Below are 72,089 nucleotides of genomic sequence, written 5' to 3'. Positions count from 1 at the left end.
AAGTAAGGACTCTAAAACCACAAAGCTAAGGAGATAAAGTGTAAAGAATAGGCTAGATATGAAGGCCTATTTATAAGAACCATAGGCCCATCTTAGCCATAATATCCGATTCTTGATCAATGGTCAAAGAGGGGGCTTGGAACTTTCCTTGGGATCCACGAAGCACAGTGATAGGCTCACCTTAACTCTCAACATGTCATAATAGTCTCCACCTCCAAAATGTGGTTTTGTATTCCACCAAAGTAAAGAAACACACAAACACCGCCTACACTTTGAAGACACCATATTGAAAAGTCTACCAGAGAGCCTAAAGACCCTCCCATAGATTGGGGAGCAAGTGTGGATATTGGAATTTTAGTCGCACAAGACCCCAACTCGTGAACCTCAGGGTAAAGGCCTAGAAGGCAAGTAACCAAGGTTGACCCTGTACCCTGCACCAAGGGCCACGTAAGGCATGCATCCCTCTTATAGAGCCTCACTTCATGCACAGGCATAGGCAGGATAACCCCTCAAAATTAACGGCACGTCTCGCACTAAGGGTCCCAAGAAGGCGGATATGCCTTTCTAACAATAGGTCACCTCGCCCTTGGAGTCTCACAAGACACGGCCTCGTCATAACGCCTCGTGCAGGCCGCCTTGCGCACACCACCTCGCACAGCGCCTGGTGTGGGCCGCCTCGTGCGCACCACCACACCCAACGCCTGGTGTGGCCCGCCTCGCGTGTACTCCTTTCCCAACGCCTCTCATGGGTCACCTTGCACGCACCACCTTGCCCAGTGCCTCGCGTGGACTGCCTCGCGCACACTGCCCCGCCCATTGCCTCGCGTGGGCTGCCTCGCGTGAGCGTCTCTCCATGCACCTAATGACCATCTCGCGTGCCTTGCCATGCTCCTCAGGACGCGAAGCCCAGCACTGTCTCGCGCGCCTCACCATAATACAAGCATATGCCCTGCTTATGAGGCTCTTCTCTATCTTCTAAGGAAGGTGTCACCAACGAGGTGCAACTCCCATGTACGTATCTCACTCAAGGATACAAGACGTCTTATACTTAGCAAAATATAAAGGGGCTTGGAGCAAGGGTGTACCTTAGATATACGAGAGCAACCCTCAGATTCAAGGTACACATACGAGAACAGGTTGTACTACCCAGAGAAGTAGAAAGGCATGACTCTGACATCCGTATTAGATAGGTAGTGATAGAGTGCAGATTAGTACCAATGGTGGAGGCACTACGTGGAAGTCTCTGACCATATATCAGAGTCGTCACCACAACCACCTGTGGCACTACGTCTGATACCACTCCCCTGACAATGTACTTGTGAACAATCTGATCCCCTAGGACCACAATGTATTAGGGGCCATTAGAGCCCACTATAAAGGGAACCTCACTTCATCATTGAAGGGGGTTGGTAAAACATTGTAGCTTTGAACTAAGAGAAATACAAGTTCTTTTCCCCATCTCTTTCTGCAACTATTTTCTAAGTTTCTTGTTAGGTTCTTGAAGTTCTTAATTTATAAGCTCGACACTTTGATTTTTCTGACTTAACATCGTTGACGAGTTCTCACCGTCAACACTGATTAACATGCATAAATGAAAATGCAGAACAAATTAAGACATTACTACCATGCTTCCTAAATAAAAATACACCTTAATATATTCAAGACCAAAACATTGCAATATAATCAACATTAAAATCAAATATATTTTATTATAACATCAATGGAAATTCTAACATGTTCCTTATAACAACAGCTTTTGATTCTCCTAATCTAAACAAAACAAAGGAACCTAACGCCTAATATATGTCATAGCAAGGTTTATCATTCAAACTCATCATGCTTCTTTATTGAAATCATTAAGAGAATTGTTCGGTAAACATTTAAATTGTGCATGGAAATTGCATGGTGGAATTGTTCATAAACAACAAAAAAAATTTCACCTCTCAAATAAAAAATTTATATGTTCAAGAATACATACAGGAACTATTAATATGCAATATCATTAATCATGAATCATATATATATATACACGCCCGTACATGTATATATATACATAGATATACACGCATACATATATATATACACACACACTTATATATTATATGCAGGCATATACAAATATTTAAGGACAGAAATTTTTACCTCTTGATGCCTATCAAGTGTCCTTGAGTCTTCTCAAGCGTTTTGAGTACTCAAACCACGATCTTCCAGAGTGTTCTCTATACCTCAAGATGTGGGTGGGCACATAGAGAAGCAGGGTTTGTAATTTAGAAATCACAAGTTTATCACAACACCTGAGTACTTGGATTATGGCTTGAGAAATGATGGAATAATAAGAGAAGAAGATGAAGAATTTCTTGTCTCATAATATTCTGAAACTCTTCTGAATCCCCATTATTATTCTCTTATTATCACATAATATATATAGACTATATATTACATTATTATTCATAATAATAATAATAATATAATACAATCATAATGATGAAAGGAATTGATTTAGGTAATATCTAACTTACCAAATTTGAAAAAAATCTATTTTCAAATTATTAATTAATTAGATAAATAAATAAAACAATACTCATACATTATGAGTATCATATACACGCATGGCACTGTGTCATGCGTGTTACATTATTCCCATTAAAAGAATATTGCATTTTTCCTATTTTCTTTTATTTATTTAAACAAATCATTCTCTCAAAATATGGTATCATCTTTTTAAGGAAAATGTCACAACCATAATTCGAATTTAAATTTTATATTCGAAATTCAAATTAATGATCATCATTATCATCATCCATTTAAAAATCAATAAGTCAAAACTATTTTGACTTACCATTTTTCTTTTCTCCAACTCAAATAAAATAAATAATTTAAAAAATTAAATTATTTATTATTATATTTATTTTGAAAAATCCATATTTAAATAAATAAATATATTTTCAAAATTTAATAATTAATTCTAAATTAATTATTCAACTTCAATTATCATATAATTTTATATTTTACCCGAAGAATAAAATTCTTCTCCAATTTCTAAATTACAGTTTTACCCTTGCATCAACTCTTACCTTGATATGGCGTTGTTAGTGTTTGAAAAATAATTAGAGTGCACATCAAAAGAGGAGTGGTGGGCGCAATTTGGTAAACAATAAAAAAAATTCATCTCTCATATAAACAATTTATATGTTCAAGGAAACATCTAGACAGAAAATATTAATATGCAATATCATTAATCGTGCAACATATATATAATTATACACATACTTATATAAATCTATTGTAACGTAATTTTAGCCCGAGTTCATTCACTCAGTTCGGGTACAGCTAGCAAGTAAATATATGGAGAAATAACCAAGGGAATGATATCAGTTTATTATCCACATGGACAACACGAACTCGAAAATATTAAAACAACAGCTGAAGCACGAGCTTGGAGGAGATATCCAGCTCGTGGTAATTCTAGTATATTGCATACCCGCGGATCCCCTGAGACTCGGGATCCCTTTATACGTATATTTATGACGAGGTTGTCATATTCAATATCCCAGATATTAAGAGTACATTTACCTTGTGAGCAAATCATATCCCAGTATAAATGGGAATTATTTGTATTAAATGTAATAATTATGTAAATACGTGATTGACTCACGCGGTTACCCCAACCTGTCCATGGAATTCCCTTATAAATATTGGGAATATTGGACAGGAAAGGGGACCATTATTCTGTAATACCAAAACTCTACCAAAATAGAGTGAGTGATACAACAACAATATAGACTTATGGACTAGGTGGATTTTAACCACTGAACCACGTAAAAATTCTGTGTTCTTGAGTGAATTCATTTATTTTTCAGTACGATTTATTAAGAACTAATCTACCTTATTATTTTTTACTACACTATTGGCAAAAAACTGCGAAAATAGATTGGTGCTTTCATTGAGAGGAAATTAGTGCTTCATCAAAATTCCTGTCGATTATCAACATGATGCTCACTCGCTCAATGCATGATAATGAGATAGAACAACCTGGTGGGCAGGAGACCCATCATACTGTTGTTTCAAATGAACATGGCCCTGAGATCTAGCAGCTTCCAGGAAAACAACTGGCGGGTCATGGCGACACTGGGAATTCGGCATCATTGCCACTGAATCCAAATCCAGACTACCTAACTGCCATCGAATCAGAAAACATGCAATTGAGAAGCCATCTTGCTAAGGAAAACAGGTAGATTGAGGAAGTTTTGGCTCGGTTACCCCTTCTTGCAACCAATGTTAATGTCGTAAAGGGGCAAAGTGGATCTCACAAGTCCCACAGGAGTAATCGATCCAAACCAAGTCGATCAGTTAGAACTGTCACCCCAAGCTCTGTACCTAAGAGTCATCAGCATGTCAGTCGATCAATTAGAACCGTAACCCCATGTTCATTGCCTTTTTCACAAATCCCTAGAAATGCCCCTGGCAATCCACTAGGAGGGACTGGGACAGGCTCACAAAGACAAAATATTCCAACAAACCCTCCTACGTCCCAATCGAATCATCAGGCGCAGAGAACTAGAGACAATGGAGTAAAACATAGGTTGTCAAATTTAGTCCGCCCTGATGGAACAAGGATTGTCTCACTAGTAAGGCATCCCCCATCACCTATAAGACATTCGACGCCACCTCGCACTACAAGAAAAAATTCTTTTAATAACACCGAAAATGTGTTATCAAAACATACGATAACACTTTCTGTTGTGTTAAGACCGACTATGTTATGGTAGGTCAGGGTACTTTACATAACACTTTATCAGTGTTATATAGATGTGTTATTGTACTGTCAACGATAACACAATTTCTGTGTTATTTTAATATATAGATAAGTGTTTAATTATGTTATTTATAGTCGATTATATAACACTTTTTTTGTGTTATACTACACTTTAGTATAACACATGTGTTATATTAGCTTAGAGAAACATAATCTTTTTTTACTTACACAAAACTAGGAAAACAAATATGAAAGTTGAAGCCAAATAAGGTAACATAAATAGAATTTTATTAATTACTCAAATGTAATTACAATATTTAGTCTACTAGTCTAGGCTTAAGAAATCATATTACAACATAATTTATGCCCAATTCTGATTCCTTTATCACTAAATACAAAACAAGAAATGTATACAAAAATTAGTGAAATACATTCTTCCATTCTAAAGGCCTCAACTACAAATGTTGTCAAGAATTGCTCCAAAGAAATCATCTCAATATACTTGCACATTGTAAAAAAAAATCCTTTTATTATTAAGAACATAAGACTTAAGCTAGTTTCCACCTGTAAGCATATAAAGTTTATTTTAAATTTGTAATACCTCCAAAACTTGACGAAACAGCAGGGTATAGCAAGATGTACTACCATGCAAAACGAGTGAAGCAACAAAACATGCAACTTAAAACAATAAGCTAAGAGATGAACGAAGAGAAGATTCCACTGCCAAACAGAGTACTCTATCAATACCTAAAACTTAATGAAAATGAAAGAAACATTCAGCAGCATAATTCTAAAGCACAACAGAAGACTTTCTTCTTTATACCTTGACAAGCGCTGATGAAAGTCATCTTTTTGTTGGTAGTTCGTCTTCTAACATGGTCATATCAGCCTATTAAGAAAGAAAAATCTAAGCATATGAATTTCCCACAAAACAAACAGTTAAATTCAGAAATGAAAGTGAATGAGAAAATCAGAGAGGATAGAGAATGAATGAACTGAACTTTATTGAAATATATTGAAGTGTTAAATAGAAAAAGAGAATACATCACTTATAATGAGCTAAAAATTAGAGTAAGACTAACAGATTCATAGAAAACCATAACAAATCAAGCAGCTACCACTTAATAGATCAAATTTGTAGTAATAAAAGTAATAATAACCTCAGAGTAGTCACTATCACAAGATTTCATTCTATAGTTGCTAAAATCATAAATGATGTTAAAGTGGTTACAAGATACTCTACAAAGATTACTTACAAGAGTCTCTATCAATTATGTTTTCATATTAAAAAATATGATTTAAATTGTTTCTTTTGTGTTTTATTTGATCATTTCATGATAATCTGTTTTAATACATATCTATATTTATACACATGTAAGACATGAATTATACTATGGAAAAAATAAAGATAAAGGTAATATTTAATTTGCTTTGAACACTCAGACAAGTATTTTTAAGCCAACACAACAGAGAGTAGAAATATTTGTTGCTTGTTTCATTTAGTTTGCAACATGAATTGCCTAACAGCGAATGAAAACAGGCATAGGTAGTATGTACATACAAAGGAAGAGAGAATATATATCTCAAACTTACCCGACCCTTAGCCTTTTACTGCCACCTTCGCTCTTTATGGGCAAGGCTGCTGGATAATTGAAGGATGGAAGAGAAAAACGAGATGCAATGACAGAGCAGTGTGCAGCATATTTACGACTACAAGACCAATTAGACTTTTAAAGTCAAAAGACTACATGACCTTTTCAATAATATTGAAAATAAACCAAGCAAGAAAGAGAAAACAATTATTTAAAAAAAATTGCAATCATTTTAGCACTTGTTTGTTAATTTCCATTAATAAATACTGGCTCAAGAGTCAGCAACAGGCTACTATTCCAACCATAACCTTAGCCCTTAAATTCATTTCCAGACAACAGTTTTTTAAAGAAGAAACCAGGATAACACTCAGGAACAATGAAGAAAACTTAATGTTAGGCAATTCATGTTGCAAACTAAATGAAACAAGCAACGAGTACAAATGTCAAAAATACAAGAATGAAGATGAAAGTATAAACAGTACTAACATGAGGTTTATGCATAAGAATTTACTACAAGAAACTTAGAAAAGAACTCAAACAAAGCTAAGCTAACTTTTACAATGTTACCTCAACTCTAACTCTTATTTACAGTAGAATGGCTGTCATAAATAAATTTCATAACAAACTATAGAACAGGTTGCGTTCTGGGCCTAATCTTGTATGGCTTCTGCAAATTCAATTTCTTATAAGTTATAACCTGGTCTCTGGATACTGATCAGTTTGTAGTTTGTTTTCCCCAGAATTAAAAAAAAAAAAGTGGAGAAAAAATTGCATTGCTGCAATTGTGAAAAAATCAATGTCCTTACTACAGGGGAATATACGAAATCCTTGAAAAAAAGAGCTTGAAAAGGTCAGAAGCATATCAATAAAGTTTGTACATTTATTAAGTTCTCCAAAAAATAGATGCCCCTACTAAATACCCAACATAAATTTTATACATATATGATAATTCAACAAGTCTTTGGAGTCTAACACTGAACTCACTTTGATTGCATGAAATAAAACGGTGCAGGTGCACTTTCTATGCAAAGTTATAACACATATGATAGAATGAATATAAGATCAAAAATAAAGAGCAGTACCTGAGCAATGTGCTTGGCAGAGATGAGTTCGACCATAACAAATGATGCATGCCATCCATGCTTAAGGCCAAAAATTTCTAGAAGACCATCATCAGCATGGGCCTCAACAAACTTTTTCTGTGAGAATAATAAATGTCAAGATAAGCATTATTGACCTGAAACTTAAGTCCCTTCAATAATAGGGGATGTTATCATCATGTAAAGTCTGAAGGGACCATATGGTACATGAGATCAAATATGGTAAGGGGAAAATTATGATGAGTGAGGTGAAAGTGTGAAACACAATAAATCCACAGTACTTGAGTATTATTGATGAATCAGGGAAAAACAATAACTTCGTAAGTACTCGATTATTTTCATGCTTGCATCTGCATAACCAACATACAGCATAGAAGAACATAGAGCTAACAAATCCAATGAAAATTAACATTATCTCGAGGAGAGATATATACCTTTTCCAAATAATCTGGCTTCAGATTACCCCAGGGATGTCGTCCACTTCCATAGTTATGAAGATTTAAAGCAACAATAGCTCTTACACTAGAGGAACACATAATTACAAAATGAGATTTATAGAATAAGCATTGTGCCTTTTTTCCAGCAGGGTACATTTACATCAAGATACAATTATCCAAATAACAATTTTAGTTCTAAAAAATCATTGGTAATAGTCCGTAATCACAAGACTTTTCACATAATAAGATAACAAACCAGACCTTATTAGAAATTGGTCCTTGTGCCAGGTAAGGTTTCTCATTACGTAAATGATGAAAGCCGTAAGCCACCTGAGCATCCATTCCTATAATATAGATCCATAAAATAAGGAGGCTTGTGTAGAATGATAAAAAATACAGCCCTGGTCTACTTCATATAAAACTAAGAGGGAGCGAACCACACACACACACACATATACTACTACAGAATAATTATCAGCTCTTAGACAAGTCAAAAATCACACAAACATACCTATGCTAAAGTAATTATAAAATACTCCTTCATAACAAGATTTTTTCTCAGGCAACTCCCCTTCAATCTCCAACCCCTGCATTTAAATACATTTCACCTATTTAGGTTAATTTGTTCACATGAAAATAAATAAATTTAATACTTCACATTTTACAAAGACTAACACAAAACATATTCTATGTTTAATATGCATCACATCAAAGATTTCAAAACAAAGTTCATTTTCTTACAAGCAATTAAAAAAATAGCTTTAAAAGAAGTTAAATTTTCCATGTTTATATTGTTTTATATATCTTGACGATTAGAATAAATCTCTCTAGATACAAACACTAGAATGAAAGCAGGAAAAAAAAACAATTAATTACATCAAAACTTCAAAAATCCCATCAACTAGCCTCTACAATTTTATTTTTCTGCATGAATTATAAGATTCAAAAGAATGATGCACAAGAAATTTCCTAATGTCACATCTAGAATTATACACAATCCAGAGCAGAGCAATAGATTATATGCTATAATGCTATATAGTCCACCTTCTCACTGATTAATCTTACTTCAAAAACAACTTTTGTGAGGCTTGAACAATATGAGAACCTAATATTTCATAGCAGAGCAACAGCACAGATATTAGGCCCAGAACGCAACCTGATCGTTATAACTTCGCTACTAACATACCTGAATTCGAAACCAGTAACAGCGAATGAAAACAGGCATAGGCAGTGGAAAGAATATATTAGGAGTTAACTAATAACTGTATGACGAAAACAGAAAATATAATTTGAACTCAAAAAGAAAAACAGACTAATAACTTCATTTTTTGCAATGAATATTAGATACAGAAGGTGAGCATTGATTAGAGTTCAATGCAGAGCAATTGTTTTCCCCAAACTGTTTGTAATTTTCATCACCAAAAACTAGAGTGAACTCGTTACTCGAATTTTGGGATGAGATTAAGGAAGAAAACAATCCATTTATGTCATAGGTTTCTACTTTTTCATATGAATTAGCATTTTCCAATGTGCTAAACACATCAAGATTTTCGGTTTCCTGAAAGAGCCTCGTTGTTTGATCCACAAAGTCCAATTTTTCAGATATCTGCAGCAGTAACAACAATGGAAAAGCATTAATCAATTTACAGCTCAATCATAGAACACTAATCGAACGGTTAAGCATAAATATTCATAGAAGTGATCTAACCTTCTCAGTAGATCCAAACTGTACTAGTCCTCGTGGTTCAACCGGTACTACCACAATGGTCTACAAAGTGAGTTTGATTGTTAATAATTCTGAGTTGTGAGCTAGAATTGAACAACTTTGACAACATATGAGAAGAAACCATAAAATTTATAACACAAGTTTCTACCATACTAATCTCAATTAAAGTACTCAAAAAGAAAAAAATTGTACCTTTATTCCAGAGGAAAACTGATAGCAAACCTTAGAATCATCCTGTAGAGTGAAAGAAAATTCACAAAATAAGCAAACATAACAACAATTCTAACTTCAAAAAATTCAACATATGTATGTGATTTCAACTCTAAAAACTGAAAAAGAAAGAAGAAATACCTGAAATGTGTGTTTATTTTCAGTAGATCTGAAAGAATTCCATTCCCCACTTGGCCCATCAGCTTGAATCCATTGGTACTTCCCATTTAAAGCAGTTTGACCAATAATTCTACATTGACACATATACAAACGACAAACATTAGCCCTCTATTTTCCTCTAATCAACTTTATTACTTTTTAGAGAAAAGAAAAAAATATTTTCTCTAATGCATTTGACACATTTATAAAGAAAAAAACAAATGTTTAGGGGCATATCCTTCTCTAAGCACATGGACTTTTAATAGCATATTTTCAATGACAGCTCCAACTGGGTCCTCAAAGTAGGCATCTTCAAGAGACAACAGCCTGAGACCATTCCAAAGAGCATAATTCACAGTTAGCTAAATTAATATTGAGAAAATACATATTGCAAATCCATTATCTTCTTAATGATGCTAACTTATTATAATGGTTAAATGAAATTTCACAAAGCTTGATCTCAGAGTGAAAAATGCAGATTAAGAAAAACAAAATATGGGTTTTGAGCAACATTAATTTTTAATTTTTCTCTCCAAATAATTTAAAAAAAAAACCCATGTAAAGCACTTTCATTTTCTCAGCTTGAGTTATTCTTTTAAAAAGAAAATAAGAAAGAACTATGCTTGATTTGAGAAAACCATGGGTACACAAATCTCAAATATGACTGGGAAAAATATTTAAAAATTTTAAAAAAAGTTATAGAATTGATTAAGAAAAGAACAAAAGGAGTGTGGTGTAAAGAAGAAAAGACAAAACGAACAAAAAGAAAAAACTTACATGGGATTTCTTTGGTCGAAACACCAGAAAATGCCATAAGACCAACCATTACTAACACAAAGACTCTTTAGTGTTCTTCTAAGCACTGACCTTTTCTCAGCTTCACCCATTTCACCAACTATGAAATGGTCTTTGTTCAACTTTGTTGGAACAGAACGAACAAGCTTTTTTCTTCCAACAGAAATCACCTCAAAACCACTCCCTAGAACCTGAAACAGAATGCAATAGATGTTAGTATAAGAAAATCCTAAATAAACACACAAGCTACACTATAAACAAATCTAAGGGCTTCAGACTATAACTGATGTTCAAAAATAGAATTTGCAAATAAGGTTTACGTGTAAAACTGATGTACGAATTCAATCTCATAATGTGTAAAAATGATGGACACAACATAGATAGATATAATGTGAAAAAAGATAGATATTACATGGGCATTGATAATGATAATTCATAGTCATACATTATTGAGTCCTTGATATGTGCCTCTACATTAATTTCACCTCATTTTGTAACTTTTTCCACATACCCTTTTCATATAAAGCTAAAGTCAATTTCCAGTAAAGTTTTAATAATAGTATGTGCAGTATCTATCTATGTAAATAAATCTTGATTCAGTCTAGGAAGCAAACACTTGAAAAAGGGATTACTTTGAGCCAAGATTAGTAGAGGTACAATACTAATTTTACCACATTTCTGGAATCTATACTATGCTAGGGAAAATTGTGTTTCGATGAATAATAATAATAATGAAAGAGATCCAAGAAAGAAAATGATTTCTCTTTTTTCATCACTAGACATTTTTATGCTTCAATTTCTTAAAATTTAAGGATAATCTTGATAAATTTTTTTTTATTATTGTCTAATGAATTATCCAGAAACAAATTGTTTGTTCATTTTCTAGCTCATGGATCATGATACTACTTACTTAAAATTCAAAAAATTGAAACTAATCATTTTCTAGCTCATGGATCATCGTATGCCATTTGCTTAAATAACAGAAGAGTGAGTTTAGATTGGCTAGAAACTAAGTACAAGGCACAAGCAAGCATTGAAAATAGAGAATAATCAATCAAAAAAGAAATAGATTATTGGGTAAATAAATCATCATCATTCATATAAAAATACCTCAGCCATCACAATAAAAGAAATAATTACCCAATGAAAGCAAAAGACAGATTCAAGCCCATAATTCAAGCCTTATCATATTAAACCATTCACAACCCCTTAATGAAAGTTTATAGTCCCTAAACACAGATTAAAACTATATAAAACGCCCCACAAATTTTAAAGAAATGAATATCAGTAAGGGAAAAAAAACAAACTCTTTATTAGCAGTTACTCCACAAAAGTGGTGTAGAAGATACTCCAGACTATTTCTCTCCAATTTCAGTACCCTTGAGGCCTGAGGCAAAGAAAAAAGAGAAAAACAATTCAATAATGAAATAATACCAGATAAATGTTTAAATAATTAGTAGGTGGAGGCGTTTCAAAATTTAGAAGAGTAACAACACAGCTCACATATACTAAAAACAAACTCAATTTCAAATAACTCTTGAAAGCATGCTCTTGTTGCTGAACAGACCATGGAGATAGACCAAACCTTTAGCAATTCCTTTCATGATTTTTAGCCGAACAGACCATGATAGGGGTGTGAATGACTCTGTTCCAGACCTCCCTGATTACATGAAAAGAAATCAAATTGATCAAAATATGAATACCACAAGACCTGTGATCAATCAAACTCCAAAACCAGAATCAAAATAATTAAATAATTCATGAGCACAAGTCAGATAATGGGATATGCTGAAACTTACCATGAAGTGCAGTGGAAAGATTTCCATTGGAAATGTAATCATATATGAGCAGCTTCTCATCTACAGACCAGTAGTAAGCTTTCAAAGTTACAACATTAGGATGCCTTATCAAGGGCTCTAAGTCTCTTGCACTGAAGAATTGATGCAGGAATAAGGGAAAAAACTAGCCAGAGATATTACAATCAAAACCGAGAGTCCAAACTCCAAACCGAGACACAAAAATGAAGATTTACCTCAAAATAAATATATAAATACTAATATATATAATATTGACAAGTAATTGTTGCGGATTTTCCTAAGTGTGTGCAAGTATACACAGTTGTCAAACAAGTAATAAAGTGATAAGTCAAGTATCGTTTCCACAGGGATTGAAAATTGGAAATTAATTCACAAAATTAATTACTCACAAATTGGTTTCAAATAAAAGTAAAACAATAGGATAAAACTAAATCAATGAAAAGCAAATAAAATTAACAAACAAAAACTAAGAAAAGAAACATGCTAGAATTATTAATTTGTCCTAAAAATGCAATTATGGTAACAATGTTGCAGAGGAATGCTATATCAACTGGGCAAAGTAGACTAGGAATTTAAATTTCATAATCCTTTTTCCAAAGTGTTTATGGTTTGGTTCTTTAATTAATTAACATATTCCTATGCCCAATTAATTTCAAGAACACCAATATAAGTACAATTCCTCTAAGTCATGCAAGGTGATAATATATCCCTATACAATCACAAATCCAAATCCAAATCTAAGAAATTAAGAACTTGCATCATTCAAGTTTGTGTCCATTAACATTAACCTTTCCAGAATTAATATTAATTCATCAACCCACAATTGGTGATCAAACAAAAGTAAGCATTAGGCAATATACACACTTGAATGAACAAAACTCATCCACCAAATCATTCATGCAACAAAGTACCAAATCACAATTTCAAGTCAAGAAAATAATACTAGCAAAATAGAAATTAATTCATAAATAGATGTACAAAAATACAAAATTCTAAATTAGAGAAAGATAAAAAGAAAAATCCATATGGAGTTTGTCACAAGACTACAAGCTTTTCCCCCAAAATCCTCTTCTTCTTCCTCTTGATTTTTGCCAAATCTCTAAATAAAATTACTAGAGAAAAATACCAAACCTAAAACTAACACTCAAATAAATTTTTTTTCTTTTTCTTTTTCTTCATTTTTCTGGGTATTTTTCTCTCTACAATGGTAGCTCTCTCTCCAAAATGGTGGCTGCTCCAAGGTTGAAGAAGATAAAAATGAACTCTCTAGGGCTCCAAAATTGGGTATAAACCCTTTCTTTTTCTTCTACACGTGGGGACCACTCTTCTTTTCAGAAATTTTCAGCTCCTTTCCACCTCATCCTCACACTATTCAAGTCTCTCCCCCTCATTTATTCAAGTAGTTTATTCACGCGGTTACCCAAACTTGTCCATGGAATTCCCCTATAAATATTTGGGATAATGGACAGAGAAGAGGAGAGCCATATTTTGTATTACACAAACCATGCAGAAATAGAGAGAGGAAAGTAATAATATTGACTCGTGGACAAGGTGAATTTTAACTACTAAACCAAGTAAAAGTTATACGTGTTTGAGAGAGTGTTTATTATTTCATTACGGTTTATAAGTCAGCACTAATCTACCTGTTTAATTTCTTAATACACTATTGGCGAAAAACTACGTCAACATTTTGGTGCTTTCATTGAGAGGAAATTAGTGCTTCACAAGTTTCAGTCAACTTTCATCATGGTGCTCACTCGATCGATGCATGATAATGAGAGGAAACAGCTCAATGGGCAGGAGGCCCATCATACCGTTGTTCCCAATGAAAGGGGCCTACATGTTCAATAACGTCCTGGGAAACAACCGGTGGGTTAGGACGACGCCGGAAGTTCAGCATCACTCCCACCATATCCTAATCCAGGATACTTGATCACCGTCGAGATGGAAAATTCCCAGTTACGGAGCCAACTCGCTAGAGAAAATAGGTAGATTTAAGAGGTCTTGGCTCGGTTACACCCTCTTGAAACAACCGTTACTGTCGGAAAGAGACAAAGTTGGTCTCATAAGACCCACAGGAATAACCGGTCTAATCCGAGTCATTCTTTCATAACTGCCACTCTGAGTTCTATGCCTACAGAGTGAAACCACCGGAGTGCTCAGCCCACAGGTCATCATCAGCATGTCAGTCAGTCGATCAGGACTGTGACCCCTAGCTTTGTGCCTTCTTCCCACATTCCCAGTAATGCCCATAATAACCTGCGAGAAGGGGTTGCGACAAGCTCACGAAGGAAAAATACTCCAACGAATCCCTCTGTGCCATGGTCAGAGCCCCAGGCACAAAGAACTAAGGATGTTAGAATAGAACACAGGCGAGCTAATTTAGTTCGTCCTGATGGAAGAAGGATAGCCTCGCCAATAAGGCGTCCTTTGTCACTGGTAAGACAACCAACACCACCTTTCCCTGAACGATATGCTCCAGCTCGTGGGAATAATAGGAGAAATCCACCCCGTCTGTAAATAGTTGCGCCCCATGAACGCTTGTCGAGAAACCAGGTCCTCGATCTCAACCGCGAGCCGTAAGTTTGGCAAACGAAAATTACTCGATGGAGAGCCAGCGTGAAGGCAAGTTGAGAGCGACCTGAGAAATCACTTGAGTTCAGGATAAAGTCCTCAATATGATCCACAGCCCGACCTGCGCGATCATTTGAACTCACAAAGAAGGTATCTAGCTCAGAATGATTATGTTAGCTATACTCGGCAAGAGTGAGGTTCGTCCATTGTACACTACAATAGGAATTTCCCACCTAACCAAGCTCGAACTTGGAAGGACAACAACCCATCAAATGTTTATAATAAGATGAGAGTTGTTGAATAAACCCCAGCTAACCTAGGGGCCAGGAACCAAACCCTTGAAAGACTGGCTTTGATGGAAGAGCAAATGAAAAGAATCTTTTTTGGGAATTGAAAGGACGATTGCGACTGAGATGAGGAGCTCAAAACCTTTTGCTCCAAAAATTACAGCAGCAACATATCCTATTGGCAATAGGATGTCGCACATGCCGACGTTTGATGGAAACGCAATCTGTCTGGTCAGCTCGGGATGTTTAACACAATGATGATGGCCCACAATGTCGGGCTAGATCTAAGATGTATCTTTTTCCCTGAAACTCTGGTTGGACCTGCCAAGCAGTGGTTTCAATAATACAAGATGCATTCGATAAGCTCGTGGAAGAAATTTTCCTCCGAGTATAAAACAGCATTCCGAGTTTCACAGGCAACTCGTGCTGAAGATGATTCATTGGCCAACGTAAAGTAACAACCTGGTGAGACACTGAAAGCATACCTGAGCAGATTTTCCAATGTTGTTGTGTGAGCAAGGGACGTTGATGACAGCTCCAAGCTTATGGCAATGAGAATGGGAATCTTGGTGGGAGGCAACCTATGGCAAGAACTCCAAAGAAAAGGAGTTAAAAGCGTAGACCAATTTCTGGCCCGAGCTCAAGAGTGGATAAACCTGGAGGAGGAACGAGCTTCTGTCGCGGAACCAGCCAGGCTATAGCTCACAAAACGGGACAAAGAAGAACAACTCTGTGGAGAAATTCAAGCCCATTTACACCACCTATGCCGACCTAACAGACACCCTAGAGCATATTTTCGTATCTAATTCTAATCGCCTCTCATGGATAAAGGCGGAGCCTTTAATGCACCAGAGGGCAAAGTGAGATCCTTCAATGTTTTGCCGATTTCATAATGACATCGGTCATAACTCTGATGATTTCCAGTAGTTAAACAATGAAATTGAGCCTCTCATTCAAGCTGGATCATTGGCCCAGTATGCCAAAAATTGGGTATTTCCCAATGAACCTGCTGGGCAGAATCCTCAGTCAGTTCTAGAAGCTCTGATAGGTCAAGGTAGAGCTCAGGAGAATCATGTCAACCCTCCCCCATTTTTTGTGGGAGATATAACCACTATTGTTGGAGAACCTCATTTGGCGGGCATGAGATGTGGGGCCCAAAAGAGGTATATCAATGAGTTGAAGGCTTATAACGATATTGAGTTGTCCCGGAGCAGCACTTATTGAAGCAACATCGGTTGGAAAAACAACAAATCATTTTGACAGAAGTTGATGCTAGCCACGTCTAATTACCACACAATGATCCACTGGTGGTAACCGTGCAGCTCGCTAATCGAAGGGTAAGGAGAATATTGGTGGATCTAGGTCACTTGTATTCATAATACTAGCGAACCATAGCAGACATAATTAATATAAAGTTTCCATAACTTTATTTTATCGAGAACTATTTTGTAATGCCCTCGATAACCAAGACCGTTACACTGTGTTGAAAAAAGTGCCTAACTGGTTAAGCAAATCATTTGAAGTTAAATGTGCAATTAAAAAAACTATGTCAAGGTCAAGTAACAAAAGTTTTGGTAAAAAAAATTATTATTTTTCATTAAAATGTTAAGCTTTTACACGGGATTTCAAAAATCAGTTTATAGACTTGTAAAGAAAAATAGATACAATTTATTCGTCCTATGCAGCAAAAAAAGGGTTTAACTCTAGTTCCACCCAAGCTATCCCGACCATGGCGATTGAGCAGGCTGCATATGTAACGATCCAAATTCGCTAATGAGGCTTAAGGGTCTTGAGTAGTGTGCCAGGAGGGCAATAATGGATTTAATGTGATTTAAATGTGTAATTACATGATTAATAATGTTTGTATGATAATTGATGATAATATGATATATATGTGATAAATGTGAGAATCACATTATTATGTGGATGAATCTGCAGCGTGCGACTTGAGGCGATCCTAGGAAGTTAGATAGCGGGAAAAAGTCACAACGGGGCTTAATAGTTGACTTAGGATAAGTCAGGGGTATTTTAGGTATCGGGTAATGATTTAGACTATCGGGTTATGAAAATAAATATAATGGAGATATATTTGAGGTTAGAAAGTTTAGGCGGGAATATTGGGGAAGTTTACTATTTTGCCCTCGGGGACGTTTCCGGTACCCTGAGCTTTGGGATTAGTCTAATAACCTAAGGATATACTTTGGAAGACTTTAGAAAATACTAGACAGAAAACTTAAACCGACCCTTTCTCAGCCTTCTCTCTCTTCTCTCTCTTAAGGAAGGAAAACACTGAAATTTGAGGAGGAATTGCTGGAATAAAGCTGAATCTTTGGGAATTGAAGGGATAAATTGGAGGTTTAGCTCAGGGACTGATCAAGAACTAAAACAGAGCTAAGGTAAGCAATGATTTTCGTTCCTGTGGTTAGGAATTTTGAGAAAATGGTTGTTGTTTTGGTATTCAAGGTGGAATTTGAGGCTGAAACATTCAAGATAGGTCAGGGAACTCTTGGAGAAGTAATTTTACAGCTAAGGTAAGCTTTAATCCAAGGTTTGATGGTTGAATTCTAGTATCTCCATGGCTGGTTATGTGTTCTTTGGTTAGAAGGTTTTAGTAATTGAAATGGGTTTTCTATGGGTTTCTAGCCTAGGATTCAGCTGGGGTGTGTTATTGGAATCTTTTGGGAAGTCTTTGGATAATTGAGTTGTGGATTTGGGGTGGTTTTGAGTGAGTTTTCATGAGGTTTGGGAGTTAAAAATGGTTGTTTTTCTGGATTCGAAGGGGTCCGGCCGCGGCATAGTTCTTGGTGAGTCGCGGCCCTTCGAATCTGAGTTGTGCTGTGGAAGGAGGGCGGGCCGCGGCATGGCCTAAGGAATGCCGCGGACCTTACCTGTTTTTGGGAATTTGGAGGCCCCTGGTTGGGGCCATGCCGAGGCATGGTTGGCTAATGCCGCGACCCTTAAGGGATTTCAGAATTTTGAGATTTTAGGCTTAGGAATTTAACCTAGGGTGCTCGGGATTGAATCTTTTACCATATTTGGTGAAGTTCAATGTTCCGGGTACTAGATCTTTGTCTAGAAGCTCATTTAAGATTTTTAATGGTATCCTTTATCTTGGTTGTGACTAGATGCTAAGCTAGGGCTCAGGGATCAGATCGCGCTCAAGGAGCATCGCTCATAACTAGTTCACTTGGAAGCCAATGGTAAGAAAACTGCACCCGGTTGAATATATGTGATGGGGCTAAGAGTTCCCTATTGTGTAAGCTTGAATAGATGGTATTATGCCATGCAAGATAATTAGTCAACGAACGGCCTAAGGGTGCCAAGGGTTACACTAGCGCACAGGGCGCGGCTTGGCCACTGGTAGCCAAGGACAGCTTAATATGCACTGAGCTCGGTTTAAGCGGGCCGGAGTCAGTGGGGTAAACAGGGGGTGCGTCCTAAGTTGTCGACCCTGATTATTATGTGATATGAATGTTATATGTGTTTGATTGCATCCATGATTTTAAATATATGCTAAGTGGTATTAATGTGGATTATCTGATAAGAGCACATGCTTAATGAATTTACTGTCTGTTATCATTGATTGTGTTGTATATGTTGTTTTCTTGCTGGGCCTTGGCTCACGGGTGCTACGTGGTGCAGGTAAAGGCAAGGGCAAGCTTGATCAGCCTTGATTGGTGAGCTATATGAGCAGAATGTACATGGCCAGCTGCTCAGCTGCCACAGTTCAGGTTTAGGCAAGGATGCGAGACCCAAAGATTGTCTATTTTGCCTTAGTATGGCTAATATTTGTTTCTGTACTTTTGGAAGTCTGTGAACCTACTTTTAACTCTGTTTCTTTTGGGATCCCGTGTATATAACAGTTTAATTTTATAAAACGAAACTTTTGAGACCAAAACCTTTTTAACCCTAGCTCATACATGTCTAGTGACATGTTTTTAAATTAATGACTTGGTTAGCAGGTCCTTCACCTTTATAAGTACACAGTGTAGCGGTCTTGGCTATCCACGGCGTTACAGCATATGTACACACCGCCCCTGAAGCTCTCGAACTCATGGCTTGTCCAGCTAACCACTCCCTTACCTGCACCACGTAGCACCCGTGAGCCAAGGCCCAACAAGAAAACTTAAAAAAACATACACAACTAGGCAAAAATATAAAGACAATAAATATAATTCACCAGATTCTACTTACAATAGATTATAGGAAACAATCTCAACAATATCATTTAGTCAACCCTGACCCGACCAATCCAATTACTCAAGAAAGTACAGGCATTAAGCCACATAAAGACCAACATATATTCTCAAGAACACATTTTAACCAGTAATACAAATATTCAGGGTCGGCGCCCTTAGGCCGAGCCCTTTGTGTATTCAACTGACCCCGGCTCACTTAGGTTGAGTCAGTTGTTTATTTAGCTGACCCTGGCTCATAGTGGCTGAGTCGCGTCCTGTGCACAAATCATCAGCTCTAGCACCCTTAGGTCGTACTTTCATATTTCGCATAACGACAACACAGTCACAGAATGCATATTTTCAGACACAGGGAACCTTAGTCCCAAATACGACCATATGGGTGTAGTTTTCTTACCTCGGATTCCGAGCAGCAAGCGTATAACAACCATGAGCATGATCCTTAATTCTTGAGTTCTTGTGGTCAAACCTAGTAACAATGTGATAATGGATAATGATAAGATTTTAAACCATTTAAAAACATTGGATTAAAATACTATCCTCTGGGACCTCTTTTTCTACAAAATCGGGTAGTAGAAATTTTCCCGAGCGCTTAAGTTTAGATCCCCGAGCCTCCCTAAGCCTTTAGACAAACCTAGGCTAAAACTCTCTAGGAAAGCCGTGACGTGGTCCTGAGGGTCGCGACACGTCCCAAGTTAGAGGTGCAGCGTCTGCATCTGGGGATAATCAGGCAACGAACTTCCCCCCTAGGGTTGCACACGCCTATAAATCAGCAGCTCTCCTAGGGCATTCTAGGTCGCAGGCCGCGACGTCCAAGAACTATCTTACGGCGCGCCCCCGCGAATTAAGCATTCCCTAGGTGTTTTCAGCATTTCTCCAATTCACAACCTCAACAATTCAATCCAATTATACTCCCAACTTCGTCCAATACCATAAATGAGTCTAGGACACCCAACCACAAAGTTTATATACACTTAACCACCACAAAATTCTACTAAGTTTACCACCGCAAATCAACTACAAAGTATGACTTAAAACCCAACCAAATTCATCCTAATCCTCTATGTTCGGAACAAAACAGAAACAAAATCCTTCAATTCCAGATTTCCCAAGCTCAAAAGATCAAGATCCTCCCTTCAGCACCTCAAAGCCTTCCAACACAATAGAGAGAGTGTGAATGTGGGAATTCTTCCCTGGTGAATTTCGTTCAGGTATACCTCTACCCTACGAGGTCCCTTAAAGACTAAGAGACACATGTTAGAGGGACGAAGGGGTGGGAGCCCCACTTAGCCACTTTCTACACGCATAAAGGGACAAGGGCATCACATTGCATCAGAGAGGTTTGGCTAAGAGAGCCACACTTGCTATGCGAGGGCCCTCGGCACGTTACTCATGCATAAGCCCGCATCTCTATGTGAGGCACCCACGCTATGCGAGGGTATAGCCTCGTGGTGCCTTCGTGTCTCGTGCCTCGTGCTCATGCAGGCAGCCTCGCGGTGCCTTCGTGTCTCGCGTCTCGTCCTCGCACAACCAGCCTCACGGTGCCTTCGTGTCTCACGTCTCGTCCCCGCGCAACTAGTCTCACGGTGCCTTCGTGTCCTGCGCCTCGTCCCCACACAGCCAGCCTCGCAGGGCCTTCGTGTCCCGTGCCTCGTCCCCACACAGCCAGCCTCACTATGCAAGGGTGAGGCCCCTCGTATGCACCTTGTCTCCGAACATGGTCCTAACGCAACTGGGCACCCTCGCTATGCGAGGGTGAGGCCTCTCGTTTTTGCCTCGCCTCTACACACAATCCTAAGGCAACCAGGCAGCCTCGCTATGCGAGGGCGAAGCCTCCCATATACGTCCTTTCTCGCCACTAACCCCTTGTGTCTCTTTGAAGTGGCCCTAGTTCCTTTCAAGGGGTAGGTGCCACCAGCGAGACTCTCATGTGCCTTGGCTTCTCAGGACGTATAAAGCTGGGAGGCTCCTCGATATACGTACAAGGAATACTTGAAGATACCAAACGGGTATGTTAAATAATCCTTAGGTGTCTAACATGGATTGATGGGTATGAGCAGGTACAAGGCACATGTACTGACACGAGATGTATGGTTGCGAAGAGGACAGAGGCATGGCCCTACCATCTGCATCTGAGAAGTAGTGGCAGTACGAACTTGTACGGAGAGTAGAGGCACCACTTGAACACCCCCGACCATACACCATGGGCGATAGTACTATGCCCTGAGCCACTACTCTGGCATGGTCAGGGTAGACATCACTATGCCCTGAGCCACTACTCTATCAGTGGACCCATGTACGTCCCTGTCTCCTGAGACTTGTTTATATCAGGGGCCAATAGAGCCCACCTATAAATAGGCATCATCCCGTCAGGTTGAGGAGTTGGAAAACTGATTGTACGAGGGGAGGTTGAAGAAATATATATGATCTTTGTTCTATTGTAGCTCTAGTTTTCTATTAATTCAAGTTCTTTCCATCTGATTCTAAGCTATCCTTAGTATAAAAATTTGAGTTTTCTAACCTTTAATCGTTGACGAGTTCTTACCGTCAACAGAGAGTGAGAGAGAATCGTAATAGAGGGAGAGAAAGAGAGTCTCATAGATACTTTATAATTTCTTCCAAAATTTTCTAGTCCCAGCCAAAACAAGACCCATCCAATAGTCAATAAAAGACCAAATTGCCCCCCTAAGTATACCCTTACCTTAAATGGCCCCAATGGCAAAAGCGTCATTTGCCACACTTCACTGTAATTCCTCGAGTAGTTCTATAAATTCCTAATTAATCTTATCATGTCCAACTAATTACCAAATATTTACCCTGTTGACCGGGTTTTGGTCAACTGACACGTAGTCAAAATACACTTGACGTGGAAGGATATGTTGAAATAAACGTAATGACGAAAATAATATGAACGCAAGATTTTATAGTGGTACGGCCCCAGGATCTGGTAATAACCTACGTCCACTTAGATTGTTATTGATATAAGATCAAAGGGAGTGATCAAAGAACTAGGGTTCAATGAGTTTCACCAACCTCTGAAGAACAAGACAATATCTCAAATAGAATCTCTCTAGTCTCAAATAATTTGAAAGCCAAAAGTCCCTTTCTTGAGCTATCTTTCTCAATTTATAGGCTCAAGGGGGGTCACATGAATTTGTTACAGATATTCTCTCCTAAATAATCGGATACTCAGGAGATTCTGGGAGTCAATTTTGGGATTTACAAAGATCTTTATAGAAACATCTTGTAGCATGCGGAACCCGCGACCAGACTGGTCGCAGGTAAGACTAGGTTGCCTACTGCTTATAATTTGTCTTCTGGTCGATATCCTAGCAGAGTTCCTCCAAGTGTCAGCCACGTGTCTGGGAATCTCTTGCCATGTCATCCATGCCAGTTTTTGGATAACATTTTCCCCCCAAGTATATTTATTACGAGCAATAAATAAACTTTTGAGGAAACTACCCTTCGTTGACCCCGCCATACCTGTCAGAACCCTCCGTGTGTTCTTGGAAAAAGCAACCTACTCATGTCTAATCATGGCTTTTTTCTTCCCCAGTAATATTTCGACGGCTATCTCTTTTCCCCATACTTCGAAAAAGGGGAAGCTAATGATTACTCCCTTTTAATGCCACAGACAAAAATATATATATATAGCATTTCTAAAGTTCTCCTTTTCTTTTTACGCACGCCATTACTCTTTCAAGAAACCCTAAAACTAGGGCTTCCATTTTCTTCTGGAGACCGCCCTTCTGCATTTTCAAGATTCAGTCCGAGAGTTCCTTGATCTCCGAAAACTCTTACCAACCTCCACGATCTTCTTCCTGGTAAGTCTTGGAACCTCTATGTTTCATATTTTTGTAATGCATGTTTTTGTATGTTGACTGTTGAGTTCATCTATTTATGGGTTGAGATGCTTGTCAGTAGAATGTCTTGTGGGTGAAAAAAGTTACAAGTTAGTTTAATAGTCGAGATCATAATTTTTAGGACGTAAAACCGAAGTAAAAGTTCGATTTTTATGCCAGTCGAAAAAATAGGTTTTTTCCCGCCCTAATAGAAGTTGAAAAAGATTTTACAAAAATTTTTACTTTCACCTTCTGATCCGTTTTTCAAACTGTTCGCGTGGAAAATTTTAACCTTTTGTTAGAATGCTGCTGTATAAAAGCTTAACTTTTATACTCGACCAGCGTTATTCTAAAAATTCTTAAAAATTCTCTATCCTCACCTCCCCATTCTTCTGTTTGCAGACTTTAATGCCAGATTTGTGGGGAGGTGAACGGCCCATCGACGACGATCTTCTTGCCCAGCTGCTCGAAGGCGAGGAACAACCGACCGACCGAGTTCGCGAAATCCCATTTTCACAATCTTCTTCTAGACCTCGTCCATCACCTCCTCAAATGGCTCGTTCTAAGTCTTTAGGTAAGAAAATACCTGACTCCGAAGATAGACCAAACTCTCCTGCCCAGCTAGATTCTCAGGCTAGGGTTCCCTCGACCAGTGGTCGAGAAAATGCCGCCCCAGACCCTAGTGTCCAAGTCAGGGCCCGCCCTCGTCATCAAAACCTTCCTAATGTCGAGTGGTATCTCTCCCCGACCAGCCAAGTGACTCCTCGGATGCTTGCCAACTATCGCAGGAAGTATCCTCTTACAGGGGTTAATCTCAAAATTCCAGCTGCAGACCAAAGGGCTAACCTTCTCGGAGGTGTATACAATGCCTGGTCTAGATATCATATAGAGGCGGGGGCTATCCTCCTTTTTATTAGGGGGTGGCCAACTATTTTGGTGTCGCCTCCTTTCAAATTACTCCGAATGGATATAGAATGCTAGCCACACTCTATATCCTGTATAAACTTAAAAAATTGCCAGAACCAACCCCCCATGAGGTCAATTTCCTTTTTGACCTCAAGTCCAACCCTCAACAGTATGGGACGGGCTTCTTCCATCTCTGTCACCAAGAGACGAGTCGGACGTTCCTGAGTGACACCAAGCACATATCCAATGTGGGGCAGTATAGTAGGGAGTACTTCCTCACGCCAGACATGACCACCAACAATCTAGCCTTCACTCGAGGGGGTAAGTGCTGTTTTTACTGGTCGATACTTTCCATCAGCGAATTTTTCTTAGAGTACACTTTGCCTTTCAGGACCATGGCTACGTCCGACCCCAACACCAGACATGGTGTTGAAGTCCACCACATTGGCCAGGATTATAGACGCAGAAAAAAGCGTGAAGTCTCTGGTCACTGATGAAAATCTGAGGCCATCCTGCCTCCTGGCTCCTAGCCATGAAACAAGAGGACCTGTGGTAGCAGATGCCACGGCCGCGGGAGATCCCGAGCAGCAAACCCCAGCGTCCACTCCCCAAAGGAGGCCGATGGGCAATCCTTCCGCATAAAGGCCTTCTACACCCCAAGGCAAGTTGAAACAAAAGGCAACAGAGTCTGTTGTGGACTTGGGTGAATCCTCCGACGAAAACAGTACATATTATTTCTCTTTTAATTAGCTTTCCAATTCCCTGTCACTTGTTTGACAGGGAGGGAAACTTTACGTATACTCCAAATCTAGGACCAGACTTCTTCGTGCCAGATAGTGAGTGTGTGACTAATAGAGTCAATAGTATAGCGACCAGTAGTTGTAGCTCGGGTATTAAACTTTGTGACCTCTTTTCTGTTTCATCAAGAGTTTCTATCCGCCTTTATCTTATCATTTGCATATGTTTATTTGTACGCAGATATGGCCGCTCCCAACGTCTTCGATTTGTACCAGACTGAGGAGGAGGTAGAAGTCCCTCTGGTTCGGCGAAAGACGTCCAGGAGGCACAACGGCGAATCGAGCCAAGGACCTCCTTCAAAGAAGGGTCGAACAGAAGATCCTTCTAAGGACATGTCGCAAGCTTCTTCCTAGCCTTCAGTTCCTGTTGAGAAGGAAACCCCGCCCGCTACGACGAATCCTCCACCTGCAGCCACAAAAGAACAAATCCAGCCGGCCGAAGCTCCAGGGGCCAAACTTTCAACTCGCACCTTGCGAGCAGCCAAGGACCGCCTTGCACACATCGTGAGGTATGACCGCTACAAGGACGCGATGGCTGAGGCAGAAAATATGGGGGTCGACCAAATTCTGAATAGGGCCCTAAACGAAATTGCCAGCGTAAGCATTTCTTATCTCTTTGGCTTTCGTTTTTTCTTCTCTGCAACAGACTTTAACTTTGTCCTTTGTCCACAGGCCTTGCTGACTGCAACTGCTGCTCGTACCCATGCCCAAGCTACCATCGACCAGGCTCGGGCAAAACCCATCGAGAGGTACCAAGTGAAAGTCGCTGAGGAGCTTCAGGCTATAGAAGCCAGGCATGTGGGGGAGTTGGAGGTGGTCACCCAGCAGAAGGATGCTGCGGTGGCAAAGCTAGCGGAGGCTGAGGCTTCCAAGGTAGCCATAAAGAAGCAGAGGAATGAATACCAAGATTCCAGCCAAGTCCAATATCGCGAAGGCAAGAGACTCAAAGAGGAGCTTCTTGCCAAGGACAAGGCCATAGCTGTTCTTGAGAGCCAAATAGAGCTGCTAAAACTTACCAATGCCAAAGATCTGGAAAGGTACAAGAATGCGACGCTTCGATGTTTTTACGATTTCTGGAAACACAACCGGGCTGCCAACTTTGACTACCTTCCAGAAAATGCCAGGAATGCTGAGCTGGCCCGCTGCACTACTCGATTGGCTGATGAGGAGGAAAGAGCAAGGACCCCTGCTTCCCCAAGCATTGCTTGCGCAGAGGAAGGAGGAGCTGTTGAGGATACGACCAACCAAAATGTTGACAAATACCCTCCTGCTCCTAATGCTTCTTGAACTTTTTATTATTTTTTCTTTCTTTAATTACACGACCCACGGGTCGTGATGTAAGGACTATTTTTTCCTTTTTAAATTTGCTGCATGGGCAGCAAACTTTCCTTTTATTTGAACAATTACATCCAAGCGGTGATGCTTGCGGTGTAAAAGGCTGCATTATAATGTTATAATATTTTCATTTACTATAACATATGTCCGTATGACCGAACTTAGCATAGTACTTTGGTTTGATTTAACAAAATATAGATTTTGAAAAATACTCTAAGTACCTTAGCATGCTTTCACTTATTTTGTTCATGTGTTTACATACCTTTTGGTATGCTTTGCTGTCGATGTACCTTATATGCCCCCCAAGTGATCGAGGAGCTTTAGGTCCTTGGTCACTTGCCTTGACCACGACCTGTTCGAACATTTCTGCTCGGTAGGAAGCATAATACTTATAATACAGCAAAACAACACACGTAATGAACAAATACTTGTAAAAATAGATTTAGAAAGGTTGGCAAGAATGACTGGTTACTCACAGTCCCTTATAATCTCTTATTAAAAATGGACTAAACGTGTCTTTACGAGTTATCGTAAAAGAGGATCTTACATTTATAAGCGATTAGCCATATATCATGGCTAACCCTTTTTTCAAAACTTGTAAAAAGTAAAATTTAATACAAGCTAGTCCTTTAAAAAGGATTGTTCATTGATAATACTTGCGCAGGTGTTCTCCATTCCAATAACGTGGAACGAGATCTCCGTTTAGGCGTGCAAGTTTGTAGGTGCCCGGGTGAAGGACTTCTTCAATCTTGTAAGGTCCTTCCCAATTAGGTCCGAGTTTTAGCGTCGTCATCCATTTGTTCCTCCTCAAATTCAAAATGTGGCTCATCCTCAGCCACGCTTGCAGGAGGAGGAGGAGGAGGCAGGTTTGATGGTGCAGCGGCAGCCGCCTGCCCCGATTTCCTTGTAGTTTTTGCCATTAGTTTTCTCAACGGTGATATATCAAGGTCTCAATGAAAGCACCAGAATGTTGACCCGAATTTTTTTCAACTGACATGGAGTCAAAATACGCTTGACGTTGAAGGATATGTTGAAATAAACGTAATGACGAAAATAATATGAACGCAAGATTTTATAATGGTTCGGCCCCAGGATCTGGTAATAACCTACGTCCACTTAGATTGTTATTGATATAAGATCAAAGGGAGTGATCAAAGAACTAGGGTTCAATGAGTTTCACCAACCTCTGAAGAACAAGACAATATCTCAAATAGAATCTCTCTAGTCTCAAATAATTTGAAAGCCAAAAGTCCCTTCCTTGAGCTATCTTTCTCTATTTATAGGCTCAAGGGGGGTTACATGAATTTGTTACAGATATTCTCTCCTAAATAATCGGATACTCAGGAGATTGTAGGAGTCAATTTTGGGATTTACAAAGATCTTTATAGAAACATCATGTAGCATGCGGAACCCACGACCAGACTGGTCGCAGGTAAGACTAGGCTGCCTACTGCTTATAATTTGTCTTCTGGTCGATATCCTAGCAGAGTTCCTCCAAGTGTCAGCCACGTGTCTGGGAATCTCTTGCCACGTCATCCATGCCAGTTTTTGGATAACATACCCATTACACAACAATCTACAAATACACATTAAACATCCAAAAATACTCCTAGGCTCACCCCGAGTCGTGTATTAAACCCCGCTGTGACTATTCCCCCTATTCCTTCCCTAGGATCGCTTCGAGTCGTGTATACTGCAAATATATCCACATAATAATGTGGTCTCAATTATTTACTCACATATATTAACATTTATGCCTGCAACGGGCCAATATTAGTAGTATGCCATTATTATAAAGAATGGGCCCACATGCATATTGAATACTTCTAAACATGTATCCAAATATATTCATTTCATCATATGCATCGTGCATGCCACATAGTCACACATTTAACCAGTTAATGACACATATATCCACTTATGCCCTCCCCGAACGCTAATCAAGGCACTAAAACCTATTAGCATTTTTGGGATGTTACAACTTTCCCCACCTTAGTGAAATTTCATCCTCCAAATTTGTTTAAACACTTTGGAATACAAATCCCATGAATCTGGTTGTAGTCACAGAGTCTAGTCATTTACCTCATATCCTTCAGTAACACTCCCATCTGAGTGACAATATTATTCCGTAAGACCTTATCTTCTTATCATAATTGTATTAACTTTTCTTTGCGCAGTAACTCCCGCTGGAATCCAGGGGTCTCTTTACCTCATCAGTGGTGACATCATACATTTCTTTACTTGACATTGGCACCAGTAATATTTATAAGCCTCCACCCATACTATAGTAATATTAAACTGTAGGCCCCTGGCCTAGTCGTTGATAAAATATCATAGCTCTTATTGAATCAGGAGTCAAACTCCTTTTTCTTCCCCAAAATATCTTATCCTTTCTTGTCTACAATATTCGAAGAAATAAAAGTCTCATGCCCTAGAACTTCGTGTTCCCATATTTGAAATTTGTGAACTCCTATGTCCTTTTAGATAGGCAGACTTTTTCCCTAACAATTCTAATGACTTCATTGGTTTCCTCGAACCAATACTGAACCACAATATTCTCTATCTTTCATTTCATTACTCAGAACAAGTAGTTCATGCTCTCTACCTTACTATATCATTCCAACTTAAGAGGTCAACTTCCATACTAATTTTCCCTTATGAAATCAAGGGTTTCCAATATGAATCACCCATTAATTTTCGCTACATCCTTGTCTCAAGGTCATTCCTTTACAAATGACCAACCACTCAAATCTTTTGCGCTAATACATTCACTTCCGTTCCATGGATGCCAACACTTCATCCTAACCATGGCTATCTATCGCTGTCAATTTAATGCTCTGTATATAACATTGGTGTTCTTATTCTTTTGTCTACCATGAAGCACGAGCAACCATCAATTCATTCTATACCTGGCCACGTCTTAGCCTTTGATGCACCACCTTCTAGTTTCATTTCTTAAGAAAAGACAATATCCACCATGTTGTCCTCCCACATTCATCCATTACTTATGGAGTCTAATACCATAGGGTGCTAACCAATCCTTATTTTATCTTCTGAGGATCGTGTACGAACCATTCAATTCAGACAAGTTCTTGTGTTATCTCAATCTTGGGTATAGCTATCTTCGAAGATGCTTCAAGTATTAGTTAACGTGCCTTACATGTCTCATCATACTTCTCACCCCTCAGGCGTTCTTCAGTAATACCTAAGTAGCTTCTCATAGAATTCCTACATACATGATCCCATCACCTCCTATAACGTGACCTTGAATACCTTTAGAGAAATCGAAGTTTACAGTTTTTGGAGCCTTACCTGAAATCCTGCCTCCTCAGTCTTAGTATTATCGTTGTAGTAGTCGTTCACGTTCTATTTCCAACTAGGAATAGACCAACACATTCCTAACCAATATGGATATGATTCATCCATGTCGTTCCTCTACTCTCTGCTTGTGGAACATACCTGTGTCGTTGAAGCATTGGTCAGTGAAGAACTTTCGCTGATATTCCATTACATCCTACTTGGTGCAATAAGTAATTCCTAGAAGGTCTCTTTCCTTGATGCTTAGCTAATAATAACCAGATAGAAGATCAACTCCTGAGAACATTGTCCCATCTTGCAACTAGGCAATTAAACCCTTCATCCTTAATAGGCGTTGTCGATGTGTCCCACGATTCAATGCTTTGTTTGATCTATCAAAACATCAAATATTTCTTTAACAGAACCATTAATTCTTTCTGCTAAGCTAATATCATTCTTCACGATGTCCCTGATACCGATTCTATCCGCACTTTAAGTCGTATCGTACTTAACTAGTTTTGTGCACCCATCTAAAACCTTACTGACTAATCCAGTTTCCATCTGGTTTAACTAATATATTCCAAGTGGTACCTACCACAATATCTAGGCATCCTATAGAGGCAACTGGGTCCTTCCCTTAAAATAAAGACATTATTACCGTCTCCTATGGTCCATGGTTGTCCTTTATTTAAGAGATCAATTCCTACTTAGGCTCATATCAAAACTCTCATATGACGAGCTCAATCAATTTTACCGTAAACCCTTTTACAATTAGTATTCCAATTCTTCCCCAGCAGGCACTAATATCTCAAGCCCTATCATATAACAGCCTTGAAGCATGAGCTTCATAACTGAGTCTTTTCTGGGAGACATGCAACACTGCACTCTTCTAGCTCATTTTATAACAAAGATGAGGACTAACTAGTTAATCAGTCGCCTCCAAGGGACTAGCCTCGAGCTTTGATTGTAACAAGGCAGACCAGTCCTCCCTTCCCCAATCTCGGGCAATCCGCCCTTACTTAATCCCGCTAATGGGAATACCATTTCCTGGGCTTCTTGCCCAACGACTTTCACACTCCCTATCTTATCTCTTTTGTCTTTAATAACAAGGCCCTCCCTACTAATCAAGCATAGATAAAAATCTTTCTAGCCTACACCTACTTGTATCAAATCAGAAACGGGTTGACCAACCCATCAAATTTATTGACATACTCTGCCATCATCCTACCATTCTGGACCGAGTTCATAACCTCTTTAGTTGTAACGACCTAAATTTTCTAATAAGGCTTGGAGCCTTGATTAGTGTGCCAGGAGGGCAATAATTGTTTTACTGCATTAATTTTTGTGAATTTAATGAATATGTGGTTCGGATGCATGTTTAGGTGAAATAAATATGCATGTGGACCCCGTTTGTATGATAGGGGTAAATTGGTAAATTTAGCCCGCTGAGGGCATATATGTGATAATTGTATTATGTGATTCGTACCACGTGAGTGTGGTGTTGTTATTGTGATGCACGTGCCGAGACGGTCCTAGAGAGCTAGTTTACTCAAAAGTCACAACGGGATTTTATACCCGGCTCGGTAGGAGCCTAGGGGTATCTTGGGAATTGTTATGGTTAAATTGAGACTTAGCAGTTAATGGTTATTGGTGATTGAGTAACCTGGGTAACCATTAGTTACTGCTGTGGGTGACAAGTTTAGTTGGAAAATGGTAGAAATGAAATATAAGTGAAAGGACTAGAGTGCCCTTGATGGCTTACTTAGGAAAGGATTAATTGGAGGGGTAACATGGTCATTTGGCTAGGGGTTTAGGCACCTTTCAGCTGGGATATGGGGTACACGGTTTAGGATTGGGGATATATGTTGGTTTTGATATAATTGGAAGAGAAGAAAAGCTAGAAGGAAAGCTAGGGCAATGAGAAGAAGAAGAAGAAGAAGAAGAGGAGTGATGGAGCTGAAATTGGAGACTTAGGAGATGAAGGAAGCTTAGGGTTGGATTCTTCATTCAAGGTAAGGATTCTATGTGATTTAAGGCTTGTTTCTGTTATGGTTTGAGGAATTTAAGCATGGTTTAAGTTTGAGTTTTGGGTTTTTATTTTCTGAAGTTGAAATCAAAGATGTGGATTTTGGGGATTTGATTTTTGTGTTTGGGTTTCTTTGATGATGTTTCTGAGTTGTTAGATGGTCTAAGTGGGGTTTTGAACTGGTTTTGGGGCTTGGGTACCTGCTTGGGATGATTTGGAGTGGTGTTAGCTCGAGGAAAATGCAGGGAAAAACCCATAAATCTGGGTTTCGCGTAGGAGCGCCGCGGCCCTGTTCTTGGGCGCCACGGCGCGAGGCTATTTCTGGGCAGGGGGAGGCTTCTGACTTGCTGAGCGCCGTGGCCCTCTTGGGTAGCGCCGCGGCACTAGGCCATTTTCAGGACTTGAAATTTTGCATTTTTTTAAGCTTTTACTCCGGGGGTTCGGGGGATGTTTCCAATGATTTGTTTTAGGAATTTGGGAGTCTCGAGAGTGTGGAATTGGTTCCGGGAAGTGATTTTGAATTGATTAGTATTAAAGGATGTTTTATACGTGTTGTGACTAGGTCTTTGTGAAGCTCGGGTTAGAGGACCGTGCTCGCGGCTTTAGTGCATCAGGAAGCTCGGAATACAGGTAAGAAAACTATAACACCCGTAGGATAGGGCATGGGCCCATAGTGTGATTGCGGGGCACGACCCTATATTGCATGATGAGATGATTGCAGGGCACATCCCTATATTGCATTACATGTTAGGGTGTAGACTTAAATGAATTGATATTTGTTTGAATGTTGTTTGAGTTATACTATATGTGATTATAGTGGAATGATACGGCGCGGAGCCAAGAACGGCAATGGAACCGAGAACGGCGAAAGGCCGAGAACGGCAGTGGGGCCGGAAGTAACACTTAGCACATGGGATGCTTATAGTCAGGGTAGGACCCAGTGGATACATGTGATATCCTTACGGTGAGGACCGAGACCCCAGGCTTTGGTAAGGCTTCTGGGGCGGCATGGCCGTGCTTGCTTAGTCTAATGGTTGACCTGTTTTTCTGTGGACTATCTGATATGATTAACTGTATAATTTTCATATGTTATGAACTGCATGAGTTTTCTTGCTGGGCTTCGGCTCACGGGTGCTCTGTGTTGCAGGTAAGAGCATAGATTGAGTCAACCAACCATGAGTACGGAGAGCGTGAAGCGACGCGTACATGTTTGGCCTGCCTGACTGCTTTGGTTGGGGGTTTATTCGAGAAATGGCTGTAATAATCTATGATTTTTATAACTAATCAACTGTAAACTTATTTCAAGATGTAAATAGTTTTCAAACCTTATTTTGGGATCCCAAATGTTTAATACTAGAAGTTTTTATTGAAATAACGCATTTTTAAAGATTACAGCCTTAACTTTTGATTAGTCACACTTTCGTTTTAAAAACCTCGGTTAGCGAGTTCATTGCACACTGTTTTGTCTTAAAACTCACTTGGTAACGACTCTAAGGAAGTAGGGCGTGACAACTTGGTATCAGAGCGAGCCAAGGTTTATTGCTTCTGGAGATCGACCGAACATGTACGCTCGCTGTCAGTGACAAGCTCGACTCAGGGTTGGTTGGTATGAATGATTGACATGTTTAAACATATGTTTGAATGGCCTGTTTGCCTGTTTACTTATATGGAGCATGAGGAATGAGATGACATATGCATGAGATACTGTTGGGGCTGGGCCCTTGACTATTGCATGTTAAGATTGATGCGTGCTGAATAACATTATTATGCATGTGGATGAATAATGGCATAATGGTTCACATATTGAGTTTATGTGGTTAATTGTTTAAATTAAATTCGTATGCAATATCTGTTTATTTGCTTGTATGAAGCATGTTGAGACCTGGGTATACTTAGTGATGTTAAAATCTGGTAGCTAAATGTATATCATTGTGGATTTGGCCTATATATGCTTTATGTGTGCATGATAACTGTGGTCATTTAGATCTAGTTGTGGTTTGGTTCAGAGTATGAACCACAGAGCTTAGGAGTTTGGTCGGTTTTGACAGATGAACTCGAATTGTTTGTTCCTAGAAGGGTTATGTGGACCTGATATTGTGTTGAAAGGGGGATTCTAGATATAAGTTGGAGTTGAGATCTCCAGTTATCCCGAAAAGCAGCAGCAGAGGGTCACTAGTGTGAGTAAGCTGTGGAGTTTATTAGTTGAGATGGAACAGAAGAGCAGCGGACTTCTCTGGGAAAATAGCTGCTTTGTATGTGTTAACAGTAAGGTTACCAGTGTTAGTTTACTGTGAGGGTATGGACAGATAAGGATATGGTATGAAAGGCTTAAAGGGTGTTATCCTCTAGTTTTGAGGAAAGTGCGGGTTGACAAGGAATTTATTAGTGGATGGGCAAGGTTAATTCCACCCTTGGTTATAAGGGGATGAGAACCCAGGATTAATGGGTTGTGTTAAATATTGTGGCAGAGGGATGCCTGGATATGGTACTCGGGCTGAGATATTGGCATGATGGGTTGGAAAGAACTCAGATGGTGATTGTTAGAAGAGGTTATAAAGACATGATTGGAACTGTGGAGACTGGTGGGCTTATAAGTTTGGTTTGGACTGATAGGGTAACAACAGTGTAAATCAATGGGTTTGGTGAATCGGGTAATTCATTTCCAGAAGTTATACTGACGGATGTATCCGGAATTGATGGCGACCCATTTAAAGATTGAACTCTGGGATAGTCCAAGGTATTTGGGCCGCTCTGATGTAAGGACTTATCGTCTGTATGTGGATGGCGGAGAGAGCCATGTTGTTCGAGGAACTGATGAATGATGAATAGAGCCCAAGTACCAGAACTGCAATGGCAGTGCTTCCTTTGATGGAGTTAGTAAAGATAGAATTGTGATAATCAAGTTAAAAGAACCCCGGATAGTTCTGTGGCTTCTGGTTTTGCCAAAAAGGGGGAAAAGTCTGATTGATAAGATGGTACTTTTATTGATAGAACGCAGCAAGGTTGGATTCTCAATTTTTGAGGTAGAAGGACCCCAGACAGTGCTTGGGCACCTAATTTGAGATTGGAAAGAAGCCTGATTGAAAAGGGTAGTTGTCAAGATGGTGACAGGAACCAGGGAGGTTATTTGGTATGCACATGAGGGAGAGGATGCCACCTGAGAGGAGGTCAGGTGAGGTCATGACTTCTACATAGAATGGCTCGATATGTTAGGATGGATTTCTCATGGTGAGGGAACGGAGAACTAGAATGCATCGGTACATTCGAGGTTCGAGGCTGATTCCTCGAGGATGAGTATTTAACTGACTGGTTTATGCTTTGGTCATGTAACGAACTGGAAGAACTCGGTGTTGAGAATGCTCCAAGAGGGATATGGACCTAGAGAGGTTGCCTCAAAGGTACTATTCGAGAGGCTGATGACAGTAATACTTATTGAGAAGGAATTAGGAACTCTGGCAGATGGATTGTACAGGATATCATCTGGAGTATGTAAAGGAGACTGAGTGGGAACTGAGCTGACCAGTGGGAAAATTTTGTGGGTATGAAAAGAAAGATTCAGGGGTACTTCAAGGTCAGACTACAGATAGGATTGATATAAGGAATGTTGTAAAAGATGGTTTTGGCTGACAGAAAGTCTATTGAAGCAATCGAAGGAATTTGACCCTGGAGTAGCCAGAGTGTTATACTGCGGGGATTGTTAGCATTGTCGGGTTAGAACGAAAAGTACAATGTTGGATACAAGATGGGACGATGTCTCCAAGAGTTGGTCTATGACCTGGTTATTACCAATTGGAAACCAAGGATAGAGACATTTCGTGATTTGTCTATTTTGCACCGGGTAGGGTGTGAGGAGTTGGTAACAAAGATTCTAGAATGGTTCAAGCTACAGCAACACAGGTAAGTTCTTTAGGCAGAGAATGTATGAACGGTATGCACAAGTCCCCTTCAAGCTCACGAGCAGTGCATGTGGATTACTCCCAAAAGGCAGGGTCACAGGTAAGGTTCTACGGAATGTCAGTTTTGATGTCGTTAGGAGTACCCAGGGTAGAGCTACAAGAAGAAATGACAGGTATGAGGAGAATTAATCTGAAGCCACGAAGAAGCTAATGAAGAATATCTGAAGAACAGAAAGAATAATAGGACTGGTAAGCGCGTCATCTATTGCATAAGCACCTCCGGAGACAACTACATCAGAGATGAGGAGAATAGTAAAACTTGAGGTTAGACGGACTGAGTGGTGTCAAATCAGAAAGAAATTCAGAAGACAAGGTAAGAATTGATTGGTGTCTGGTGATGATGTAATATGTGTGTGTTATGGTTAAGTACAGAGTGATGGCATAAAGAACCTAATCCATGATGAGGATATGGAACGGTGGGGGTGCATCACAGGTTGGGCACGCCCAGGCTCAGATTGACGCGAGGAGGGATCGAACCTTGCGGGAGATGAAAGAATGGATCATGGTTGATATCCTTGGAACGTTAAGTCGACGGTTGCGCATAGCATAAGGTACTTGAGTATTAGGTATTAGTAAGAAAGATAACGTTGAGACCCAGATGTGATGAAAAGTAACAGACGGATGATCAGTGTTTGAAATCCTCGATTGAGCTAGGGGAAATTTATTTGGAGGCGGAACTCCTAACTGAGAGGCGTGTGTCAGTCAAGGAATAACGCCATAGATTGTAATGGGGTGGACAAAGCAACGACTGAGTTCGGCATAACGTTAGTGGGTTATGGTTAGCTGGTGAGTGTCACTGAACTATGGAATCTGAAGTGTTGGCTTTGGTCGAAGCAGGGAGGAACCCTGCCAAGGTGGTACAAGTTAAGATACCAGGATTGGATGAAAGATCCAATTAGATTTGGTTTATGAATGAGAATTCTGAATGGATATCATTCCACCTCCTAGGGTATGTCGTACCGGGAGGGTGGAGCGGGTGACAGAATCTAGTGTTTTCCTTTGGAACCTGAGGGGTTAGGTGATGTGGTGGTGTATCATGGGAATAGACCACAATAGACCTTAAGTAAGGTATCCAGACATGAAAAGTTTTAACTCTGTTGATCGAGTAATGCAGTTGGGTCAAGTGAACTGGTTTCAGGGTAGAACGTCGATGATAATGAATTGAGACCCTATAGTATTTTAAATTTTGGAATGGATCTAGGGAACGAAAAGAACAGAGTGGGAATCTGGGATTATCAGTTGATTGCAAGTGAAATGGTAGTCTGAAAGTTTATCAGATATCTTAAAGAATTGAGCGCTGAGTAGGCGAATACTTGAGGTATTAAGGGAAGTGTAATCCCTGATGAGTTAGTCGTGGTTGCAGTTGCTGGTGTCTTGTTAATGTAACACGACATAGGGCATGGTAAGAGGTGAAGGATAGTGAATACTACGATTTGGCATTGGTTTAGAGAGAAAGCCAAAGAGGTTGTTGGAATTCTTAAGGCAGGAGTGTCTGCCTATTTGAAAGAATAAACAGCTTGTAAATTGTTAAATTTTGGGAAAATAATGTTCCGGAAGGAAAGATTTGTAACTCTACGTAATAACAGGCAAGGATTTGTATGGTGTTCAGAGAAAGAAGGGAGAGTTCTGACTCTTGATTCAACATAAAATCCTGAAGTTGTACTAAGGGTTAGGCCAGCGGGGCCTACAAGTTGATCCCACCTGGTAGAGGTGATGACTTTTGAGTATCTCTGGAATCAGGAATAAGACAATGAATTGGTCATGGTAATCTAGGCAGACCCTGAGGCTTCAGCAGGGTTGCGGTGTGAACGAGGGGATAACGAGAGTATGGCTATTAGACAAGATCTTGTGGGGCAAGATTTTTACGCCTGAAAGAGTGTTGTTGGGAACTAAAGTAAGGCGGTGGACCTTGGAAATTATGGTCAGTATTGCGGGTTGCTGACTGATGTGTTTGGGTAAATTTCGAGGACGAAATTTTTATGAGAAGGGGATAGTTGTAACGACCTAAATTTGCTAATAAGGCTTGGAGCCTTGATTAGTGTGCCAGGAGGGCAATAATTGTTTTACTGCATTAATTTATGTGAATTTAATGAATATGTGGTTAGTATGCATGTTTAGGTGAAATAAATATGCATGTGGACCCCGTTTGTATGATAGGGGTAAATTGGTAATTTTAGCCCGCTGAGGGCATATATGTGATAATTGTATTATGTGATTCGTACCACGTGAGTGTGGTGTTGTTATTATGATGCACGTGCCGAGACGGTCCTAGAGAGCTAGTTTACTCAAAAGTCACAACGGGATTTTATACCCGGCTCGGTAGGAGCCTAGGGGTATCTTGGGAATTGTTATGGTTAAATTGAGACTTAGCAGTTAATGGTTATTGGTGATTGAGTAACCTGGGTAACCATTAGTTACTGCTGTGGGTAACAAGTTTAGTTGGAAAATGGTAGAAATGAAATATAAGTGAAAGGACTAGAGTGCCCTTGATGGCTTACTTAGGAAAGGATTAATTGGAGGGGTAACATGGTCATTTGGCTGGGGGTTTAGGCACCTTTCAGCTGGGATATGGGGTACACGGTTTAGGATTGGGGATATATGTTGGTTTTGATATAATTGGAAGAGAAGAAAAGCTAGAAGGAAAGCTAGGGCAATGAGAAGAAGAAGAAGAAGAAGAAGAGGAGTGATGGAGCTGAAATTGGAGACTTAGGAGATGAAGGAAGCTTAGGGTTGGATTCTTCATTCAAGGTAAGGATTCTATGTGATTTAAGGCTTGTTTCTGTTATGGTTTGAGGAATTTAAGCATGGTTTAAGTTTGAGTTTTGGGTTTTTATTTTCTGAAGTTGAAATCAAAGATGTGGATTTTGGGGATTTGATTTTTGTGTTTGGGTTTCTTTGATGATGTTTCTGAGTTGTTAGATGGTCTAAGTGGGGTTTTGAACTGGTTTTGGGGCTTGGGTACCTGCTTGGGATGATTTGGAGTGGTGTTAGCTCGGGGAAAATGCAGGGAAAAACCCAGAAATCTGGGTTTCGTGTAGGAGTGCCGCGGCCCTGTTCTTGGGCGCCGCGGCGCGAGGCTATTTTTGGGCAGGGGGAGGCTTCTGACTTGCTGGGCGCCGCGGCCCTCTTGGGTAGCGCCGCGGCGCTAGGCCATTTTCAGGACTTGAAATTTTTCATTTTTTTGAGCTTTTACTCCGGGGGTTCGGGGGATGTTTCCAATGATTTGTTTTAGGAATTTGGGAGTCCCGAGAGTGTGGAATTGGTTCCGGGAAATGATTTTGAATTGATTAGTATTAAAGGATGTTTTATACGTGTAGTGACTAGGTCTTTGTGAAGCTCGGAATACAGGTAAGAAAACTATAACACCCATAGGAGCCGAGAACGGCAATGGAGCCGAGAACGGCGAAAGGCCGAGAACGACAGTGGGGCCGGAAGTAACACTTAGCACATGGGATGCTTATAGTCAGGGTAGGACCCAGTGGATACATGTGATATCCTTACGGTGAGGACCGAGACCCCAGGCTTTGGTAAGGCTTCTGGGGCGGCATGGCCGTGTTTGCTTAGTCTAATGGTTGACCTGTTTTTCTGTGTACTATCTGATATGATTAACTGTATAATTTTCATATGTTATGAACTGCATGAGTTTTCTTGCTGGGCTTCGGCTCACGGGTGCTCTGTGTTGCAGGTAAGGGCATAGATTGAGTCAACCAACCATGAGTACGGAGAGCGTGAAGCGATGCGTACATGTTTGGCCTGCCCGACTGCTTTGGTTGGGGGTTTATTCGAGAAATGGCTGTAATAATCTATGATTTTTATAACTAATCAACTGTAAACTTATTTCAAGATGTAAATAGTTTTCAAACCTTATTTTGGGATCCAAAATGTTTAATACTAGAAGTTTTTATTGAAATAACGCATTTTTAAAGATTACAGCCTTAACTTTTGATTAGTCACACTTTCGTTTTAAAAACCTCAGTTAGCGAGTTCATTGCACACTGTTTTGTCTTAAAACTCACTTGGTAACGGCTCTAAGGAAGTAGGGCATTACATTAGTCTTCAGAGTTCAAACTGCGTCATAGTAGTCTCTTTTGTCAAGTCACTGTCTGAATTCCTCCCAACCTATCATGACAACATTCTGGGTTTGGGGTACTATTCCCCACCACATCAGGGCATCCTCCTTCCGCATGCTGGCGCAACTACTCTATCATGGCCTACCATTCTCATATCATCAAGGACTTAGTCTATCATATCCATCTAGTGATCAGTTCATGAGTTAACCCAAACCTTCCTCGAAAAATGGAGGATAATGCTTCTAACGTCATTCATACGATAACTCTTATCTGTTTGGATTCTCAAACAAAACCAACACTGGTTTCTTTACTGTCAAGACATACGAAACAATGTTTTCCCCAATGGAACCCGCTGTCTCAATCATCTAATCTTCTTATCCTTATCTAGCAGCCTTACTCACATGCAAGCAAACATTTGCTGCAAATTCCAGGGGCAGATGGAGGGTTTCAACCCTAACTATCATCTACAACCCCAATTCTAGTAATACCATGCCCAATAGCTATCTTGAGTACATACATTCTGAGTTAGTTCGTAATGACAGACTTAACCCCTCAGCCCTGGTATCCCACGGGCAAGTCCAAACAATTACAATAATCACACACACAATATACATATCAACGGGCCAATCTATATCACTCAAGCATTAATTATCAAATTCCATTACTACCAGATATATTCATACACATCATGGTTTCTCTATACTAACACGTAGATAAGGTATAGAGGTTCAATTTAAACAATTAACCACATAATCATATCATTAGATACCTAACCGTGAGTCGAGCTTATCTTTAGCGGTGAGTGTACATGCCAAGCTAGTCTTCAGGAACCCTTAATCCTAGACCGCTCTAATAGAAAGTTGTAAAGCCCCAGATAACCAAGACCGTTACACTGTGTGTTTAAAATAATGCTTAACTAGCTAAGCAAGTCGTTTAAAGTTAAATGTGCAATTAAAAAACTAATTCAAGGTCAAGTAATAAAACTTTTTGTCAACAAAATGAAGCTCTCTAGCTCATTATAATGAAGCTTTTGGTTAACTTTTGGTCATTAAAATGTTAAGTTTTTACACGGGATCCCAAAAATTAGTTTATAGACATGTAAAATGATAACCAGATACAATTTAGCCATCCTAAGCTGCAAAAATAGGGTTTAACCCTAGTTCTTCCCGTGAATCTCTCTAGCTCATGGCTGGTCCAGCTAACAACACCCTTACGTGCACCACGTAGCACCCATGAGCCAAGGCCCAGCAAGAAAACTTAAAACAACATGCAAAACTAGGAATTAGTATAAAGACAATATATATAATTCACCATATTCAAATGATAATAGATTATAGGGAACAATATCAATAGTAGCATTTAGTCAACCTTGACCCAACCAATCCAATTACTCAACAAAGTACAAGCATTAAGCCACACAACGACCAACATATATTCTCGAGCACACATTTTAACCAGTAATACAAATATTTAGGGTTGGCGCCCTTAGGCCGAGCCCTTTTTCAACTAACCCCAACTCGCTTAGGTCGAGTCCGTTGTTTATTTAGCTGACCCCAACTCACAGTGGCCGAGCCACGTCCTATGCGCAAATCATCAGCTTCGGTACCCTTAGGTCGTACTTTCATATTTCACATAACAACAACACAGTCACACAATGCATATTTTAAGATATAGGCAAACTTAGTCCCAAAAACAACCACATCAGTGTAGTTTTCTTACCTCGGATTCCGAGCAACAAGCGTATAACGACCCCGAGCATAATCCTTAATTCCTGAGCTCTTGCAGTAAAACCTAGTCACAATGCGATAAAGGATAACCATATGATTCTAAACCATTTAATAACCTTTGATTAAATTACTAGCCACCGAGACTTCTATTTATACTAAACCAGGTAGTAGATATCGTCCCGAGCGCTTAAGTTTAGAACTGTGAGCCTCACTGAGCCTATAGACAAACCTAGGCTACTCTAGGTAGGTGCCGACCTCGTCCTGAGGGTCACGGTGCATCTCAAGTCAAAGACGCAGCCTCTGCATCTTGAGGGAGGTGGGCCGTGACTTGCCCCCCTAGGGTCACGGCGTGCCTATAAATTAGCAGCCCTGCTACGACATTCTCGGCATGTAGTAGCGATGCCCAAGAACTAAGTCGCGGCGCTCCCCCACAAACCCATAATTCCCTAGGTTTTCGTAGCATTTCTCCCATTCACAACCTCAACAATTCAATCCAATTATACTCCAACTCCATCCAATGCCAGAGATGAGTCTAGGACTCCAAATCACAAAGTTTAGATATACTTAAGCACCACAAAATTCTACTATGATTACCAACCCAAATCAACTACAAAGTATCACTCAAAACCCAGCCAAATTCATCCTAATCCTCTAAGTTCCCAACAAAACAGAAACAAAATCCTTACATAAATTTAAAGCTTCAATCCTCAAAGACTTCCTGCCCTCTACCTGCTTCAATTCCTGAATTCTTAAACTTCAATTCTAGACTGGCCCAACTCAAAAGATCAAGATCTTCCCTTCAGCACTTCAAAGACTTCCAACACAAGATGGAGAGAGAGAATCATAATTGAGGGAGAGAAAGAGAGCCTCTTTGATACATTATGAATGCTTCCAAAAGTATCTAGTCCCAGCCAAAACAAGACCCATCCAATAGTCAGTAAAAGACCAAATTGCCCCCCTAAGTATACCTTTAACCTTGAATGGCCCCAAGGGCAAAAGCGTCATTTTCCACACTTCACTCTAATTCCTCGAGTAGTTCTATAAATTCCTAATTAATCTCGTCATGTCCAACTAATTACCAAATATTTATCCATCACTCAATAAACCCCAAAGACACAATGAACTTCCCACAATACCCCTAGGCTCGCCCTAAGCCGTGTATTAAGCCCCGCTGTGACTATTCTGCCAATCTGCTCACTAAGATTGTCTCTAGCCATATACTGTAAATATATCCACATAATAATGCGATCACAATCATTTACTCACATATACTAACATTTACGCCCGCAACGGGCGAATATTACAAGCATGCCCTTATTATCAAGAATGAGCCCACATGCATCCAAATATATTCATTTCATCATATACATCATGCATGCCACATAGTCATGTATTTAACCAGTTAATCACACATATATCCAATTATGCCCTCCCGGCACGCTAATCAAGGCACCAAAACCCTTTTAGCATTTTTGGGACGTTACAACTATCCCCTCATTACTAAAATTTTATCCTCGAAATTTATTCAAACACTTCGGAATACAAATCCTGTGAATCTGGTTGTAATCACAGAGTCCAGTCCTTTACCCCTTATGCTTCAGTAACACTCCCATTAGAGTGACAATCTTATTCCAAAGACCTTATCCTCTTATCATAATTCTATTAACTTTTCTTGGCAGTAACTCCCACTGGAATCCTAGGGCTCTTTACCTCATCAGCGGTGACACCATACATTTCTTTCGTTGACATTGGCACTAGTAATATTCATAAGCCTCCACCATACTAGAGTAAGGCTACACGGTAGGCTCCTGGCCTAGTCCATGACAAGAACTCAGAAGTCTTATTAAATAAGGAGTCACAACTCCTTTTTCTTCCCCAAAGTATCTTATCCTTTCTTGGTCTCAAGGTTATTCCTTTACAGATGACCAACCACTCAAATCCTTTGCGCTAATACAGTCACTTTCGTTCTGTGGGTGCCAACACTTCATCCTAATCGTGCCTATCTATCATTACCATCAACTTAATGTTATGAATATAAAATTTGTGATTATATTCTGTTGTCTACTGTGAAGCACGAACAACCATCGTTTCATTCTATACCTGGGCGCATCTTAGCCTCTGTTCCTGAGGCACGCCGCAACCCTAGGAAGGGTATACGACGACTTGTGTCTCCTAACAAGGAGGAAGTTTTCCTCTGTTTTGGGCCGCACCATGGCCCTCAAGGGGTTGGGTCGCGACCCTAATTCAATGTATAGGCTGTTTGAAGGTTTTTGGCTTAGGAACCCAAAAGTTAAGGCTCGAGAAGGATCTTACCACTCGGATTGGCAGAATCTAAGGTCCTGAAGACTAGAATTATATCCCAAATTTATTTAATGCATTAGAGCTTGATTGATGGCTATTGTCGATGCTTTGTGACTAGGATTTCAGCAAGGCTCGGGTTAGAGGACTGTGCTCGGGATTTCGGTGCTGAGGAAGCTTGGGACACAAGTAATAAAATTGTTGCACCCATAGAGAAGGGTGTGGCCCTATAGTTTGTATTTCAGGGCATGGCCCTATCTGATTGAATTGTAGGGCGTAGCCCTATTATTTACGATTTTATTTGTTTATATGCTATGTTTTGCATATTTGTGATTGAATGGAGAAGCCCGGGAATGGCAAAGTCAGAGAACGACAGGAAGCCGAGAACAACGTTAAGCACGTGGAGTGCAAAGTTGAGTACAGCAAGGGCTGGGAGCGGCGCTAGCACGTGGAGTGCAAAGCTGATTACGGCAAGGGGTCGGGAGCGGCATTGAGCATGTGGACTACGAGCCGTTAGGGCGAGACCCCTCTCTGATGGAGGAGTCATCCTCACAATGAAGACCGTAAACTCAGGGCCTGGTAAAGTGCCTAGGACAGCTTGGCCGCTATGTGTTAGGTCCGTTGTTTGTTTTGGTATATGCTGATTGATAGATATGCATATGTTAATTGTTTTGTGTTAAGTTTTCTTGCTGGGCTTTGGCTCACGGGTGCCCTATGGTGCAGGTAAGGGCAAAGGAAAGGTCGACCAACCATGAGTACGGAGAGCGTGAAGCGAAGTGTACATGTTCGGCCAACCTGGCTGCCACGGCCAGGGGTAGTTTTGGGGAAATGTGATGTATTAACCTGAATTTTGTCGCCTAGTCGACCATAAATGTATTTTGAGTTGTAAATATTTTCTAAATAGTAGTTGGGGATCCTTAATGTTTAACTCTTAGTGTTTTAAATGAATGTCTACATTTTTGTTATTTAATTCCCTGAAACGATCTTCAACATAGTTTGGCTACACTTTTGACCTAAAACCTCGATTAGCGAGTGATTAGCAAGTTTTAAACTCACTTAGTTACGACTCTAAGGAAGTAGGGTGTTACAACTTGGTATCAGAGCGATCCAAGGTTTGTGGTTCCTAGAGATCGACCGAACATGTACGCTCGCTGCTAGTGACAAGCTCAACTCAGGGTTGGTGGGTGATTATTGAATTATATGCTTGATTGCGAGTTAAATGCCCTTTTTGCCTAATTATTTTATATAGAGCATGATGTATGTGTTAACATATGCATGTTGTTAGGGCATGGCCCCTTGATTGTTGTATGTTATCTGTGTTTGGTAGACTGTTGTGTTTGGTTGATTGATGTGAATTGGGAGGTGGCTTTGGATGTTGTTATCATGCCTGATAAGCGGCGTCATTGGTTGCAGGCATATTGTTGAGATGCCTCGGTGATTAATCAAACTCTGCGGCACTAGGGCCGAGGATAACAATCAGGGTCAGGACCCTCCACCTGCCCCAAAAAATTGGCCACATATATTTGCCGAGATGGAAGCTAGACTTCACCAAACAGAAGAAGAGATTCGACAATTGAGGCAACAGGTCCATCCTCAGGGCATTGGGTTGCAGGTTCAACAGGTTGTGGTGCCAATGCCATTTCAGTCTGTTATGGATAATAGGTGGGAACCATTGTATGAGAGGTTCAAGAAGCAGCATCCTCCCACCTTTGAGGGTGGACCAGACCCACTGTGGGTAGAATAGTGGATGAAGATGATTTCTTCCATCCTGGATTTCATGAGGGTGGAAGGAAATGAGAGGGTATCTTGTGCCAGCTACATGTTTAAAGAGGATACCCGCATTTGATGGGATGTGGTGGCGTAGAGAAGGAACCTTGCAGCTATGACCTAGGAAGAATTTAGAAACATTTTCAATGAGAAGTACTACAGTGTCACAGTTCGAGCTGGGAAGGTTGACGAGTTTACCAATCTGACTCAGAACTAGATGATAGTTACTGAGTTTGCCTTGAGATTTGGCTGGTTGGCAAAGTTCGCGTCGGATTTAGTGCAAACAGATACGGCATGAAGGGATCATTTTGTGCTAGGATGGAATGGTATGATCACCCATGATGTTAAGATAACTTTGGATCTAGGAACTACCACTTTTGCTCAGGTAGTGAACAAGGCCCTTACAGCTGAGGGGGCCATGTATCAGACATGGAGAGAAGGTGCTTCTAGGCGCGATTGTAGGAGGACGATGCCTCCTTTTATAGGATCTAGTCGGGGTAGTTTCCCCACTGAACAGAAGAAAAAGGCCCTAGACTCTTCTGTTCCTCCTAGCTCGGATAGGAGGGCACGGGGGGCTTTCAGTGGCTGTCAGGGCGGGGTGACAACTGAAGGAGTTTCCCAATGTGTCCTCGATGCAAACGACTATATCAGGGAGAGTGCAGGATCAGGGCTTGCTGTATTTCTGGGAGTGTCAACCATTTGAAGAAGGACTGCCCACAAGCCAGGAAAGAGGAGCCAAAGAAAAGCGATAGTCTCGCTCCTGCCAGAGCATTCACCTTGACCCATACTGAGGTTGAGGCTAGCCCCTCAGTCATGGCAGGTCAGATTTCTACTGTTGGTTCTTCTTTTACTACGTTGATTGATTCAGGGGCTACTCACTCATTTGTGTCTGCTAGAGTGATAGATCATCTGTGTAGACCTAGTGATTTGTATGCTAGGGGATTTCAGACTTTATTGCCGACTCAGGAACTAGTAGTCTCTAGGAGATGGGTTAGAGCATTTCTCGTAGAGATAGACAATAGAGAGTTGTCTGTTGATCTAATAGAGTTAGCGAGGGATGACTTCGATATGATCTTATGGATGGATTGGTTATTGAAGAATGGGGTGACGATTGACTGGAAGCGCAGGATGGTGACTTTTGAACCGGAAGGGGAGGTACCCTTTGTATTTGTGGGGACAGTGACTAGACCGCGAGTACCTATGATTTCGGCACTGAAGGCTAGAGACCTGATGCAGGAAGGTTGCATAGGATTCCTAGCAAACATTGTGTTTACATCTAGAGGTGTGGCAGTTGGGCCAAGTGAGACCAGAGTGGTATGTGAATTACAAGATTTGTTTCCCACAGACTTGCCAGGTTTTCCGCCACAGTGAGAGATCGATTTTGTTATAGAGTTGGTGCCAGAGACGGGGCCAAAATCTGGGACACCTTGTAGATTAGCTGTGGCAGAGTTTAAGGAATTAAAGATTCAGTTGCCGGAGTTACTGGATCTGGGGTTCATCAGGAGTTACTTGATTTGGGGTGCTCTAGTGTTGTTCGTCAAGAAGAAGGATGGAACTTTAAGAATGTGTATTGACTACAGGGAGTTGAACAAGTTGACTATTAAAGAACAAGTACCCATTACCTAGGATCGACAACTTGTTTGACCAACTACAAGGGAAAATAGTGTTCTCTAAGATTGACCTTTGGTCAGGCTACCACCAGTTAAGGATTAAAGTGGAGGACATACCAAAGACCGCTTTCTGCATAAGATATGGAAACTATGAATTCCTAGTTATGTCCTTTGGATTAACCAACTCCCCAATAGTTTTTATGGATTTGATGAATAGGGTCTTCAAGGACTATTTGGATAAGTTTGTAATTGTGTTCATTGATGACATATTGGTGTACTCCCAGTCAGAGACGGAGCACGAGCAGCATTTTTGCTTGGTATTACAACGGTTGAGGGAGCATAGGTTGTATGCTAAATTCAGCAAATGTGAGTATTGGCTACCGCAGGTAACATTTTTGGCCATATTGTCAGTAAGGAGGGGATTTTGGTTGACCCAAGCAAGATTGAGGCAGTGAGATATTGGCCTAGGCCGAGCCGTGTAGTAGAAGTTAGGAGCTTTCTGGGATTGGCAGGGTATTATCGGCGGTTCGTCGAGGGATTCTCCAGGAAAGCAACACCGTTGACTGAATTGACACAAAAGAAGATTAAGTATGTGTGGATAGACAAGTGTTAAAATAATTTCAAGGAATTAAAGTGGCGACTGATCACCGCTCCAGTATTGAGTCTGTTGTCAGACAATAAGAAGTTTTTGGTTTATTCTGAAGCTTCGAGACAGGGTTTGGGATGTGTACTGATGCATGTTGGAAAAGTGATAGCCTACGCATTAAGACAGCTGAAGGAGTATGAGTAGAGATATCCCACGCATGATCTAGAATTTGCGGCAGTGGTATTTGCACTTAACATTTGGAGACATTATTTATATGGTGAGAAGTGCAAAATATACACCGGACATAAGAGTTTGAAGTACTTGTTTACTCAGAAGGATTTGAATATGCGCCAGAGACGTTGGCTGGAATTGGTAAAGGATTACAATTGTGATATTCTGTACCATCTTGGGAAGGCCAATGTAGTGGTCGACCCACTGAGTCAGAAGGGCCCAGGAAAGTTATTTAGTTTGAGGCAGATATCTGATAAGTCAGCTGAGGAAATGACTAGAGCAGGTATAGAATTGGTGGTTGGTCGGTTAGCCAACATCATTCTTCAGTCTACACTCCTTGAGAGGATCAAGGAAGCGCAGGGGGAGGATCCCTAGTTGTGAGGGCACAAGCAGAGCGTCTTGGAGATGGGACCACTGAAGTACGACGGTCGAATTTGCATTCCGATGGAAACTGATATCCGGTGAGAGATCTTGGATGAATCTCATACCAAACCCTATTCTTTACATCCGGGTACAACGAAGATGTACCAAGACTTGACAACTCTGTACTGGGGGTCAGAGATGAAGAAGGATATGGTTGATTATGTGGCCAAGTGTTTAACTTGTCAGCAGGTAAAGGCTGAACATCAGAGGCCACAGGGTTATTGCAGCCTCTAGGGATTCCGGAGTGGAAATGGGAGGATATCGCCATGGACTTCGTGGTTGGATTGTCGAAGACTGTGGGACAACATGATTCAGTATGGGTAATTATGGATAGGTATACCAAGTCTGCCAACTTTTTTCCTGTTAGGACGACTTATACTATGTAGCAGTATGTTGAGTTGTATGTGAAGGAAATTTTTGACTTCAAGGGGCTCTGAGGTCAATAGTATTCAATAGGGACCCCACCTTCACCTCCAAGTTTTGGGAGAGCCTACAGAAGGCTATCGGCACGCAGTTGTAGTTTAGTACCGCTTATCATCCTCAGACGGATTGGACAGTATGAGAGGAAGATTCAGTTATTGGAGGATATGCTACGAGCCTGTGTGTTGGATTTTGGGATTCTTGGAGTAAGTATCTCCCTTTGATCGATTTTTCGTACAACAACAGTTATTAGGCGACTATCGGAGTGGCTCCGTATGAGATGTTGTATGGGAGGAAGTACATATAACCTATTCACTGGGATGAGATGGGTGAGAGAAGATACTAGGGTCCTGAGATTGTTCAGATGACCAATGAAGTGATTGAAAAGATTAGAGATCGAATGTTGGACTACCAAAGTCATCAGAATAGTTACTCAAACTTGAGGCGCAGGAGCATGGAGTTTCAAGTTGGTGACCATGTATTTCTTAGAGTTTCTCCCTCGAGAGGAGTGAAACAGTTTGGTATGCGGGGCAAGCTAAGCCCTAGGTTTGTTGGCCCCTTTGATATTTTGGAACAGGTTGGAGAGGTAGCTCATAGATTGGCGATGCCTCCAGCTCTACCAGGGGTTCATAATGTTTTTCACGTGTCCATGCTCCAAAAGTACATATAAGATTCTACGCATGTACTACGTTATGAGAAGTTGGAGCTAGACCAAGATTTTTCATATGAGGAGAAGCCAGTTCAGATTCTCGATCGGAAGGATAAAATCTTTCACAACAAGACCATCGTCTCTAGAGAATGTGTTGTGGAGAAAAAGCAAGTTAGAAGAGGCTACGTGGGAACTTGAGTCAGACATGCGAGATCGGTATCCCGAGTTATTAAGGTAATTTCGAGGACGGAATTTCTATAAGGAGGGGATAGTAGTAGAGTCCCAAATTTTCTAATAAGGCTTTAAGGCCTTGATTAGCGTGCCTGGAGGGCAATAATTGATTTATTATGTTAATATGTAAATTTGTTGAGCATGTGATTAGAAATGCATGTTTACGTGAATTAAATATGCATGTGGGCCCCATTTGGTTATTAGGGGCATGCATCTAATTTTAGCCTGTTGAGGACATAAATGCTATATTTATGTATATTATGAATGATACCACGAGTGAGTGGTGATATATTTGTGATGCACGATCTGAGAGAGTCCTAGGGAGCAGTTTATCTAGAAAGTCACAACGGGGTCAAATACCCAGCTCAAGAGGAGCCTAGGGGTATTTTGGGTATATAATATGCGTTTGGGATTTATTGAGTAATGGATAGTACATTATCAATGATTTAGTCATGTCGAGATTAAACGGGGATTTAACGGGTTTAGTAAATGACTAAATTTCCCTTAGGTTACTTAAGGGTTGAGGATAAGCTTAAGGGGGCAGTTTGGTCATTTGGCAGGGGTATTGCTTAGCTCAAATGATTTGAGAAACCAATAGAATTAAGTAAAGGAAACAGAAACTCTTAGCTTCTTCTCTCTCTCGGTCCTTTCTTATCCTTTGAAAGACACAACTGGTTCTTGGAATTTTGGAGAAGAAATTTAGAAGTTAAGGCTTGGAACTTGGGGAGGATAAGCTTAGGGAGCTAGAGAACTAGTCTATGCTCAAATTCATCCTTGAGGTAATAAACTTAGCATTGAATTAATTGAGTTTTTGCTGAGTTTTGGTTAGTTTTATATGTTTGCATGTGAATTGGATTCTTGAGTTTAATTTGGTTATTGGCTGAGTTTATGTGAATATTTATGGAATTGTTATGGAGCCTAGATTGTGTGGAAGGGAAGTCCATCCTTAATTATGAGTTTAAATATTGAGTTGGGTTGATTTTAGAAGAATTGGCTCGAAGAAAATGCAGGAAAAATGGAGGTTTGGAGGTTCGAGCCACGGCCCAAGGTTGGGAATGTCGCGTACCATGTGTGCATGAAGGCCTGGGGAGGCCTCTGTTCTTGAGGCGCGCCACGGCCCTAGGAAGGGTATGCTGCGGCCCGTGCCTCCTAACAGGGAGGCATTTTGCCTTTGTTTTGGGACGCGTCGCCACCCTAATTCAATGTATTGTCTATTTGAGGTTTTTGGCCCGGCAACCCAAAAGTTAAGGCTCGGGAAGGATTTTACAACCCGGATTGGTAGAATCTAAGGTCCTAGAGACTAGAATTATATCCCAAATTTATTTAATGGATTAGATCTTGATGGATGGCTATTATTGATGCGTTATGACTAGGTTTTCTATGAGGCTCGGGTTAGAGGACTGTGCTCATGATTTTGGTGCTGAGGAAGCTTGGGACACAGGTAAGAAAATTGTTGTACCCATAAAGTAGGGTGTGGCCATATAGTTTGTATTGCAAGGCATGGCCCTAAGTGAATGAGTTGCAGGGCATAGCCCTATTGTTTACGTTTTGTATTTGTTGGTTATATGTTATGTATTGCATATATTGTGAATGAACGGCGAAGGCCGAGAACAACAGGATGCCGAGAATGGCAAGGGACCGGGAACGACGTTAAGCACGTGGAGTGCAAAGCCAAGTACGGCAAGGGCCAGGAGCGGCACTAGCACGTGGAGTGCAAAGCCGAGTATGACAAGGGGCTGGGAGTGGTGTTGAGCATGTGGAGTGTGAGTCGTTAGGGCGAGACCCCTCTCGGATGTAGGAGTCATCCTCACAATGAAGACCGCAAACTCAGGGCCTGGTAAAGTGTCTGGGACGGCATGGCCGCTATCTGTTAAGTCTGTTGGGTGTTTTGTTATTTGTTGATTGATAGATATGCATATGTTAATTGTTTTGTGTTCAGTTTTCTTGCTGGGCTTTGGCTCACAGGTGCTCTATGGTGCAGGTAAGGGCAAAGGAAAGGTTAGCCAACCATGAGTACGGAGATCGTGAAGCGACGTGTATTTGTTCGTCCTACCTGGCTGCCTCGACCAGGGGTATTTTTGGGGAAATGTGATGTATCAACCTAAATTTTGTCGCCTAGTCTACCCTAAATGTATTTTGAGTAATAAATATTTTCTAAACAGTATTTTGGGATCCCAAATGTTTAACTCTAACTGTTTTAAATGAATGTCTACGTTTTTGTAATTTAAATCCTTGAAACTAGCTTCAACACAGTTTGGCTAAACTTTGGACCTAAATACTCGTTTAGCGAGTGATTAGCATATTTTAAATTCACTTAGTAACGTCTCTAAGGAAGTAGGGCATTACACTCTCACTCCGACGAGGCTCCATGACTGTTTTCTCAGGAACAGTGGTACTTTCTTCATTTAAATCGACTTGCGTCGATTGGACATGAAGAGTGGGAATTTCATCATCAACCCATGTTGATGACGATGGAACATTGGTTGAAGTCAATTCTTTAACAATCTCCTCTAAAACTACTTTGCTACGTGGTTTGAATTTTTGAACATAGTCATTTACTAGAAAACTAGCATTCGTAGAAGTAAACACTTTCTTTTCTGAATGACTAGAAGAGTCCACCCCGAGTACCTTTAGGATAGCCAACAAATATGCAAACTTCAGTTTGCAATTCTAGATTTCCTTCCTTTCTCCTCCGGACATGGGCGGGACACCCCCAGATTCTATAATGGCGTAAACTAGGTTCACGACCATTCCAGCATTCTAAACGTGTTTTGGGGATTGATTTAGACGGCACGACATTGAGAATGTCATTCGTGGCTTCAATTGCATGTCCCCAAAATGAAGTTTTTAAAGTTGAGTAACTAAGCTTGCATCTAACCATTTCCAATAAAGTTCTATTTCATTGTTCCGCTATACCATTTTGTTGCGGAGTACCTGGGGCAGTAAGTTGTGAAAAAATCCCATGTTTAGTTAAATGATCTTGGAACTGCATATCCAAATATTCTCCACCCCTATCAGATCGCAAGATCTTTCACGTTTTACCTAATTGGTTTTGAGCCATCGCTAGGAATTCCTGAAATATTGAAAATGTTTATGATTTCCTATGCATTTGGTACAGACATGAGTATCTAGAGTAATCATCAATGAAAGTGATGAAATACTCAAAACCACCCCTGGCTTGTACATTTAATTGTCCACAAACATCTGAATGCACAAGTCCAAGTGGTTCTTTGGCCTTATCACCCTTTGCAGAGAATGGACGCTTGGTCAGTTTGCCTTCTAGACAAGATTCACAGATAGGTAATTCACCTAAGGTGAGTTCCTTCAAAGGCTCGTCCTCTGTAAGTCTTTGAATCCTATAATAGCCAATGTGACCTAGTCTCAAGTGCCATAAATATGGGTTATTATTGTAATCGGTCCTTTGACGTTTATTGGTCCTAGGTTTAGCTACTTTGAATAAATCATTGTTAAGAGCGAGGGGTTTTTTAGCTCACAGAATATAAAGCCCGTTTTCCAAACATGCAATACACAATTGTGATCAATTGAAAGAAATGATATATTAGAACTTGTGAAAGTCATAACAAATCGTTCTAATTGCCACATGGAAACTGAAATTAAATTTCTACTAACATCCGGAATAAAAAATACATCATTTAAAATTAAGTATTTATTTTTGAACTTCAGACGAGCTATTCCTCTAGCTTGGACCACAACCAACGCTCCGTTCCCAACTCTAAGCTTTAAGCCGCCTTCATCCACTTCCTCCCACGATTCAAGAAGTTGTAACCAAACAGATCCAGAATCAATAATCCAAACAGATTTAGCATTCTCTAATCGTTAACTTTGTTTTTCATTTCTAGAAACTACGGGCAATCTCATTTCCAATGCCCCTTCTCTTTGCTGTGAAAGTACTTATTGTAACACCCTGGATAGCCAAGACTGTTACACTGCATATTTATAAAGGTGCAGGACTTTCTAATTAAGTCATTAAGTTGAAAATGTGTCATTAAAGCTGTAACGCCCTACTACCTTAGAGCCGATACTAAGTGAGTTTAAAACATAAATTGTGCATTTAATTGACTCAAAGTGGTTCCTAAAACCAAAAGTGTGATTAAACCAGAGTTTAAGGCTGTAATCTTTTAAAATGGTCAACTTCATTGAAAACGTTAAATATAAAACATCTGGGATCCCAAAATAAGGTTTACAAAATATTTACAACTCAAAAATAGATCTACACTTGATCAGTTATCAAAAGAATGGTTAAATACAGCCATATACAAAATGCCCCCAACCAAAGCAGTCGGGCAGGCCGAACATGTACGCGCCGCCCCCACGCTCTCCATACTCATGGCCGGTTGACTGACTCCTTGCTTTTACCTGCCACACGGAGCACTCGTGAGCCGAAGCCCAGCAAGAAAACCCAAATAACACATAACATATGCAAAACAAATACTAACCAAGCCTAGAACCACTTCCCGGGACCAATTCCGCACTCCCGGGACCTCTAAATCCATAAAGCAAAGTATCGGAACCATCCCCCGAGTCCCCGGGCAAAAGCCCCAAAGACTCAACTTTTGGGCTGCCAAAATGGCCTAGGGCCGCGGCACACCCCTCAAGGGCCGCGGCGCCCAGAGCCCATGCCCTCATCCTGAAGCCTCCTCGCGCCGCGGCGCCTAAGAACAGGGCCGCGGCGCTCCATCGCGAACCCAGATTTTCTGGGTTTTTCCTGCATTTTTCCCGAGCTTTAACCTCTCCAATTCACCCGAAACCAATACCTAAACCCCAAAACTCAAATCCAAACCTCATATGAACAATCTAACACCCTATAAACACTAGAATCAAATACAAACATCAATACCCACAAGATCCACTCCTTGGATTTCAAATTCAACAACCCAAACCAAAACCCATGAAAATCTTAACTCAAGCATTAAATTCTTCAACCAACACAGAAAACAAACTTAAATAAGCATAAGATCCTTACCTCAAGAGTAGAATCCACTCTAAAAGTTCCCTTGATCTCCTTCTAAGCTTCCCACTTCAGCCCCTTTCTACACCTCTTCTTCTTTCTTCTTCTTTGCCCTAGCCTTTCTCTCCTCTTCTTTTCCTTCTCTTCTAATTTTATCAAAGCCATAAGTGACCCAAATGCCCAAACCGTACCCCCTAAATCCCAGCTGCATAATGTCTATTTGCCTTGCCAAAAGACCAAATTACCCCTCCTTACTAATCCTTCTAAGCTAAACCTTCAAGGGTACTTAAGTCTTAACACTTTCATTTCAATTCTACCACTTCCTATCTTAGAACTTGTTACTCACAGCAGTTACAAATGGTTACCAAAATACCAATAACTAATCACTCTTTCTAAACTCAACTTATAAGATTCCCGAAGTACCCCTGGGATCCTCCCGAGCCGGGTTCAACATCCCGTTGTGACTTTTAGACTAACTGGCTCTCTAGGACCGTCTCGATGCGTGCATCCTGATAAAACATCACACTCACATGGCACAATTCACATAGTACAATTATCACAGTTATGCCCTAACATGGCCAAGTTACGATCATGCTCATTTTAAGACAATCAGTTCTACATGCATACTGATTCACATAGTCATGCATCTCAAATAATCAAATAGTCATATAACGTGAAATAAATCATAATGATGCATTAAACTTAATAAAATCACACACAAAATCCCATCACGCCCTCCAGGCACACTACTCCAGGCCCTTAAGCCTTAACACTGAATTTGGGTCGTTACAACTATCCCCTCCTCATGAGAATTTCGTCCTCGAAATTTACGTGAACAACTCGGGATACCTCTCCCGCATATATGATTCCAGTTCCCATGTCGCCTCTTCGACCTTGCTGTTTCTCCACAATACTTTAACCAAGGGGATGGTCTTGCTCCTCAAGACCTTGTCCTTCCTATCAAGGATCTGAACAGGCTTTTCTTCGTATGATAAGTCCTGATCCAACTCCAAGTTCTCATAGCTCAACACATGAGTAGTGTCCGAAACATACTTCCGGAGCATAGATACATGAAACACATCATGAACCCCTGATAGAGCTGGAGGCATTGCTAACCGGTAAGCCACCTCCCCAACTCGTTCTAGAACCTCAAATGGACCAACAAACCTGGGACTCAGCTTGCCCCGAACGCCAAATCGTTTTACTCCTCTCAGAGGTGAAACCCTGAGGAATACATGATCACCAACCTGAAATTCTACGCTCCTGCGTTTCTGATCTGAATAACTCTTCTGGCGACTCTGGGAGGCGAGCATACGAGCTCTAATTTTCTCAAGTGCCTCATTGGTCCTCTGAACCATCTCAGGACCTAAATACCTTCTCTCACCTATCTCATCCCAGTGAATCGGTGATCTGCATTTTCTACCATACAACATCTCATACGGAGCCACTCCGATAGTCGCCTGATAACTGTTATTGTACGAAAACTCAATCAGAGGGAGATACTTACTCCAAGATCCCTCAAAATCCAAGACACAAGCTCGTAACATGTCCTCCAGTATCTGAATTGTCCTCTCAGACTGTCCATCTGTCTGAGGATGATAAGCGGTACTAAACCGAAGCTGCGTGCCCATAGCTTTCTGCAGGCTCTTCCAAAACTTGGAAGTGAAAGTGGGGTCTCTGTCGGATACTATCGACCTCGGAGCCCCATGAAGTCGAACGATCTCCTTAACATAAAGCTCTGCATACTGCTCCACAGTATAAGTCATCTTCACAGGTAAGAAGTGGGCGGACTTCGTATACCTGTCCACAATCACCCATACCGAGTCATGCTGACCCACGGTCTTTGGCAATCCTACCACAAATTCCATGGCAATATCTTCCCATTTCCACTCGGGAATCCCAAGAGGCTGTAATAATCCTGCTGGCCTCTGGTGTTCCGCCTTAATCTGCTGACAGGTTAGGCACCTAGCCACATAATCCACCACGTCCCTCTTCATGCCTGACCACCAATACAAAACCTTCAGGTCATGGTACATCTTCGTAGAACCTGGGTGCAAAGAGTAGGGAGTGGTATGAGACTCGTCCAGAATCTCTCGCCGAATGTCTGGATCAATCGGAACACAAATCCGTCCTTTGTACTTCAACAAACTCATCTCAGAAATAGAGAAGTCCTTAGCTGCTCCCGATAGGACATTCTCTCTACGTTCAACTAACTGGGGGTCCTTTCCCTGTGCTTCCTTAATCCTCTCGAGGAGTGTTGACTAAAGAGTAATGTTGGCTAACCTACCCACCACTAGCTCTATACCTGCTCTGGTCATCTCTCCTACTAGTCTGTCAGATATCTGCCTCGAACTATACAACTGTCCTGGGCCCCTTCGGCTCAATGCATCAGCCACCACATTAGCCTTCCCAGGATGGTATAGGATATCACAATCGTAATCCTTTACCAGCTCTAGCCACCGCCTCTGGCGCATATTCAAGTCCTTCTGGGTAAAGAAATACTTTAGACTTTTGTGATCAGTGTATATCTCGCACCTCTCTCCGTACAGATAGTGTCTCCAAACTTTAAGTGCGAATACCACCGCCGCTAACTCCAGGTCGTGCGTGGGATATCTCTGCTCTTACTCCTTTAATTGCCTTGATACGTACGCTATCACTTTCCCAGCCTGCATCAACACGCATCCCAGACCCTGTCTGGAAGCGTCACAGTAGACCACAAACTTCTCATTATCTGTTGGCAGGCTCAGCACTGGTGCAGTAATCAACCGCCGCTTCAGCTCTTTGAAGCTATTCTCGCATCAATCTGTCCATACAAACTTGGTCTTCTTCCTTGTCAATTCTGTCAACGGAGTAGCAATTCTGGAGAACCCCTCTACAAACCGCCGGTAGTACCCTGCTAGTCCAAGGAAACTTCTAACTTCAGGAACATTGCTGGGTCTAGGCCAATCTCTCACTGCTTCCGTCTTGCTTGGGTCGACCAGTAACCCATCCTTACTGATAATATGGCCTAGAAATGAAACTTGCGATAACCAGAACTCGCACTTACTAAACTTGGCATATAGCTTATGCCCTCTTAACCGCTGCAACACTAGACGTAGATGATGCTCATGCTCTGTCTCTGTCTGGGAGTATACTAGGATATCATCAATAAACACAATTACAAACTTATCCAAGTAATCCTTAAAAATTCTGTTCATCAAGTCCATAAATGCCGCTGGGGCATTGGTTAATCCAAAGGACATAACCAGAAATTCATAATGCCCATACCGAGTCCGAAATGCAGTCTTTGGTATGTCCTCTTCTCTGATCCTCAACTGGTAGTAGCCTGATCGGAGATCAATCTTCGAAAACACTGTACTCCCTTGAAGCTGATCAAATAAATCGTCGATCCTAGGCAATGGATACTTGTTCTTGATGGTCAACTTATTCAACTCCCTGTAATCGATGCACATCCTGAGCGATCCATCATTTTTCTTAACAAATAAAACTGGTGCACCCCACGGCGAGAAACTCGGTTTGACGAACCCCAAATCAAGTAGTTCCTGCAGCTGAATCTTCAATTCCTTTAATTCTGCTGGAGCCATTCTGTAAGGTGCTTTGGATACTGGCTCTGCTCCCGGAGCCAACTCTATGACGAACTTGATCTCCCGCTGTGGCGGCAACCCTGGCAGATCTGCTGGAAACAAGTCTGGAAACTCACAGACGACTCTGGTTTCATTCGGTCCCACTGCCGCCACCTTAGAGGAATCCACTATACTTGCTAGGAATCCTATGCAACCCTCTTGCATCAGGTCTTTAGCCTTTAGTGCCGAGATCACAGGTACCCGCGGTCCATCCACCGATCCCACGAACACAAAGGGTGCCTCGCCCTCCGGTTCAAAGGTCGCCATTCGTCGCCTACAATCAATTGTTGCTCCATACCGCGTCAACCAATCCATCCCTAGTATTATGTCAAAATCGTCCATATCTAGTTCAATCAGGTCAACAAACAATTCTCTACCGTCTACCACTACTGGTAAGGCTCTAACCCACCTCCTAGAGACTACCAGCTCTCCTGTAGGCAATATAGTCTGAAAACCCCTAGCATACAAAATACTAGGTCTACACAGCTGATCAATCACTCTAGCAGAAACAAATGAGTGCGTAGCACCAGAATCAATCAATGCAGTAAACAAGGATCCAGCGCTAAAAATCTGACCTGTGACCACTGATGGGCTGGCCTCTGCCTCAGTCTGAGTCAAGGTGAAGACCCTAGCAGGTGCGACGCTGTCCCCCTGCCTAGGCTCCTCCTTCTTAGCCTGCGGGCAATCTTTCTTCAAGTGGCTGGTGCTTCCACAAACAAAACATGCCCTGATGCTGGCACCCGCTCCAGAGGCGGACCGGCACTCGCCTTGATGCCGTCGCCTGCATCGAGGACACCATGGATAACTCCTCCAGTTGTCATTACCGCCCTGGCGGCCACCCACAGAACCGCGAACCCTCCTGTCAGAACCATAGGGAGTAAATGAGTCTGGTACTCTCCTCTTCTGCTCACTGGGGCCGCTGCCCCGACTAGGCCCAGAAGAAGAAGGCACTACCCTCCTGGTATCACGCCTAGCAGCGTTATCCTTCCAGATCTGATCCTCAGCCCTCTCAGTAGTGAGGGCCTTGTCTACCACTTGCGCATAGGTAGTCTCTGGAGCCATTGTAATACTCACGTCACGGGCGATCATTGCACCTAATCCCCGTACAAATCTGTCCCTTCTGGCCATATCAGTCGGCACAAGCTCTGGCGCAAACTTTGCCAATCTATCAAATACCAAGGCGTACTCAGTGACAGATAACCTGCCCTGAGTCAGACTGTTGAACTCATCCGCCTTCGCCGCTCGAACGGCTACGCTGTAGTATTTCTCGTTGAAAATGCTCTTGAATTCCTCCCAGGTCATAATAGCAGTATCCCTTCGCTGCCCTACTACCTCCCACCATATTCGTGCATCATGTCTAAGCATATAAGTGGCACAGTCAACCCTATCCCTTCCTTCAACCCTCATGAAGTCCAGGATTACAGACATTGTACTCATCCACTGCTTAGCCTGCAGTGGGTCTTCTCCCTCCTCAAAAGTAGGAGGTTGTTGTTTTCTGAATCTTTCATATAGAGGTTCCAACCTGTTCCCAGTCACAGGTTGAACCGGAGCCGGTACCACACTAGGCGGTGGTATCACAGTGGCCGGTGGAGGAGCTGGTTGCCTGTACTGACTAAGCTCGTCCTCTGTTTTCTTCAACCTAGCCTCCATCTCTGCTAAAATCTGTTGCCAGTTCTGAGGAGCAGGTGGAGGGTCCTGCCCCTGGTTATCATCCTCGGCCTGAATGCCGCGGAGTCTCGATGATTGGCGAGGCATTGCAACTAAATGCCTGCAATCAATGACACCGCTCATTAGGCATGATAACAAGGTCCAATTCCCACCTCTCAATCTCAACAACAACCAAGATCAATCGACCAAAGCGCCATACAAATATCATGCAGCATACAACGGGCCTTGCCCTGGCATCATGCATATGTTATTTCAATGATCATGCTCATAATAATTTAGGCAGGCACACAAAGCATTAAACACATATTCATGAATATATCAACCGATCATACCAAACTACCCTGAGTCGAGCTTTTCAATGGCAGCGTGCGTACATGTTCGGTCGATCTCCAGAACCAATAAACCTTGGCTCGCTCTGATACCAAGTTGTAACACCCTACTACCTTAGAGTCGTTACTAAGTGAGTTTAAAACATAAATTGTGCATTTAATTGACTCAAAGTGGTTCCTAAAACCAAAAGTGTGATTAAACCAGAGTTTAAGGCTGTAATCTTTTAAAATGGTCAACTTCATTGAAAACGTTAAATATAAAACATCTGGGATCCCAAAATAAGGTTTACAAAATATTTACAACTCAAAAATAGATCTACACTTGATCAGTTATCAAAAGAATGGTTAAATACAGCCATATACAAAATGCCCCCAACCAAAGCAGTCGGGCAGGCCGAACATGTACACGCCGCCCCCACGCCCTCCATACTCATGGCCGGTTGACTGACTCCTTGCTTTTACCTGCCACACGGAGCACCCGTGAGCCGAAGCCCAGCAAGAAAATCCAAATAACACATAACATATGCAAAACAAATAGCTGGCAATAATTCACTGACACATAGGAAAACCATCATAATAAACAAGTACGGCCATGCCGCTCCCAAGGCCTTACCAAAGCCTGGAGTTTCGGTTCTCACCGCGAGGATAACTCATGTATCCCTTGGGTCCCACCCTGAATATAAGCATCCCATGTGCTGTGTGTTACTTTCGGCCCACGGCCGCCCCGGCCTACGCCGTACCCGGCCTCTGCCGCTCATTTCATCATAATCACACATATAGTACATTCAAAATAAACATTCACACACATCACGGTTCATTTAAGGTTAAGCATTTGCACGTAATACAATCCGGGGCCACGCCCTACAATCACACAGTGGGGCCATGCCCTAAACTCGGGTGTTACGGTTTTCTTACCTGTATTCCGTGCTTTCCGATGCACCACGATCACGAGCACGGTCCACAAGCACGAGCCCCTCCAAAATCCTAGTCACAACACACATAAAATACTTTCAATACTAACCAAGCCTAGAACCACTTCCCGGGACCAATTCCGCACTCCCGGGACCTCTAAATCCATAAAGCAAAGTATCGGAACCATCCACCGAGTCCCCGGGCAAAAGCCCCAAAGACTCAACTTTTGGGCTGCCAAAATGGCCTAGGGCCGCGGCACACCCCTCAAGGGCCGCGGCGCCCAGAGCCCATGCCCTCATCCTGAAGCCTCCTCGCGCCGCGGCGCCCAAGAACAGGGCCGCGGCGCTCATTCGCGAACCCAGATTTTCTGGGTTTTTCCTGCATTTTTCCCGAGCTTTAACCTCTCCAATTCACCCCAAACCAATACCTAAACCCCAAAACTCAAATCCAAACCTCATATGAACAATCTAACACCCTATAAACACTAGAATCAAATACAAACATCAATACCCACAAGATCCACTCCTTGGATTTCAAATTCAACAACCCAAACCAAAACCCATGAAAATCTTAACTCAAGCATTAAATTCTTCAACCAACACAGAAAACAAACTTAAATAAGCATAAGATCCTTACCTCAAGAGTAGAATCCACTCTAAAAGTTCCCTTGATCTCCTTCTAAGCTTCCCACTTCAGCCCCTTTCTACACCTCTTCTTCTTTCTTCTTCTTTGCCCTAGCCTTTCTCTCCTCTTCTTTTCCTTCTCTTCTAATTTTATCAAAGCCACAAGTGACCCAAATGCCCAAACCGTACCCCCTAAATCCCAGCTGCATAATGTCTATTTGCCTTGCCAAAAGACCAAATTACCCCTCCTTACTAATCCTTCTAAGCTAAACCATCAAGGGTACTTAAGTCTTAACACTTTCATTTCAATTCTACCACTTCCTATCTTAAAACTTGTTACTCACAGCAGTTACAAATGGTTACCAAAATACCAATAACTAATCACTCTTTCTAAACTCAACTTATAAGATTCCCGAAGTACCCCTGGGATCCTCCCGAGCCGGGTTCAACATCCCGTTGTGACTTTTAGACTAACTGGCTCTCTAGGACCGTCTCGATGCGTGCATCCTGATAAAACATCACACTCACATGGCACAATTCACATAGTACAATTATCACAGTTATGCCCTAACATGGCCAAGTTACGATCATGCTCATTTTAAGACAATCAGTTCTACATGCATACTGATTCACATAGTCATGCATCTCAAATAATCAAATAGTCATATAACGTGAAATAAATCATAATGATGCATTAAACTTAATAAAATCACACACAAAATCCCATCACGCCCTCCAGGCACACTACTCCAGGCCCTTAAGCCTTAACACTGAATTTGGGTCATTACAAAAGCCGCTAATGAACTAGGGTTTAAAAAGGTTTAGGTAATAAAAGACACATTTCATAAAATTAAACATTTTTGTAAAACGGGATCCCAAAAGGAACAACATTTGAAAGTCCGTTTACAAAATTTCAAGGTATAAACAACTGCTGGCCACTCTAAGGGAAAAATAGGCTTTTATGATCCTCCTGTTCCTGTCCCCTCCGCAACCGTGGTGGCTGAGCAGCCAGTCATGTACATTCTACCTTCAGAGCTCTCCGATCAAGGCTGATCAAGCTTACCCTTGCCTTTACCTGCACCACGCAGCACCCGTGAGCCAAGGCCTAGCAAGAAAATATAACATCATAGCACAAGCACTGATAATAATCATATAACTCTTAAAACATGTTTATACACTTAGCAATCCCTAAAAATCACATAATTCATAGACATACTCATGATTCCATAAGCTAATACTTAGCCACTTGGCAACTCATATACCACAGTTAACAATGAAAATCATATAACACAATAATTAGGGTCGACGCCCTTTGGTCGCACCCTCTGTTTACCCCACTGACTCCGGTAACAGTGGCTGAGCTCAGTGAATATTAAGCTGTCCTCAGCTAACAGTGGCTGAGCTGCACCCTGTGCGCCAGTGTAAACCCCGACACTCTTAGGCTGTTGATTTAATATTCTCATGGCATAATACCAACTTTCATAAAGCATACAATAATAGGGAACCCTTAGTCCCATAATTAACTCACAACCAGGTGCAGTTTTCTTACCTTTGATTTCCAAATGCTTAGATAACAAGAGATGCCTCCTGAGCACGACCCGTGTCCCGTGCCCTAGCTTTTACCTAGTCACAACCAAGATAAGGAATTCTATTAACAATTGTAAAAAGGTTTCTGATTGATGTTCTAGCTTCCAGGACATCGAATTCCACCAAACACGGTAGTAGAATCGATCCCGAGCATCCTAGACTAGGTTCTCGCACTTAAATCCTCCAAAAGGCTAAAAGTGCCCTTAAGGGCCACGACCCTTAAGACCCATTCTGCAGCCCACCCCCTGAAATAGAGGCTAGGCCTCCCTGAACACAGACACGCGCTGCGACCCTGCTCCTGTAGCGCTGCGGCGCTCCCTTACCTCAGAGCCTTCCTGGCTCTTGCTTGCTCTGTAGGGCTGCGACACTCTAGAACAGATCCGCGGCCCAGCCCCTCGAACCCAGAAAAACCACCATTTTTAACACTCAAGCCTCACTCAAAACCATCCAAAACCATCCTAATTCCATAACTCAATTATTACAAACTTCTAACACGTTTTCAGCAACATAATTTAGTAAAAACTTAGCCTATAAACTCATCAAAATCCTACTTCAATCTCTGAAACCGAAAAGATTAAAAACATCAAAACCAGTCAAGAAAATACCAGGATTTAGACATTAGATCATAAATTCGAGCTGACCTTCACTGAAAAACCAATTCTCTATGAAATTTCTAAGCTAACTCCCAAGTTCGTAGCTTAAATTCAGTCTTCAATTTCAAAACCGAAAAACCTCTTAGAACTCAATCAAAACCACAGAATTTAAATAACCAAGAGCGTGGTTCAAGTCTTACCTCAATCCTGGTTGAACTCCTTAGCTAAATACTAAGTTAATCTTCCAAAACATCAGCTCAAATCACTAAGTTCCCAGCCAAATTTCCTTATTTTTCAGTAGTTTCCCTTAAGAGAAGAAGAGAGGAAAGGAAAGTGACAAGCTGAATGAAGGAGAGGGTCGGTTTGGGTCTCTTCCAGTGTTTTTTAAGCTTTAACTTAGTCTATCTTTAGTTGATTAAGCCAATCCCGAGGCTCAAGGTACCAAAACGTCCCCGAGGGAAAAAATGGTCATATTCCCCAGTATTCCCACCTAGGCTTCCTACCCTCAAATATATCCAAATATTTATTTTCATAACCCGATAACACAGATAACCATCTAATACTCAAAATTCTCCTTGACTCAACCCAAGCCAAGTATTAGATCCCTTTGTGACTTTCCCGCTAACTAGCTCCCTAGGATCGCCTCAAGTCGCATAGTGCAAACATATCCACATAATAATGTGCTCCCCACAATTTATAACATTTATACCCTCAATAGGCCAAAATTACAAATATGCCCTAATATTCTTCACAGGGCCTACATGCATACTAATTCTCATTATCACGCGTCTCATTTATTCATATAATCATATAAGCATGCTCATCACATAATCATGCATTAAATCATTTAAATAATACATAAACCAATTATGCCCTCCTGACATGCTAATCAAGGCCCTTAAGCCTTATTAACAATTTCAGGTCGTTACACTTATCTTTACATTTCTTGTTTTTCTTGTCTATCCCTTTATACGTCTGTACATTTGGTTGTGCACTTGTCTTTGCAGCCTTTGCAGGCTTGGGGTTTTTGTTTTGTCCACCTTTCCTCTTGTTCCAGCTTTCGAAGTTGAAGCTTTGTTAGCTTCAGCCTTAGCTAGATCAACAACAGCAATAGTGGTCTTATTTTCTCATCCCTTACTAGGTCCACCCATGATAGGCTCAAAAATCAGAAGCTCGTTCTTGAGCTGCATCAAACCATAGTTGAGTTGATCATGAATGTGCAGACACTGTGCCATTCGAGCATTCGCGGTGTCATCACATAAGTGCGCAGACGATGCTATCCAAGCATTTACACTGCCATCATGAGCATTGATGGTGCCATCAAGAACGTGCGGACACGGTGCTCGTTCTATGGATTCCTCACTCATGACGAACTCAGAGTTGTCACCAATCAACACAATGTTGATGTTTTGCTTCCATTTAAGGAAGTTTTCTTCAGTGAGTTTCACCATCAACAGTTGAGAAAGGATGGAGTAGACGTAGCCATACTTAAAACTACTAATTATCAATAAAATAGAAATCAATCACTATTGCTCAATAAAATTCCTATTCACACAAATTTCAAGAAATAGCACAACATATATGAAAAATATGCAAGATATGAGAAAAAATACCAAAAACAATCATATCTCTTGTAATGCCCTACCTCCTCAAAGTCGTTACTAAGTGAGTTTTAAACTTGTAATTAACTCGCTAATCGAGGTTTTAAGACAAAAGTGTAGCTAAACCATAAAACAAGTCACATACTTTAAAAAAAATAGTTCCATTCATTGAACATTATAGAGCATTAAACATTTGGGATCCCAAAAGACTATTTAGAAATATTTACAACTCAAAAATATTATTAAAGTCGACTAAACGACAAAATTAGGTTTAATACAAGCGTCTCCCAAAAACACCCCTTGCCGTGGCAGCCAAGCAGGCCAAACATGTTTGCATCGCCTCACGCTCTCCGTACTCATGGTTGGTCGACTTTCCCCTTGCCATTACCTGCACCATAGAGCACCCGTGAGCCGAAGCCCAACAAGAAAACTCACACAAGCAAATAACATATGCATATCTTCATTCAACATATAATCAAACCGCCAACAGGCTAAACACATACAGCCATGCAGTCCCAGGCACTTTTCCAAACCCTGGGTTAACGGTCTACACCGTGAGGATATCCCAGGTATCCTATAGGGTCTCACCCTGGCAACTCGCACTCCGCATCCTAAACACTGCTCCCAGCCCCTTGCCATACTCGGCCTTGACGTTCTTGGCCTTCGCCATTCCCCACCCTCACCGTTTTCAGCCTTCGTCGTCCCTGGCTCTTGCCATTCATTCACATATATGCACACATTGCAAAACTAAACAAATATTTAAACACGTATAAACAGAATCGATGGGGCTACGCCCTGCAACACAATCATATAGGGTCGTACCCTGCAACACAAGCTATAGGGTCTTGCCCTACTCTACGGTTACAACAGTATTCTTACCTGTGTCCCAAGCTTTCCAAGCATCGATATCCCGAGCACAGTCCCCTAGTCCGAGCCTTGCTAAAAACCTAGTCACAACGTATCAACAATATCCATCCATCAAGTTCTAATCCATTAGATAACTTTGGGTCATAATTCTCGTCTCTGGGACCTTGAATTCTAGCAATCCAGGTGATCAAATCAATCCCGAGCCTTACCTTGTGGATTCTCAAGCCTAAAGCCTCCTTGAACCCCAAAAACACACTAAGTTTCACAGCCCCATGAACCCATTCCGCGGCCCGCCTCAACCAGAAGCCCCATCCCCCAAAATAAGGCAGGCGCGTCGCGGCCCAAGCCAAGGTGTGTCGGGACCCGCCCTTCATCCTGGCCACCAAATTGTTCTAGAGGGTCACAACTCAGCAAGGACAATGTCGCGGCCTGACCGTTCGAACCTAGAAAAATCCTCCATTTTTACCTCCAAATTCAAGCCAATTTACCCCAAAATCAACCCAACAATCCACATCATTCATCACAGAAGTTCTACTACAGTCTCAGAACCAAAACCTAACAAGAATTAACCCTAAACCTCATCTAAATTAAAGAATGATTCTTCATCTAACTCACATGCATAACTCTGAAATATCAACAGAAATTCAAACATAATTCAGTTAATTAAATACTAGAATCCTTACCTTAATTGATAACTTGGCCCTGAGCTAATCCTCAATCACAGCCATCTTCAATTTCAAACCAAAATCCTCCTATAGACCAAAGTCTCCAATCTTCCAAAGAGAGAACACTCCAAGAGAGAGAGAAGAGAGAAAACAAGGTCGCTTCTGTAATGACCCACTACTCTAGACTTTTTGGACCATTAACGAAACTATACATAAAACTTACATTTTTGCGAAAATACCATAATTTATCAGAAACTTGTAGAAACAAAGTTTACTTTCATAAAATAAGTAGGATATGGGTACCCATTGTCTTTAAAACAAAATAACTTAAAAACTAAAAAGAGTTACATAGAAAATGCGAAAAATACATTTAAAACCATAAAAACATAAACAAGACTACATCCTCGAATCGAATAACGCTCGGCCCCTTGACTCCATTCACCATCGATACACATCCTCTAAGCGTCACGAATCTTTCCACCTCTAAAGCTTATTTCCTGCACATAAACAGAAAGGAATGAGCCTAATGCCCAGCAAGGAAAATCTACACATAGTCATACACATAAATTTCATAATGAACGTAAAGACATATCATAACACATAATACACTTATTATAATGGCCATTATTACTTGGGGTCCCATAGACTAAACAAGCATATGCCCATGGAATTAGTGGGGTCCTACTAGCTAAGTAGGTCATATGCCCATAACCCATTTGGGGTCTTGTTAGTCATATGGGTCATATGCCCAAGCCTACAAACATACATGCATACATAACATATTCATAACATATCATAACATAACACATAAGATAACATAAACATAAACATATAGATTCTAGCCTATTTTCCTTACCAAAGTTACCGGGATATAATGGACTGAGTTGGGACTTTTGGAACACTCCTAAAACCATAATGAAAGAGTGAGTCTAAAGAAAGGGGATGAAATGAAAGAGATGGAAAAACTAAACCATAAAAACATACTTACCAACTTCTATGCTTAAGAACTTGGATTCCCTAACCAAAATAAGAATGAGGTTAGGGGACTGAGTAGAAGGTTTTGAGAAAGGAAATAACATGAAATAAATGAAACAAAGTTTCGGGTTTACCTCAAAGATTTGCAAGATCAATCTAACCTCCACCGAAATACTATAGAACTCACTTCCCAAAGTGTTTGATAAGCTTATGATGTTTAAGCTTATAGTTTTTCCCCAAACCAGGTGTTTACACTCTCACACTCACTTAACACTAGCAGCTTCTGAACTTAGAGCAAATGGTGAATAATGGCTGGGTACTAGGTCCTATTTATAGAGTTTGGAGATGAAAAGATCTTGATTTTACTTGAATAAAAATAATGGCTTTTTAGGTGAAAATCATTTGAATAATCGTTCAGCAGAGACTGAAGACTCGTTCAAAAGATGCTGGACTTATGAAGAAGTTTGAATGGCTGAAAGGAAAAGAATTCAAAAACAATTGAACATATGCTGAAGGAGGCGATATATCGCCCCCTGTAGGCGATATATCGCCTGGGCCAGTATGCCCGAGGCGACCGTGCATCGTTTCGTGTTTTCCGTATCTACGTGCTGCGACATATCGCCCCCTATAGCTGCGATATATCGGCACTCGCTGAATATTTAAACACGAAATTACACATTTTTAGCTAAGTTTGAATGGAGTAAACAGCCTTGACTAAGCCCTCAACGTACTCAAAGCTGCTGACTGACCCTATAACATTCAAACTTTACTCCTTATTAGATTTAATCCTCCAAAATACTTAATCCTTAATTACCATTCATAACATGTGCTTAAAATCCTATTGGTTGATGTCTAAACCTTATAATATAATAAATATGATCCTTAATATCAGTCACATAATCAAACCTTAGGTTATACTTAATATTCTTAAACTATAGATTAAACTTAAGAAATCTATAAGTACTACTATGAGTGTCCAAATAATTCTCGGTCTGAACCAAAAATCCATAGTAACAAAGATAATGCTATAAATACTATCATACTATTATCTATCTTAGCTAAGTAAAGTTCTTGGACTCTACAGCTTCCTAAATTTCTGAAGGCTTCCTTGGTTTTGTTTTATTTAACTTAAGTTTCTAAGGCTACCTCAAAGGCTCGGGGTACCAAAAACGTCCACGAGGGAAAAATGGTAAATTCCCTAATATTCCCTGCTAAACATATCTCTAAATATTTATTTTCATAACGCGATAACCCCATAAAACGTCCAATGCCCGAAATACCCCTCGACTCGCCCCGAGTCGGGTATACGACCCCGTTGTGAATTTCTAACTAACCGCTCTCTAGGACTGTCTCGGCCCGTGCAACACAGATATATCACAATAATTACATTTATGCCCTCAACGAGATAAAATTACAAACATGCCCCTACTAACCAAGCAGAGCCCACATGCATATTTAATTCACCTAAACATGCATTTTCTAATCACGTATTCATCAAGTTCACATATTATAATAATAAATCACGTATTGCCCTCCAGACATGCTAATCAAGGCCCTGAGCCTTATTAGCAAATTTGGGACGCTATATCTCTATTTCCTTAGGTTTTTAACTAATCTATGATATCCTTGTCCCGGTTGGCGAGAATAAAAAATACCACTAGTTCGATAAAGTTGTAAACTTATTTAATAATGGACACCATTATTAACAACCTACTATTTGATCAAAATAAGAAAACAAAATCTCTTATTTTATGAGCTAGACCCACGATTTCGATAATCAATAAATTTAGTCCTAGAAGTCACCATCGAGGTAAGTCTAGTAGAATTTGACCTATAATTATGTATCTTTCGAAATAACTAATGAACACCTTCCGTAGGGGGACGAATCAAAGCGTCTCAAGGTCCTATTAAGTTATTGACGTTGTTAAACCAACGGTGGAGATCGAATATAGTTCTTAAAATAAGCTCATTATAAAATTAAAATCGTATTTTTATTATTTATTTTTAGAAAATTATTGACTATGGTTTACCAAAAAATTGAAAAAATTAGAATTTTTAAAACCAAAATCCTATAATTTCCTATTAATTCTAAAGTGTCACATTGAAAAAAATTCAATTAATTTAGAATTAATTTGTTGCTAATCAATATTTAGGTTTAACTAATATAATGAACATACACAATTAATTCCAACTCAGGTAAATCGGCATTAACAATTGGGCTTGTATGGAGGAGGGCTTGGTCCAGTATGTCGCTCCCACTACAAAGGCCCTCATAGTTCCATACAAGGTCCAAAAGACAGGAATTTAAACATTCGTTTTCTTAATTGTTATTAATTGATTAGGCCCACTATAGTCATGCAAAGAAAATGGGCCTTCACAAGTGAAATGACCAACAAGAGAGGAATTTAAACTTTACATTTTCTAATGGGCCCAAATAAAACATATCATTTTATGAATATTTTAATTGATATATGCATCTAAGCTCAATTGTAAAAATACAACATATAGTGCAAACAGACATGTTATAATTGGATGGGACTAATCATGTTACTATGTGAGCAATTCTATAAATTTATGCAAAATTACCACAATTTATTTTATTTGCAAAACTAACACAATTAATTTTCTAGAATTTATAAAAAAAATTGAATTAATTAATTTTTTTAAAAAATAAGTCATTTTAAATGAAATTTATCATCAATTAACAATAGTTAATTTAAATTTCATTTATCAACAATAAACTTGGTTTAGGTTAATTTGATAAAAATATCAATTTAATTTAAACAGGATTTATCAACAATTAACCAAAGTTAATTTAAATCCCATTTATAAAAAAAAATTATTAATTGGTTGAAAAAATATATTTTTTCAAAATTTAACCAATTTGAAAAGTTAAAAATCAATATCTTAACTATTTTTCAAAAATATCTTGTGTTGTTACAACAATAAGCTAATATTTTAACTATTAAAGAAAAATAAAATATTAATAGTTATAACAACCCTAAAATATATTAAAACAGTTAAACAAATTCTAACATCTATGAAAATATCTACCTAACAAATTTCAAATTTCAAATAATTTAAATATTAATAACTATAGAATAAACAAATATTTATATTTTCAAATAAAAATATTAAGTATTTAAAAGAAAATATCTTAAATATCTGATATCTTAATTCTAATATTTTAATATATTAAAAGATTTAAAATTGCGTTGTTAGTCTATTTTTAGATTTGAATTTGAATCTTTGTAGAAAATATCTAAATATTTAAATCTTAACCAATAAAAATATCTTATTTAAAAAAAATAATTAAATGCAAAAAAAATATAATATTTTTGGCTTTGATTGTAAATAATTAATGTTCACGGTGCTTGGTGTGCAACTGGAGTGGGCGTGCGTGCACACGCAGAGGAAGTGATGGCCGAGGGTGTGCGGGCGATGACAGGCGATGCATACTGGGGAGATGCGTGCACTGGTGCGTGCGGGTGCGCGCGCGTGTGTGCACACGCAATGGCAGCCAGGCCAAAATTTCCCAATTTTTTTTTTTTGCAATTTTTCAAAACAAAACCGTTTTCTAATTCATTTTTAACATGTTTTTACACAAAATAAGGCATATAAAAAAATTAATGGCATAGAAAACACAACAAAATAACCTAAAAATTGCTAATAATCACATAAAATCTATATGCTTCATAAAACATGAAAATCCATCCAATTATTCAAACACGCCAAATAATTCAATTTTTATCATGTTCATGCATGAAAATAAAGATTACCGAAGGCTCTGAGGCCAGTTGTTAGGAAAACTTATACATGATCTTTATTTATTTTAACGTAGATCTAATAGTAAACAA

At 40.4% G+C, this 72,089-nt stretch overlaps 1 protein-coding gene and 1 long non-coding RNA gene across 2 annotated transcripts; both read right to left on the bottom strand.

The window, feature by feature from the left end:
• Positions 1-10,222: 10,222 nt before the first annotated feature.
• Positions 10,223-12,818, bottom strand: LOC133784197 (uncharacterized). Its single transcript, XR_009871192.1, has 5 exons — positions 12,575-12,818; positions 12,361-12,435; positions 12,083-12,162; positions 10,758-10,966; positions 10,223-10,307 (listed from the first exon to the last, which is right to left on the bottom strand). It is a non-coding gene; the product is annotated as an uncharacterized LOC133784197 (long non-coding RNA).
• Positions 12,819-55,616: 42,798 nt separating this feature from the next.
• Positions 55,617-65,491, bottom strand: LOC133785459 (uncharacterized). The gene is made up of 3 exons (XM_062224691.1): positions 65,263-65,491; positions 65,165-65,217; positions 55,617-56,087 (listed from the first exon to the last, which is right to left on the bottom strand). The coding sequence occupies exons 1-3, from the start codon at positions 65,489-65,491 to the stop codon at positions 55,617-55,619; spliced, it is 753 nt and encodes a 250-aa protein (XP_062080675.1).
• Between the last annotated feature and the right edge of the window lie 6,598 nt (positions 65,492-72,089).

This window comes from Humulus lupulus, chromosome 6 (genome assembly GCF_963169125.1).
Source record: "Humulus lupulus chromosome 6, drHumLupu1.1, whole genome shotgun sequence".
NCBI classification, from domain to species: Eukaryota; Viridiplantae; Streptophyta; class Magnoliopsida; order Rosales; family Cannabaceae; genus Humulus; species Humulus lupulus.
The sequence above is the reverse complement of the archived record's forward strand: the minus strand, read 5'-3'. Positions and strand labels throughout refer to the sequence as shown.

Coding starts and splice junctions, on each gene's coding strand:
- LOC133785459 (XM_062224691.1), bottom strand. CDS start 65,491: ATGAGTGAGGAATCCATAGAACGAGCACCGTGTCCGCACGTTCTTGAT. Junction 65,218..65,262: donor GCCTATCATGGGTGGACCTA/GTAAGGGATGAG, acceptor TTGTTGATCTAG/CTAAGGCTGAAGCTAACAAA. Junction 56,088..65,164: donor AAGCTGGAACAAGAGGAAAG/GTGGACAAAACA, acceptor CTCGCCTCCCAG/AGTCGCCAGAAGAGTTATTC.